Source organism: Marmota marmota, unplaced genomic scaffold, assembly GCF_001458135.2.
Source record: "Marmota marmota marmota unplaced genomic scaffold, marMar, whole genome shotgun sequence".
NCBI lineage: Eukaryota > Metazoa > Chordata > Mammalia > Rodentia > Sciuridae > Marmota > Marmota marmota.
The window spans coordinates 13,739,703-13,811,791 of record NW_026000196.1 but is presented as its reverse complement, the minus strand read 5'-3'; the positions used below and the strand labels follow the sequence as shown (position 1 = coordinate 13,811,791).

Here is a 72,089-nt window from a genome sequence, read left to right as displayed (position 1 = left end):
CCAGACTGTCCTTATTTTAGAATACAAAATCTTTCAATCTTATCCCGGACATTGGGACAATTTGCTACCCAGTACAGGTTGATAGTTCTCTTCTGAAAATTTGAAATCCAAAATGCTCCAAAATTTGAACACTACACCACAAGTGGAAATTTTTACATTTGACCTCATGCGATAGGTTACAGCAAAAAATGCAGGTATGCTAAATACATTGCATAAAATTACCTTCAGTCTATGTGGATAAGGTTGATATAAAACAAATTATTTTTTCTTTAGACTTGCGTCCCATCCCCAAGATATTCCATTATGTATATGCAAATTTTAGTACAGATGAAAAAAAAATCTGAAATCTGAAACACATCTGGTCCCAAGTACTTGGGTAAAGAATGCTAAATTTGTAATGGGAAAAAGAATAACTGGGAGTCAGGGTTGCTTTGGGTGGTCAAGGACAAATTTTCTGGAAAGGTGATATTTGAGTTAAGAGTGATGCAAGAGTTGTCTTCACATAGGCATCAGAATGAGACACATGCCCCACTGGAAGTATTCCCAAGGAAGGAATCCATGCTTCGAGAAGAATAAAAATATATGGGATATTTTCTGTGAGCCAGAAAATGGAAATATCTTATTTCATTTAATTCCTATAACTTCTAGTGGTGGGCATTATTAATCTCACTTCACATGTCAGACTTAAACTGATTAATATCTTCTAAAGTCTAAACTAATATAGAATGAGGGTAAGACATTTACATCCTGAATTCAAAGTCCTCATTAGGAATATAATGTGAATTTAAACTATGTCTGAAAAAAAGAATCACTTCATCAGAGTCAAACTATTGAAAGACAAAAAAAAGAATCTTGAAAGCAGCATGGAAATTATGGTATCCTCAATAAGATTAACAACTGACTTCTTATCAGAAACCATGAAGGCCAAAAACCAATGGTTCACATATTCAAAAGGATGACTGAAAGATGATTGACACAGAATTCTATAACCTGTGAAAATATCTTCCAAAATGAAAAATAAATGAAATCATCTTCATATACATATATATAAACACAGATTGTGGCTCCAGATCTACTGTCTAAGAAGTACTAAAGGAAGTCCTTCATGCTGAAATGAAAGGACCCAAGACAGTAACTGGGAAATGAAATCATATAAGTAAATATAAAAGGTAGTACAAATAAATTTTTGCTTGAAAATATTTTCCTCTCTTGTTTTATTTAATAGTCAATTGATTAAAGCAAGAATTATAAAACTGTGTTGGTGGGCTTATATTGTATAAATATATAGGTTATATGGCAATGATTTTACAAAGGATGGAGAGGAAACGAAGCTATGTTGGAGAAAAGTTTTGGCATATGATTAAAACTAAGTTAATATTAATCCAAACTAAATTGCTATAATGTTAGGATGTTGATTATAATACCCAGGGAAACCACTGAAAAAACAACAACAACAACAACAACAAAAATAGTAAAACAAACAGCAAAGTCATTAAAAGAGCATACTATAAAATTTTTATTTACCACAAAAGAAGGAGTAAAGGACAAGCAGAGAAACAGAAAAAGACATAAAATATATAGAAAGCATAGCAAAGCAGCATATATAGATCTAACCTTATCACTTCAGTTAAAAGGCAGAGACACTGGCAAAGTGGATTAACAAAAACAGGATTAAGTTCTATGCTCTCTACAAAAGACTAACTTTAGATTCAAAGGCAAAAATATGTTGAGAGTAAAAAGAGAGTGAAAGTGACTCTATGAATTCAAGTGAAATAGACTTTAAGACAAAAATGCTGCTTGAGACAATGAGGGATATTTTATAAGGTCAACCTACCAGGAAGACACTACAGCTATTCATATATATATATATATATATATATATATATATATATATATATCCAGACTGGAAAAGAAAAATTAAAACTCTGTTTGAAGATGACATGATTTTATTCATAGAAAATTCCAAGGAATCCATTAAGAATTTGTTAGAGGTAATTGGTAGATAAGTTTAGCAAGGTTGCAGAATGGATGGTCAATGTACAAAAAATCAGTTCTATTTTTATACAACAACAATAAACAAGGACCTAAAAATAAAATTAAGAAATCAATTCCATTTTTCTGGGCATGGTGGTGGCACAGGCCTATAATCCCAGCTACTCAGGAGACTAAAGCAAGAGGATCACAAGTTCAAGGCCACTCTTGGTAACTTAGTGAGGCCCTAAGCAACTTAGTGAGAACCTGTCTCAAAATAAAAAAATAAAAAGGGCTGGAGATGTGACTTAGTGGTAAAGGGACTCTTGGTTCAATGAAATTTTAAAAAAAGGAGAAAGAAAGAAAAAGAATATCATTTTAACAGCATCAAAAAGAATAAAATGTTATTATTTAGGAATAGATAAATATAACAAGATAAATGTAAGTATTACACATGAAAAGCTATGCTGACATCACTGAGACCTAAAAAGCTGAAAAGATATCTCTTATTCACTCATTGGACAACTTAGTGTCATTCAGATATCAATACTTGACAAAATTATCTACAGATTCAATATAGTTCTTTCAAAATCTCAGCTGTATTTTTTTCTTCCACTAATCAACAAGTTATTTCTAAAAATTAAAAGGTAATACAGGAGACCGAAAATAGTCAAAACAAAGCAATCTTGAAAGAGAACATTTACCAATTTGAAAACTATAAAGGTAGAATAATCAGGAAAACATGGTTTTGGAATAAAGATAAATATTTAGATCAATAGAATAGAATTGAGAATTCAGTAATAAACCCTTATATGTAGAAATAATTTTTGTTTTTGTTTTGTGGTGCTGGGGATTGAACAGTCAATTGATTTTTGATAAGGCTGCCAAGGCAAATCAATGGAGGAAAGCATTATCTCAAAATAAAAAGCTGGGACACTGTACATCTGCTTGTAAAAGTGTGGACCACCATCCCCAATCCCACACCATGTCCTAAAAATCACCTCAAATAGAACTAAATGCAATAGCAAAAACCATAAAATTGAATGAGTTATTTTGTTGCCTAGTATTAACACCAAATGTTGGGGACCGCAAAACAAGTCAAGATGGCACCTGGCAGTTGCCAGGAGGAGTGGTTTGTTAGGCAACGCCACCAAGCCATTAAGATGGTGGGGATTCCTTGTTGGCTGACTGCTGTATCTAGATGATGCTAATTGAGTCAAACTCTGTTGTTCCGTAATAAAGCAGTTCCCGCTTCAACCTTCAAGTTGCTTGTCACTTCTCGGTTATTTTGCCCAGCCGGACTGTGGCAACCAAGAGTGAGAGCAACTAAAGGAAAAACATAAGTAAATTTGACTTTATTAATGCTAATAAAACCTTTTGTACTTCAAAAACACCATCAAGAAAGCAAATACACAACTTGCAAAAATGTGAAGAATTATTTTCAAATCATGTATTCAATGAGGAACTTGTATCCAAAATATAAAAAAAAATTACTCTTGCAATTGAACGATAAGAGGACAAATCTTTAATTAAAAATGGGCAAAGAATAGGAGTAGACATTTCTTTTTTCTGAGGAAAACACACAAATGGCCTATAAGTACATGAAAAGATGCTTGATATCATCAGTCTTTAGGAAAATTAAAATCAAAATTACAGATTTCATTGCACACAGTCACTAGGGCCGATAAGAAGAAAGACTGACAATAATAAGTGTAGGTGAATATGTGGAAAAGTTTGAATTCTCAGGTATTGAGTTGATGGAATAGTCAAATACCACTTTAGACAATGGTTTGGCAGTTTCTCTAAATGTAAAACATAGTGTTTCCATATGATACGGTAATTCCAAACTTAAGTATATTTCAGGAGATTGGAAACATGTCCACATAAAAACTTCTTTAGGAATATTCTGAGCCACTTCATTCAAATAGCAAAAAAGTAAAACAATTCAAACACCCATCAACTGGTAACTGGATAAACAAAATGAAATATATCCATTATATGGATACCATTTGTCTTTAAAAGGAATAAAATATTGATAGATGATATAACACAGATTAACCTTTAAAACATTGCCCTAAGCAAAAGAAGCCTGGTACCTAAAACCAAATATTGTGTAACTCCATTTTTTTTGGTGGGTGATACTGGAGATTGAACGCAGGGGTACTCGCCCACTAAGCCACATCCCCAGCCCTATTTTGTATTTTATTTAGAGACAGGGTCTCACTGAGTTGCTTAGTGCTTTGCCATTTCTGAGGCTGGCTTTGAACTTTCAGTCCTCCTGTCTCAGGCGCCTGATATAATTCCATTTTTATGAAATGTTCAGAACAAGCAAATTCATAGGGGCAGAAATTATATTAGTGCTTTTCATGAATTGGGAGGAGAGAATAGAGACTCACTGCTAATGGGCACAGGATTTCTTTTGGGGGCCATGAAAATGCTCTGAATGTAGATAACAGTGATGGTCATGCCATTCTGACTAAACTAAAGCCACTGAATTGTATATTTAAAAGGTTACATTTTATGTATGTAAATTGTATCTCAGCTGCCATAAAAACACTAAAACACTTTGCAGGAAAAAGTCTGGTTAATTTTCCTAAGATAAAAAAAACTGTGGCAGGGAATCAGAATTGCTTTCTCATGAGGTGGTCATAAGGCCATTTCACTGGCCTATGTTTCCCAGTCATCTGTCCCTGTAGATGAAACCATTTGACTTAATTATGGCCTACAGCGTAAGAATAAACTGTTACGTGAAACTGCTCTTTTGCGGCCTTAAAAGGAAGTTTCTGGCTCCCTTCCTCCTCCTTGCCATTTTGTTCAGGCTGAGACACGCCCATGAGGCATTCAACCATCTTTGAATAGGCTGTCCAGAGCAATACCCTAGGAAGCTGGGTTGCTGGGCCAACTGGAGGAGCAGAGCCTTTGGAATCTGTCAAATGCAGAGAGAAATAAACTCTCTACCCTATATTGGTCATTGTTATTTTGGCCACTTTTAAAATGTCCAACCAATCTTTTAATTTATAGAATAACATCTTTGGAATCATGATAATTTTTTTTAAAGATTTTTTTTTCTTTCCATGCTCTATGCTCAAATGGTTTCAAATGAACCACTGTGAGGGTATAAGGATTAAATGAGTACAGTCCTTATCTCTTAGAACTTGAAAGTATAGTGGAGGAATCTGTCATACGCATAAATAGCTAATAGAAAATATGATAAATATGACAGCAGAAATTCAAATAGTACTGTGTAAAAAATACATTTGAAGTTGTAGAGAGTGAAGGAGGGTTGGAAGGAGACTTAGAGAATGGGGGTGGGTCTGGAACCCCTATCCCCACCTGAAGGGTAGTAAAGAGTTTCAACAGGCAGGTGGGTATGAGTGTGGGAGGGAAGCATTAGTTAAAGTTGGAATGTTGCAGAGTAAATAAAGAGAAAAATCTTTTGAGATTATGCTGAGCTCTTTGGGTTGACTGGTATTGCAGATGTTTATAGATTGAAGCTCAAGACAGAAGTGCAACTCTGAAATTTGAATTTGGAAATCATCTGCAGAAAGATGGTAATTGAAGGACTAGGAGAGGCTAAAACTTCAAAATCACATAGAATTAGTTCTTTATTTAACTCCCTATGAGCTGTTTATCTTTTTTAAAAAAAATAACTGTTCATTTTATAAAATAAAATAATTAAAATTTATTTTCCATGTTAACAATTTTATAAATAAGACAGTGGTAAAGAGTTCACATCATATATGTATTAATTAGAAATACATATTTTATCAGGAGACAAAAACAGTAGAAAACATAAGAGCATATAAAATTGGAATAAGAAATCATTCCCTTCATCCTTACAAATGTTTTTTCTAACTATTTGATGGCTGGTTAGTTCAAAAAAATCATACTTCGTTTTCTTCAGTAATATTAACTTTGAATCATCTGAATGCCAATGTGGCACAATTTATCAACATTTAAGTAAATTCGTTATTTTCTAAAGGTTTTTATTTTAAAATAATTTTAGGTTTACAAAACAATTCAAAATAGTACAAAGAATTCCATACGCCCCTTCACTAGACTTGCCCTAAGCTTAGCCTCTTGTATAACCATGATACTAAGAAATTAAATACAATGTTATTAAATAAACTCCAGACTTTCCAGACTTCAGCAGTTTTTTTCCCGTTTTATTTTTAATCCATTTAAGGATCTAATCCACGATCTACAATCACCTATGATCTTTTAAAATCCTACTGAGTCAGATTTAGAAAATCTAGGGGTACAGACTGTCTTTCTCATCCATCTGAAGTCAAGAAGACTGGAATGGTAGCTGCAAAGTGTCCAATTGAGACTAGGGTTAGTCATAATGAAAACTTGGGCTTGTCAAGTAGATGGTCATGAGAATCAAACATGAAAACGCTTGGAAAATCATAAGTACTATACTCCTTTAGATCACTTATACATTCATATGCCATTCAGAAAACATTTGCTGAGCACTGGCTGTGTATTAGATACTGTGTTAGGCACAGGGGCCATGCAACAGCCTCTAGTCCTTGCTTGCTGGCTGTTCTAGCCCTGTAAGCTGATCAGTAAGTATTTATCAAATGCCTATCACTGGCCTTATGATACCAATTATTATCTTTCCATTAGAGTGAGCTTGGTGAATTCCATTACAGACCTGAAAGAGTTAATGTGCTTCAACTGTCTCCCCCATGCCTGAGGAATTCTGCACCAAATCTGTCCAGACTGCCCATGCATTAAGCTCCAAGTATGTATTTTCTTTTCCCCTCTGTTTATATCTCTGTTTTCTGTAAAGTCTTCTAAACTACAGCAGTATCTTCCAAGTTCTCTGACAATGTTATAAATTTCATTAAGAAGATGAAGCCTTATGGGGCAATTAACTCCAAAAGTGGTACAAAGCAATAGCAAGGAGATACTGGCCTGTAGTACTTAGCACTTAGCTCTGAAATTGAGATAAGCCCTATCAACCCAGGGTTGTGTTTAATGTTCACTGCCGCTTCCATACCACAGCTACAACCCAGCGGTCACCGTGTTAACACTCCCCAATATCTATTACAATTAGTTTTTGATTAAGAGGCCTAACATGGCTTTTGAAGCTTTTTATGTTGTGTCAAATGGCTAGTGATGGAGTGAGGTGCCCAGACACCTCCCTGTAACAAAGCGTATTGTAAAAGGTTTCAAGTGAACTATTTTATCATCCTAATGGAAACCAGATGACTCTAACTCCCCCCTTAATTTCAACTATTTACTGAAGAGTCCTTGTTTTGAATTACTGAAAGATTTATTCTTAAATGACTACCTCATGCATTAAGAATTGCTAATAACGAAGCCATTGGAAATTTAGGAAAGCTTTTAAAGATGACTGAAGCAATTTTTCACAGAGGAGAAGTTTTATTTTATTCTTTCTTTAGATTTTTAAAAGTGCACATGTCTTTGCCCTTTTCTGGTATTTAATTATTATTTTAATTATTGTTTATGGATCCTTTCTTTGTCGAGTTCTGCTTTTCTTTACTAAGGTTTTGGTCAATGAGAGTGGGCTCATTGGTATTCTGTGAGGAAAGAGAGACCTTGGTTTTTTATTTTATGTGAACTGAAAAATATATGCTATTCTTATAAAAGTTTAGATGAAACAAACTGTAATCATTTAAAAAATTTATGCATTATATAATATACTTATAAATTTAATGAAAAAGGCATATAAAATATGTCATAACTTGTGAATGTGAAACATTCACTTTTTGAAGATATTTTAAGCATTTTAGCTGATACATAATTGCATGTATTCATGGGCTATGGTGTAATATTTTAATACATGTATACAATGTGCAATGATTAATCATATATCCATCCCCTAAAACATTTATCATTTCTTTGTCTTGAGAGCATTCAAAATCATACTAGCTATTTTGAAATATACAATTAATTGTTGCAAACCACAGTGCTGTAGTTTGGATATTGAATGTCCCCAAAGGCCCATATGTTAAAGATTTGGTCTTCATTGTGGTGCTATTGGGAGGAGCTGGAAACTTTAGGAGGTGGGGTCTACTGGGAGGTCCTGAGGTCATTGGAGGCTTGTCTTTGAAGGGATTGTGGCACCCTACTCTCTTCCTCTTCCATGTTGGCTTCCAGGCCCTGAAGTAAGACGTTTGCTCTTTATAAGTTAATTATATGAGGTATTTCATTATAGTGACAGGAAATTGCCTAAAACATTTATGCAACTGTGCTATACAATGTTACAAGTTATTTCTCCTTTCTACCTCACCCTTGTACCCATTAGCCATCCTCTCTTCATCTACTCCCATCCCCCCTTTCCCATCCTGTGATAACTAATATTCTTCTCTCTACTTTTCTGAGATCAACTGTTTCAGATTCCATGAGTGACATCACATGATATTTTTCTTTCTGTGTTTTCTTATTTCAGTTAACATAATGTCTTCTAGTTTCATCCAGGTTGCACAAGTGACAGAATTTCTTCCATTTACCTGTTACGCATACGTTGGTGGATTCCTTATCTTGGCCATCATAAATAGTAAGCCTTTTTTTGCTTGTTTTTGTTTTTGTTTTACTACCTCTCTTTTGTGTAAACTTACTTTAAAAAACAACTTTCTCTGGCCTTGGTTATCAGAGGGTTGGACTAGTTACTGAATTTGTTCACCTCTAGAATTTTTCAACATTGCGATGTCAGATGTGCTAGGGATTTATTAGCTTCTGGAGCACAGGGTCTTGTCATGGGGAGGCAGTGTGGTGTGCTGGGTCAGAGAGTTACCTCTGCTCATGATTAACTGTGTGTCCTTTGGCATCATACCTGATCCTTGAAAATAAGATTCTTTCTATGTAAACTAAGGGCAATGGTACTTCATAAGTGTATAGGAAATCACTTATGAAATAAATAAAACCAGGCATATAAAGTACTGAGTAAATGACAGCCTCTCAATAGTTTCTCTCTTCTTCTTTTCCTCCATGTTCTGTGTTATTTAGTGGTGCCTAGCATAATTTTCATGAATGAAATTACTATGATGTTTCTCATGTTCATTGTAATATTATAAACATTTAGTGAGCATTGCTATGTGGTGGGTATTGTGCTAGGTCTGGGAATCCTGAAACTAGAGTCAGGGTTCCTGCTCACACACAAACTGATTCAAAGACAGTAAGTAGAGAATTTTCACAGATTCTGACAATCAGACATGAGCAGAGGAGGCATTGTTGAGGAGGGTCGGCCACTCTCTCCAGATTGCAGTTGGGGATTTACACTTTACACATGATTCTTCTCATATATGATCACACGCATCATTTCAAGTAGTCTTCTCAGCTGCCTCAAGCCTAGCAAGGTAAGCGTTATCATCTCTCATTAGAGGTGAGGAAGCTGGCGAACAGAATCATTACTACGTTTATTACTATTATTAAGAATATCTGTTTGATATAAAACTTGCTATTAGAAATGTAGTCATAGTGAGCATGTGCAGAAGTTCAGATGAAAGAAAAGCTAGATAGGTGCATTCCCTAATATTTTATTTAGTAGTTGCTTTTCTGAATATTATTGCTTGGAGGTCTATTCATTGCACTCATTTAGGCAGTCATACAATATTAATGCGCTGTTTTCTAAGCACAGGTGTTATGGTTTGAATATGGTTTGTCCCTTCCAAAACTCATGAGAAGTTTGGTGTCCATGGTCCTAGCACTTCGAGATGGGACGTAGTTGGAAGTGGTCACTTCATGGGAAGGGAGCCCTCATGAACAGATTAACACTTATCTCTCAGTTTGGGGTTAGCTATCATTGGAGTTCAGTCCTATTTTCTCTTTTGCATGTCCCCACTTGCCCTTCTGTTTTCTGCCATGAATTGAAGCAGCAAAAGTCCTTACCAGATATACCTCCTGATCTTGGGCTTCCCAGCCTCCAGAAACCTGAGCCAAAATAAACCTATGTTTTTATAAATCACTCAGTCTTCAAATTATGTTATAGCAAGAGAAGAAGGACTAAGTCCTGGGGAGAGATGACTTGTCCACCCTGATCGTGGTTCAGAGGTGCATACTAGACTAGAAGTTGGCAGAGGAGCCTGAGGAAACCAGAGGCAGGCCCCCCTCTGGGCACTTGGACACTTGGAGAGTGTCTAGGTGAGAGGCTCGGGGAGAGGAAACATATGTACTCAGCTGAATTAAAGAGGGACTTGCCTGGGTCAAAAGCGAGGGTGAGGGACTGGGAATGCAGCTCAAGGATAGAGCATGTGTTCAGCACGCAGGAGGCCCTGGGTCCATTCCCCAGCACACCTGCCCTTGCCAAAAATGAATGAAGGTGATGTGGAGAAGGGTTTTAGGTGAAGAAAGGAGAGGACAGATGGGAAAGCTGTCTCATTGGACCTACTGTCCATCATGAGAGGCAGCCCCTGTGGTGGGGATATGGCTGGGGAGAAACAGGGAAGGACCAATGCCTCTCATTCAGCAACAGTTCAGAAACAATTCCCATGCACCCTCTGCCATTTGTGTATGTTAAATTCTGCCCCATGTTTAGCTAGTAAACAAGCCTTGTGTCTTGTTTCCTCCTACCCCCTCGCAAGCCATCTCATTTGCTGCCTCTGGCTAGTCTGGTTTTATCGTCCACCTTAGCAGTTGGTTAGAGGCTGTTATTAGTATAACCAACCTTAAATAATTTGATTTTCAGGTTGGGTACGTCACAATGTCTCCTGTGGGCTGGATAGTCAAACTACACATTTATTGTAAAAATTGGTTTCTTCACATTATATTTGAAAGCAGTGCTACTCACTCATCTGTAAGCCATTAGGCCACACATATAAAAGTGTTTCATCTGAGTTTTATTCACACAGTTCTGAGGTTCAGTTTTAAGTCCTTGCATATATTCTAGTTCTCTATTAAGTCTATTGTCATATTTTGATAGTTTTCTAAAACATTCTAATAGAGGACTATAGGAATGTATTTAAAGGAAAGAGAAGTTGTACAATAAGTTTTGAAGATAGACTCTCCTTTTCCTTTTTTCAAGGATTTTTTGTTGTTATTTTATTTCTTTTTAATGCAGGAAAGACATTTAAATTGACCTGATGTGGCCTACATTAGATGCATGTTATTTTGTTCAAGCAGTGTTTCAATGAGTTGTGAATGTCTAAAGTCCAGAAAGGTAGATATTTCATGTAAAATCTGGCTTCTTTAAAAACATCAAAAGATATGATGCCCCAGCTCCTAAGGTGACACTGTATGGGACTCAGGGACATTTACTCCCAGGTTTACATAGTCCCTGGGGGAATCCCTTTTTCTCACCAAGTTTCCCTGGCTGGCCTCATGCCTTTGCCTTCATATCTACAGATCTGAATTTGACCCCCCTGACCCCCCCCAAAAAACTGGGGTGAATGCCAATCAGCATGAGCAAAATGTAATCCTCTCAGCTCAGAGGTACAGGCAACATGATGAAATGAGAAGCTAATATTTTTAGAGAGACATTGTAGGTTAGTGATCAATTTCCTGAGCAATCCATGTTAGACCAAGTGTAATTGATCAAAGAAATGGTTATACAGAAGTTTTTCCTCCATTATTCCACTTATTTACTTATATTTTTTTTTTATCATGACCATCTCAAAACTGTTTTAGTTGTGTTTGGTTTGGTAAGAATATGAGAAATGTAAATATGGAAAAGTGAGTTTTCTACTCTCTAGCTACCAGAAGTCACTTCTGAATTTTTCTAGTTCTCCTCTGGGGTTTCCTTGTGGGAACCCACTTTCCTGAGCTTGGTTAAAAGTGCTGGTTTCTCCTGGTGTTAATTATTAATGTGACCTGTTTATGTACCAGTTATCCAGCTAACCATTAATATCTGTTTACTCATTGATGACCTCTGCATTGTGTACCCGGCTCCTGGCTGTAAATGTCACCTTTCATTTAATTTTTTTTTTATATGCTCAGGAATTTCCTCCTATCTACTCAGTACCCAAAACAACTCCTTAAGAAAGTGAAATAATATCAAACAATACAAATATAACCTTTATGTATGTGGAAAGAAAGACAAGCACTGTTGTTTTCAGAAGATTAATACACAACTTTCCTTTCTGTAATGAGCAAGAGATGTACACAAATGGCAAATGAAAACGGTCCCTGGGGGGCAAGATTAAAAAAAAATTGACAAAGAAAAAGTTCTTTCACTTCTGGGTTTAGGTGGGGGAAAAACAAGGAAGGAAGGGACTCAGAGCTCGTCTTGGGGAATGGAACCCAATTTTCCTTTTTCAAAATGTCAGTGTTAAGCACTTGCCCATTCAAGCAAGCCTGCAGGATTTATCTCTAGTTACCCAGTCAGTCTACATTAACCCCAACACTAGCAAGACATTTCCATTCCACACAGTTGTAATGGCTAAAACCGAGATTAAGCAGTGCAGCTGGATTAGGGCTGCAACTGGTGACCTTAATTTTACCCATCATTGGAGCCTGTGTGTATTTGACTCTTCTTAATTGCATTTGCCTAATTTAAACAGACAATAACAGCCTAGGACATTTTTTCAACCCCCCCCCGCCCCCATAATAAAAAAAAGGAAGAAGAGCTTTTTCTTAGAAATGAACCACAGGACAGTTTGCTGTGACTGCTGCTTGGGTAACAAAAGCAGTGTTTTTATTTTTTACATTTTCTTGCCCCATTAACATACTGGCACAGGGAAGGACCCATTGAAATATTATTATCTTTGCATAACAATACAATTTTAAAGTCTCACAGCGCTTCTTTAGTGAAATCTTTTAAAAATATTAATATTATCCAGGCCATAAATAACCATTATGGCTTTCATAGAGATTAAAGTTTTGAGATATGCCCTAGGTGTACATTCACATTTTCTCGTTCATTGAGTTCTAACTTCAGTAAAATTAGTTTTTTTAGATAGAGCTCTGAACACTTGCTGTGACTGTCACTTCGTGTTGAATTTATCATATAGAATTTAAGGCGGAAGACTGGGGAGCAATCTGTCACAAACGATTGTATTGGTAATCTTTGAGGGTTGGCATGGGGGCTGGGGAGTAGATAAGCATTCTAGAACCGCTCTTGCTGCCCACCCCTTTCATTCAGCCCCAGTCACTTCTGTGGCGAGGGGATTTGCGTAGGCCGGGTGTGTAATGTGTTTCCTTCCAGCCTGCCTCGGTGTCTACGGCTGCGTCGCACGTCATGCACATAAATGCCTCTCAGGTTTTCTCCGCTAAATGATAACTCAGCTTGTCTCTCCCAGTGAATGCAGTAATAAATAAATATATGGGCTAGATGTGGGTTGTTCTGACTTAGGTTGATTCTCTCGTGTCCTAGAATAGACAAGTGGACTCAATCATCATGCTAGCAAGAAAATACTGCTTTCCAAGGAAACACAGGGACTGGGGGTTTATGCTAAGTTTATCATGAGATGAACTGAAAAGCAATCCGGAGTCAAGGTTGGCATTGCAAGCTCCTTCAGTCTAGTGCATCTCTTGGGAGTGGGCGGTGGGGAGTCAAATTGCACATTATTTTCTTTAAAAAAAATGAATTTCTATTAGGGGAATTTGGAATGATGGGGAACTAGAACAGTTGAGTTGCTTCTCAGTCTCATTGAATTTGTACATTTTGCCTTGGGGACTAAGTATTTCCCAATACTGCTCTTCTAGGCTGTATTTTCCTCCTTTTGATGTGCCAAACAGGCATTTCTTCTCAACCTCTGGGTTTTGGAAGTCGAGTACGTATACTTAATGGCTTGCAGATCTCTATCTGGGTATCAGGATCAGAGGTTTTTGAACTTTGCCAATCAGAATCCCACATTTACATTTCCTTTTTATGTCACGTGGTCAATGAGCTTTATTGATACATGGAAAATTTCCTTTACACATCTCATTCAAGGCAACACTGGAAATTTGGGTTTGTGGAATGCACCAACAGCCCTGAGGTCTCTTGGCTTTTCCTCTGCTGGCTTGGTGCAGGGCCCAGAATGATGCAAGTTATGCGTAGCTCAGAATTCTCAAATTTGCTGCCAGGGCAGTGTTTGGAGAATGCTTGGGTCTAGCATCCATTCCTGTTGGTTGGAAAGGGAATAGGAATAGTTGGTTAGAAAAGGCCCTAGCTCTTCCCTCATGGTGAAGTAGAGGTTACTGCTGTTTGCAAAGACTTGGATTTCTGCAGGAAAACTGCCCTCATTTCCATCCTGCAGTATGATTAGGGGCCCTTATCCTGGGCCCCTGTAGGATACTGCATTATTCCAGTTATAGCACTTATCCTTTAGCACTGAGGCCATCTCTTCAGGTAGCTATCATCTAACTAGACTCTGGATGGCTGGGCAGCTTATCTCCAGTGTCTGATATACAGAGTTACTCAATAAAGCAGCCAGAGAAGCTGGGCAGGCTATAGAATTAAGCACAGGATGACAATAATCATAACTGTAGCTCCCAGTGATCACCCAATCACTGATGATTCTAACAGCTGTGCTAGGTGATCCCTTTATCCCCATTTTAAAAAGAAAGACTTAGCAGATCAGACAATGTTCACAGGGTAAATCAGGAAGCCAGGGAACTGAAGCAGAACTGGAACTCCAAGCCACCTTTGCTGGATTCTTTGTGCCCTCAACATATGCACTTCTGCTTCACAATATTTCCATTCTCACTGCACACTTGAGCTGCAGTCACAGCTCTGGTGTCAATCTAGAAAGACTCCAGGCCTGGCTGCAGGTGCTCAGTGTGCTTTATATTTTTCATTTTCAGTGTTGTTATTTTATTTTGTTTATTTCATGCCATGCAGCATTTCATTAACTTTTACAGTAAACTGTTGCCTTCTTTCAGTCTGTCTGACTTTACCACATGCTCGCTGTGTGATCTTGGACAAGGTGCTTCTGCGGGACTCAGTTTCCCCTCTGTGTACACAGGATCTGGGCTGTCTTGAGGAGTAGCTCTTCTTATCCTTGCATGGACCCTGCAACAGGGTTTGGCACATCCTGAGCAGGCAGCAGATGTTCCTATTATAATTTACAGTTTTACTCTGTCCCTGGCTTTGGCTTTCCACAGTCCTGTCAGCATGAGCATCCCTATCCCCTGGCTCTCTGCCCATGGGTACATTGGATGCTGGAAAAGTCTGATGAAATGTTTGTTGAGTCTAGAGGCCTGGGTTCAGAGGCCAGTGGTCTGGACTCCCCTAAAAGTCTTCGCTGGGGGAATTAAGTCCATGGTAGTGGTCTGGCCCTCTGGCTGCCGCTCCTTTTCCATCTACCGAAACCCCTTTCCCATCTCCCCTCCCCCTCTCTCTGTCCCTGTTCTTAAGGCCCATGAGCTTGTGTCCTCTTTCCCCCTGCTGGCATTATCTCCCCCCCAGGATTTACACTTTGGGGAAACAAAAGCCAGGTGTCTTGTCTTTGGTCTCTTAAAACAAACCTCCCCTGAGGCAGGGGCACAGAAAGTCCTGGCTTCCTTTGTAGAGCTGAGAGCCAGCAAACACTGAGATAAAAACACAAATTAATATATCAGTAAATTATCCTGCCACACTGACATGCCCTCTAATCAGGAAGACAGTGAAAACATGGGAGCATGCCAGAGAAGAATCTGGAGGAGGAAGGAGGAGCCCCAGGGGCCGCGGTAGAGGGAGGGGCAGTCCTCTGGATGCTTCACAGTCTGAATTTTTCCCCTGAGGTTTTTCTGGGTGTGTGGGAAGCAGGAGCTCCCGGCACCACTGGGGGTGACAGGAGGACAGAGATGGTGGAAAGAGATGGAAAATGGAGGAGCCAAAGAAGACGAAGGAGTCAAAAGCAGAAAAGCAGGTAGTGTCTTCTTGTGCCAGGCTGCATGTCTTTGCCTCTCCTACACTCACCACGACCTCCTTGGGGAGTGACCATGCTATCATCCCCATTTTAAAGATGAGGACACTGAGGAAATAAAGGTTAAGTGGACTTCCCAAATTCCCTACACTGAGTAGGTGAAGAAGCCAAGTTTTCAGCCAGAATGTTGGAGGTTCCGGGGTGAGGATCCCTACTGACAAGCCCACATTCTGATGGATCTGGGCAGCTTGGTGGAGGTGGGTGGAGAAGTAGCAAATACCTGTTAGGACCAGAAGAGATTAAGAATATAAAAAAGGATGAAGCTCTCCTCCTAGTATTTCAATATGAACAGAATTTCCCAGTGAAGGAATGAAGCTGTCACATACTAAAAATGATGAAGAGGGGGAACAAATGTGGCCTCGGTGGCTCCAACCAACCCTGCAAGATCAATCAGGCTGAGGGCATAAGAGATGCAGAAACTGAAGCTCAGGAAACTCGCTGAATAAGAGATGGGGCTCAATATTGAACATAGCTCTACTGGCTAGAAATCAGCAGTGATGAGATGGTGGGCATTCTTTGTCAAGAGGGCCCATAGCCTGTAGGGTTGGCCAGAGAAGGCAACTAAAGCAATCTTCCTTCACTCCACGCAGGCTGGTGGGTTCAGGCAGGAAAAATGCATGTGGAAGATAAAGTGGCAGAGATTGTATGGATTGGGAGACAATAGGGATTTTCAGGTGGCTTTCAGCATAAGCACTAGATTTGGCAGAACAAGAGAGGTAACTGGGATTCAAGATACGAAGTAAACATGCTAGAGGGAAATAAGAGCAGCAGAAATTGCAAAGCTGTGAGATAAAGAGGAAATGCAGGAAGGATTTAAAAGTGGAATCCAGGCAGAGAATGGTTGGCATTCAATTTGGAGAGGAAAGACATGGGAAGAGAAAGTAGGAAGTGAAAGTTGAGGGGAAGGGAACACATGGATGATTGGGACATTGTCCTCAGAAACTAGAAATGTTGTTTGGAATTTGGACAAAACAAAAGAGAATATAAAGTTTGGGACAGGAAACATCTGTCTAAAAAAGAGTGTGGGAGAATCCAGAGAGCCACATCTACACCAGAAGATTCAGGAAGATTGATGAATATCATTATGATGAGAATAGAAAACAGTATCTATAAGTTTAAGTTAGAAAAAAATAAAAAGTGAAATGGGAAAAAGGAATACCAAGAAAACCAATGTTTTAGAATTTGCTAGAATCACAATAGGAATGTTGAAGCATTACCAGACCAATATTTCGTAAACCTATGAGAAAATTAATCCTCCTCTTCTTTACTTTTAAAGACTGTCTTTAGCATCTTGAGGAACTACAATTTTAGGAACAGTGTGTGCAAAATGGTATCTTGGTGCCTGTATCAATAGGCTTTGCATCACTGTGGCAAAATATTTGAGAAAATCAACTTAAAAGGAGTAAAGGGTTATTTTGGCTCTTGGTTTCAATCCAGGGTTACTTAATTGAATTGCTCCAGGCCTGAAGCAAGTGAGTTCATCATGGCAGCAGGATCACTGTAGCAAGGAAAGACTGTATACTTTGTGGAGGGTGAGAAACAAAGAGCAAGAAAGAGGAAGGGGCTGAGGTTTCAATATCCCCCTAGGGCATGTCCCCAATGACCCAACTTCCTCCCAGCAGGCCCGCCTTCTACAATTCTTACCACCTCCGAATAGCACCTCAAGCTGGTAGCCAAGCTTTCAACACATGGGCCTGTGGGCAGGGGTGGGGGGCATGTATAGTCCATTTTGGGTTTGGAATGATGGCCACTAGTTCTTCTGACTCTTGCTATTTTCACCATGTCTGTCTATATGCAATCTAATCTCTCTTAGGATCTAAACTGGAGATCTTGGCTTGTTAGAATGTTGCCTAATTAAGTGTGATAGGATTTTAAGTGTTGGCTTTAGAGACTCTTCCATGAGTAAAGGCAGAAGTGTTGCGCCTTGATGCTTTCACAGCTATTTTGACTGCTCTCGGGGTTTTTCTTGCTTACTTCCTTGATTCTTAGCTTCCATTCAGAAAACTGAACTTTCCAGCTAATTGAACTCCAAATAGTTGAAGCATGATTGTGTTATTGCTACTAATAATATTGGCATTGCATAAAAGCAACAGAATCAGCCTGCAGATTATACACTGCAGAGACCCTTTAAAGAAACAGTTAATCCACAGATTAGGCTGCATATTTTGAGGACTTTTTCAAATTTTTATCATGCACACACACTCAACTGATGTTTGTAACAGTGGCAGGCACATTGTCTGTCAAATGATAGAAACCTCAACATGAGAAATACATGACAACCTCTGGTGAGGTTAAAAAGGCCTGGAATTCAGCTGTGATCAAACACATTCCTCTTCCTTCTGTGCATTCATGAGACAAGAGTGCAAACTTACTTGTGGAATTTTATTGTTTTCCACAAGTGGATTTGGTGGAGGCATCTCAGTGAGGCTGTTTCTGTGTCTGTCATCATCTGTACTCTTTTATGATAAGACTTAAAACGGAAAGACGAAAATTGTTTTTTGTTTTTGTTTTTTTGCCATGGAGTTAGATTCTATTATATATACTCCCATCTCTAGTCCCAGCGGTTACTCCTAAGATGTCCCTTTGGTTAAGTCTAAGGTAGGATACTTTAGGATCTAATTGATCACATTAAAGGAAAAGAAAAGCTGACATGAAAATGGCCAGGGAAAGGGCATAATTGAGTCATTTTGTGCTGCATTTAGAGGAGTTTGCTTCATATCCATTCCTGAAGGTTCTAATTTAAAGGTTCTAATTTGGGAGCAGCATTAGTTGAGCATTTCTAAAATAATAGTACGATATATTATGAGCTCACTTTTTAAAAATGTCATTGAAGTATCATTGATATACATAAACCACACATGTTTAAAGCATGCAATTTAATAAGTTTTGACATAGGTATATACCTGTGGAAATATTGCCAGTTTCAAGATGGTAAAGATAGAAGATTTATTTTGAAAAATAAATTTTACTATGGCAAAATTTAAACTTAGAAGTTGAAAAAATTAGACAGTGAACTCATGTACACCCATCTACTTTCCACAGTGAATATTTTACTCTTCTTACTTTACTATGCATCTTGCCATCAGTCAATCGCTCTATCCAGTCATTCAACCATCTTGAGTTTTAGCTGAAGCATTTCAATGTAAGTTGCAGGGATTGATACCACTAAACATTTCCTCATGCTGGCCATTAGCTAAATTATTTATTACTATTTATAGCTTTATTTAAGAGGGTTTTTTTTGAGACAGATATAGTATGATGTACAAAATCTATGTGTGAATTTTGATGAATTATGGTATGTGTATACAATATGTCACTTAAACAATTCTCAAAATCTGAAGTGTTTCTATAAACTCAGGAGATTCCTGTAGGCCCATCCCAGGCAACTACTCTTCCATTTTCTCAAAATAACCATTATTCTGATATATGTATATCAGAATATATATATATTTTAACCACAGGTTTGTCTCATCAATTTTACAATTTTGTATTTGTACAAGTACACAGTGAGAACACATTGACACATTGTGCTAGGCTTTTCCCCCTCAGCATAATGGTTTGGAGATTCATCTTGTTGTTGTGACTCAATAATGTATTTCCTTTTTATTGCTCAGTAATATTCCACAGCATGAATGTAGCACTGAGTGCTATTTTAAGGGGATAGAATATGTCTCATCAAAGAAATGCCAGGTAAGAGTTTCCAGGATGATGAGATGATGACAGGTTGGGAGGAATGAGATATTTTACCACAAAAAGTAGTGCATGTAGGAAAGGATATGAGAACTACCTTCAGCTACTTCAAGCTGGTGTTAATAAACATTTTTGGTAATGGGCCAGGGAGTAAATGTTTTAGGTTTTGCTATGCTACATCATCTTTGTTGCAATTATTTAATTCTGACCTTGAAATAGAGTGAAAGCAGCCATAGATAATATTTAAATGAAGTATGACTGTGTTCCAATAAAACTTCATTTATGGACACTGAGATTTGAATTTCATAGGATTCTCATGTGTCACAAAATATTCTCTTCTTTTGATTTTTCTTTCTCCTAACCATTTGAAAATTTGATATCCATTCTTAGCTCACTGCCCATACAAAAACAGATGGTGGGCCAGATTTGGCCCATAAGCCATAGCTTGCCAATCTCTGATATAAAGGAGTAGCAAACTGAAGAAGGAATATTTATTATTCTCTTTAAAGATAGTGGGCAACATGAAGACTCAAGGAGAAAGCTTTTGCTCAGAAAACTGAAGATATTTCTATTAATTAGGATAGTGTTCAAATGAACTCTAATTCCTTACCTTGTATCATTACTGGTAGCACAAGGTAAAAGGGGCAGGTTGCAGGGCCGATCTGGATAGTTCAATTCTCTAACATCTCTCTGTCTAGTATGATATTGTATATGCAATTTAACTCCTTTGTGTTTCTATTGATTCATCTTTAAAATAAGAGTAATAATTGAACCTACTTCCTACAGGCATTTTCAAGATTTAATAAGTTAGTGTATATAAAGTCTTATAAGCAGAGCTGATTCACAACCCATACTTAGTATGGTGTCTGACACATGGTAAGTGTGAAAGACATGTTTATCATTATCCTCATCATTCGTGTTCTCGATCTTATCACTGTGAGGCTGGACAGAGATGTGTGTTAGCTTTTGTCACTGTGGCAAAAATACCTTAGACATCAACTTTTTAGGAGGAAATATTTATTTTGGCTCGTGGTTTCAGAAGATTTCATCCATGATCCACGCGGTCCCGTTTCTTTAGTTTTGTGGTAGCATAGTCCATCATGGTGGGGAGCCCATGGTGGAGACAAATGAAGAGAGAGCTGAGCTTTCAAAATCCCCTTCAAAGGCACCTCACTAATGACTTGAAGACTTCCCAACTAGGCCTGATCTCTTAAAGGTTCCACCACCTCCAGATAATACCACAGGCTGATGACAGATCCTTTAACTTAGAGAAGGACACTTAAGATCCAAACTTTAGCAGCATGTGTGAGAATTTGGTTGAAAGAATTCCTCTTCTTATGAACTGGACTAATAGCTTTACTTAGATGCTTTATTATTCCAATAATCAGCATTATTTCTAAGTTAGTTTCCAATGCTTCAAACTGATGACTCACTGTTGATGAAATCTCAGAAGAAATGCACCATATTTCTACTCATTGATATCAGCATAGCCTACATCATAAGGCAAAGTATTCTGTTTCCACTTGATCTCTCTTGATCTCAGATCTTAGACTGACCTCTAGGGTATCTTGTTAACTATTAAGCCTTATGTAGATGCTGCTAATTGTAATGCTGCTTCTTTCCTCCATTGGAGAAAGTGAGGGGAGAAGGGACTTTGATTTTGAAAGGGAAATGTGTCAGATTAAAAGCATTGAGCTGGACAAGGTTGTTCCCACAGGCTGCATTCACCTATTAGGTGATGCTGAATAACTGGATGGCTTTGGGAGCATTAGGTAATTGCATCCCAGTGTCATGTGATGATATGTGGATGGTGCTCTGAGCCCATGGTGATTGCTATTGTGCATCAGAAAGAGAGGAATTAAGGTAGAATTGACTTGGGAAGATCTCTGTTCATGCCTCCTCATCTCCTGGTTATAACACATACTACATTGTATGTTTGCTCGGTCTCTGGCATTTGTTTACCCAAGCCTGTTCTTCTTTACTGGTGCTTTTAATTATGTCATCTTTTTCTCCATTAGGTGGCTAGAATGACAGCCATGGTATCTAGGCATGATAAGCACAATATGAAGTCACAAAATAGCACTAGACCTGTGGAACAATTTATGGGGATATTTTCATTTTCCACACGAGAAGCCAAGGCACAGATATGATGGAACCTCATGCTTCTAGTCCAGTGCTCTTTTTATTACACCACATTAGTCTTTGTCTATAAACAGGACTTGATGTGAGGGTGTGTTGCAGAGGATGACAGGAAGGACAGATGGACCCGAGCCCTGCCTTCATGACTAAAAGGTAGAGTTTTGACATTATTTCCAAATAGAAATACATAACTGGAATAATATTCTCTATTCTATTGCCTATTTCCTGATATCATTAATAAATATTAGGTATTAAATGTGAGTCCATTTTTAAACTGTGCTTGGGGATGTCTTTATGTTTTAATATTGCAATCTCAAAATGTGGCATTGGGAAAGGGGAACACACTGGAGAATAAATACTGGCCCAATTATATTATTATAATGCATGTAGGTCTGAATGTATAACAATGAATCCCGCTGTTATGTATAATTATAGTATACCAATAAAAATATGGAAAGAAAAAAAATGTGGCTTTGGACTCAGCTTTTCTATAATTCCAAAATGCCCTATTGATAAGAATGCAAAACCACAGTATTTAAGTGGACAAATTTAATACCTAGGTATTCATGTGAACAGATAATTCTAAGAAGTGCTGGTAGGGGAACAGAGCAATATCTATATAAACTTTGACTAACATTAAATTGGAAGTTAAAAAAAAACATGTCAACATGGAAGCAAAGAAAAAATAAGAGAAAGGTAGAGATGTTAGCTAGGGGGAAAGGAAGGAGGTGATACAACTCAGCAATTCCAGGAAGTTAAGGTGAAGAGGAAAGTTCACAGCTGTTTGGTGAAGGTGAGGCTCTTTGCCTTTTGACAATAGAAATGAGAGTGTTCCTGTTCCCCCATCACTTAAGGAAGACTTTTTAAATGTCTTATGTGTTTTAAACAAGACATGAATTGATTCTTATCATTTTTCAGTGTGACTTTGTAAAATTATCCTATTAGCCATGTCATGGAAATTATTAATTTGTGAAGTAAAGGTGATTGCTTCCTAATTGACTTTCAGAACTCTTTGGATTTCCTAAATATAGCTTTGAATGCAAATATGTGCTCTACATATTTAAAAAATGCTTTTTGAGACCATAATATAAAATAACACACTGACAAGAGCTAAATCCATGATTGACCCAAATTCTTTAAAAAATATTCCATCTATAAAATTGGAAAACTGTTTCACCTCTTTGTATAATGACTACGCTAATGCCTTACTCATTCATTTAAAGAAAAAAAAATCCTTGAATGAATCTGCTGCAAAAACAAGTTGAAGGTTTAAAACTTTTTTATTGCAGAGAAGTCTCCAAGATCACACATGTCCATTAGAAGTATTCAGTGTGGGGTCACAGAAGGGTCTACACGAGACAGCCACTTAGATGTCTGTTTTTCCTTTCAAAGTCCTTTTCCTTCACCCTCTTCAAAACACCCTTAAGTAGACATAAATATTATGAGGTTAAAAAAAAAAAAGGAAAGGGGGGAAAAACTAAGAACAATGAGAGCTTTCTTTTATTACCCAATAGTCATATGCATCTTAAATACCCATCATTATCAAGAGAAAAATGAAGCCAAATGTCTGATAAGAAGATGGGTCACAAGGTAGAATAATATTCCATTTTGTCAAGACTTAGGCAGGAAAAGGGAGTGAAATAGCTGGTTTCCCACTGTGGAAGAAAGACGGCTTCAAAGTTGCAGTCAGGGTATTTGTTTAGAGTGGGGAGGATCAAGACTTTCTGGTATTTACAGCGAAACAACAACAACCACCCCGTCTATCTTTTAGGAAAGGAATGCATAGTTAAATTGGCTCGGCCCGTCCTTAGCAACCTGAACTCAGAGGCCACATTTTTTCCTCTCTAAGAAGCAAGTGGGAACTTGAAAAGTATGTAGCATGTCGTGAAAAGGGAGCAGTGAACTTTGCCCAGGTCTGCAGCCAACTCTGAAATCTGAACCTTCAGAAGTTCCAGGACTGGTGCTTTCCCTCCCCCTCCTTCCTTTTTAATCCTAAGCATCTAGTGGTTTAGCAAACTCCCTGTGCCTGCAATCAGAGGAGTCTGTCTCACTGCTTAGAGAAAACCTGTTCTCTGATGTCATTAAAAGGAAGTACCAAACACACACACACACACACACACACACACACACACATTAAACCCAACTTTATTATTATTATATTCAGTCTCACTTCATGCGACTGAGGGACATGTAGAAAGATTTTTTTTTTCTTTTTTGCATTGGTTTTAAAGTTAACTTTCAAAGTTTTGAGGTACAGCTATTAGCATTGGAAAGATTTCCCTTACCTTTTTGGGGAGGGAGGAGAAATTACTAAAAGTCCAGGGCTGAGGCTGCTTTCAGCATGAATCTTTCCACAGTAGCAAGTTACTTGGTAACTTGAGCTGTGCTCGGTCCTGAGATTCTTCCGCATAATTGAAGATTAATTTGATTCCCCAGATTGTTGAGGGTGGCTGACAGTGGGGGGCTGGGTGGGTGGAAATAGATTATTCAAATCACAAAGAAGTAGGTGTGCCCTAAGTGACTGCTCCATTACTGCTCATAAATGTTTGCCTTCCCAAGTATTCATCAAACTCGGTGCTGCCTGATCGTGTGGGGCGGGAGGAGACTGCCCTGCCAACAGTCAGATAGCAGGTGAACCTTAGAGAAACTTAAATATTTTGTAAAGAGAGTTATATGTGGTAATGGCTACTCCAGAGTCCATTAACGCCGAAACAAGCTAACTCAAGGGCTTTGGCTTTCTCAAGTGTCTAATGTAAACAATATGAAAGTCAATAGTGGGGGACATTCCAAGATAGTATTAACACGATTGATTTATTGATGGTTACACAATGGGAGGTTATCTTTTGTTAATTGACTCAGTAAATAAGCTCACAGGCGTCAGTGCTGGTGGGGAGGCAATCAGTGAAGGGAAAGGTGAGTTACCTGAATTAAAAATTTTTTTTTTTTTCAATTTAAGCCCATCTTGGTAAATTCCAGGCCGCTTTCTCTGCCAAGCTCAAACACAGTTTAGGAATGTTAATTCTGCCCAGAACTTGGCATTTGTCCTCCAAAAAGGGAAGGCTCAAAAGTTCTGTATTTCTGTCAAACACTATATATATGTGTGTGTTTTTTAAAACTTTTGCTACCAGAAGATAGAGAGAGGTGGGGTAGGGGGAGAATAATTTACAAATATAGAAATAGTGGGGAAGATGCATGCTCAGCCTGGGTGACCCTGAGTAGTGAGTGATTGAACCTCGTGGAAAAGGCACTGTTGGCTGTGGACAGCACTTCAGGTTTCATGTAAGTGTTAGGGTTATGGTTAGTGTTAAATTTAGGGTAAAGGTTAGGGTTAGTGTTAGGGTTAGGTTTAGGGTTAGGGTTAGTATTAGGGTTACGTTTAGGGTTCCTGTTATAGGCTACTATAACTTGATAGCTCTTAGTGGGAGAACAGAGGGAGAGAAAAATAAAACAACTTTATAAATTCTGGACGATTCTGAGCATGACATCATTACAAACTTCTCTAGATGGATTGCTTTCTGGACTTTTCCACTTTCATCAGGGATAGCTTAAAAATTAAAAATTTCTTGCTGTTCATCCCGTTGTGTCTTCCAGAATATTTGAGAAACATCAACTTCTCTTTTCAAGCTGGCCTCCCCTGACCCCTGACAGCTCTTCTTGTTTGACCTCAGTGTTTTGCGTGCTCTGATCATCCCTTTTCTCTTTCCTCTGTCAACTCTCCCAGACCTTTTCCAGCTACTGGCGGTGTTCACTGCAGGACAGTGCAGAGTGTGTATCACACCTGCGCCAACTCCAGTTCCCTCTCCACCTGTGAACTTGCAGTTGGCCACCCCTTAGCCTTCTCTCTACCTGATTTTTCTCTGAGCATAAACCGGTCCCTTCACACCCCATTCCGCCCTCGTTTATAGCCCCAACATGGGAGTCCACCTGACTTCTTCACTTCCTTTTTGGTACATCCTGTAAGTTCCCAAGCCCTACAGATTCTGCTTCGTTTATTTATAGTTCATAGGCTCTGTGTTGTGTCTCCCAACTAAAATAAACTGGCCCCGCGGATTGGCACACTGTAAGGACGCAGGCAACATGGGTTGAATGAAGTCATGACCTCACCTTTAATCAGGTTTCTGATCCAAAAATAATCCTACCTATCTTCATTCACTCCTGTGTTCTTCTTCGTGACACTCATTTCTGGTCACATCATTTCATGGCTCAGAAGCTTTCAATAACCATGATATTTCTGAATCTAGTGTAATGGCTCTTTTTATTTTTTCCAATACCACCACAATTTATGTTTCTTGGACTCTCTTCCTTCAAACTCCTAAATATCCTATGCTCCATACGAAGTACAGGCAATCGCTGACTGAGGATGGTTTGACTTATGATTTTTTTTTTCAACTCCATGATGATATCAAAGGGATATTTTGGTAGAAAGTACTTGGAGTTTTAAAGTTTGCTCTTCCCAGACTAGCAGTGTGTGGTGCATGCTCTCTCATGGTGCCTAACAGTAGCAAGTCACACCTCTGTCAGCCACATGATCAGGAGGGGAAAGAAAACTCTTTGTTGTGTTGCCAATATATTTTTTTTGATACTTGTATTTAATAAGTTACATGAGACATCAACACTTTATTATTAAATAGGCTTTGTGTTAGATGATTCTGCTTAACTGTAGGCAAAAGCAATTTCCGAGCATGTTTAAGGTAGACGAAGCTAAGTGTTGGTGTTAGTAGGTTAGGGGTATTAAATGTGTTTTTAATATTTTTGATTTACCTTGGGCTTATTGGGATATAAACCCATCTTAAATCCAGGAGCACTTCCAAATTCTTTATATCTCTCTGCTTCCATATCTTAGCTTATCTTCATTTCTTCAACCAGAAGTCTTACTCAACTATTTTTTTAATATTTATTTTTTAGTTATAGGTGGACACAATGTCTTTATTTTATGTAGTGCTGGAGATCAAACCCAGTGCCTCACACATGCTAGGTGAGCATGCTAACTCTGTGCCCACAACCCCAGCCCTCAACTGTCTTTTAAAGTTGGATTTTTACTGGCTTTTTAAGGTTCATCTCAAATCATACTCTATCTATGGAACTATTTTTTGTTCCATAGTTCTTTCTCAGCTAAGTTGGATGTTTTCTTCTTCATGGGACATTTATTATATTCAGTCTGTTCTATAGCTGTTTCTATAGTTGGTTTATTCTTTCCTGGAAGGAAGTGAATACTAGGGAGACATGAGCTAAATTTTCTTTTTATTTCTGCTTGGACCCTTAATGCCCCCACATAATACGCATACCAAAAGCTATGGTTGAGTGACCTCCATTTTTGTTTCTTTGTCATCATTACAAGATTTTTACTTTCTCTGTTATTTTCTTTTAAATATTTTGTTTAGTTGTAAATGGACACAATATCTTTATTTCGTTTATTTATTTGTATGTGGTGCTGAGGATGGCATCCAGTGCCTCATATGTGTGAGGCAAGCGCTCTACCTCTGAGCCCCAGCCCCAACCCATATTTTCTCTGTTATTGCATATTGGTGTTCAGCAGTGTGTGTGTGTGTAAGCACGAGCGCGTTTCCCCATTGACTAACCCACTTAGCTCCTTTGATCTTGAAGTATACATTTATTAACCTTTATCTTAAAGTATTCTCCGGGATGAACCAAGGAATGGGAGGAAAGCTCCTTCAGTTTGGATCCACTTTGAATTTACCCGGCTTCATGTTCTCCCTCTGCCCCTTTTAATGTCTAGGAATTAGTTATACTAAAGTTCCACTGCACACGGAGTTGTTTTTGCAACTCAAGATGCAAACTCCAACACTATGGAAAACCTTTTAAAAGTATGTGATCATTCAAGGAACAAGGGTACTCCTGTTTCCTCTTCTCAATAACAATTAAGACATTAGGTTACTAGAATCTTTAAGTTTTTGAATGATGCTTGAAGAATAGTTTGTGTTTGCTTAAACACAAAAGAATACTGTCTGAACTGAACCCTAAAAGTCACCCAAGAAGAGAGAGAAAGCTTATGAATCCATGTTTGTGTGGGTAGATTTTTGGAGAATAGCAGTGTGTTCTGGCTTTGGAGCTATTGGTATGGTAGTACTCTGTGATTTACTCTGGAGAGTCATTTCCTGGTCAAGGAATCCCCTGTCTTCAAGGGGCAGGTCATTAGGAGAGGAAAGGAAATTGGGGTGGAACATTGGAGAATGGCTTCTCAGTTCACATTCTAGCATTCACTTAATGAGTGTAATGTTCTTGCTAATGGGATTTAACCACAATACCTATGCCTAACCTTGTCACCAAAAAGGTAGTCTACATGCCCCTTTTTTTCAATACAGTCTGCCTGGTGACTGTGTAGATGTCTGTTCTCCCAATTTTCGAAGTGGTAATCCTAGAATTATCTTGGCTCGGAAATAAATGAAGAACTCGTGTACAGGACTCAAATTTCCCTACCAGGGTTGTAACTGAAACAAGGATTAAGTGCCAGTGTACAAAACCTCTCAAGCAATGGACAACATGTCAATTGCTGGACATTCTATCATAGAAGGCCCTCAGTTCTTCTCTTTTATAAAGCTAGAGATCAAGTTTTGGTGGGAAGTAAAATGAAAGGCAATTTAGCTCCTTAAAAGGGTTGCTAGTTGGGAAGGAGAGAGCTATATTTAGCTTCATGCTTGTCTCTCCAGGAAGCTAGAACAACTAGGCAATTAAATGGTGAATGGTATGTGTGTAGAGAGGTGTGCAGAGGAGGCTGGGTGGGGAGGAGATAATCAGGCCTTAGAAAAGAGTCTGTTCAGGACAAAAAAATTTTAAACAGTTGCATAGCACCACGGAGATAAAACTGCCTATCGACTGACTGACTACCTGTTGCATGTATTTATTTTGATGTGTCACAGAATCCCAATGACTTTAAGTTAGCTAATCACACCCCAGGCTCCTTATTTAGAAATGGTAGTAATAAACTAGTGTCATTAATCGAGTATCTACTATATACCGGCTACATGTTTCACTTCCATTATGTCATTTGATTTTGACAACTGTGCTCTGAGCAGACAACAAGAGGATTTTGCCTAAGATTACCTGCTATTTGGCTGAAGTAGATTTGAATCTAGTTCTCTTTCTGACTTCTTTTAGTTACTTTTATATTCTTACTTCTCTTATTATTCCCGACTGCTCTGAAATTGCATGAGTTTACATTCATGCACTGTGACCTTTTGAAGAAAGGCATGAAATACACACACACACACACACATACACACACACTCATGATATATTTATACATAAACATATGTGAGTACACATCAATCTACATTTAAATCTACTTTTTAAGCGGAATAGTATCACTGAAATGGAAATAATAAAGCTGGGTGCACTGGTGCACACTTATAATGCTAGCTGTTTGGCAGGAGGATTACAAGTTCAAGGCCTGCCTTGGCAATTTAGGAGACATTATCTCAAAAATTAAAAACAATAAATAGAATTTTAAAAAGAGCTGGTATTGTAGCTCAGTGGTGGAGTCCCCCTGGGTTCAACCTTTACTACTGCAAGGAAAAAAAAAGAGAGAGAGAAAGAAGAAAGAAAAAAATAACCAGGGACTTTATTCACATTTTAATTTATATTCAGATTTCCTGGAACTATAACTTGTACTTCTCTGTTTAAAAAAAAAATCCCCTTTCTTTTCTTTTATGTACTATAATCCGGAGATTGTTCTGTGCCTATGTCTAAGATGTGGGATCATGGGGAAGGGCAGATATCAGCAAGATCGAAAAGTCTTAGAAAAAATAAACCAAATAGCTCTTGGTGTTCATTTTTCTTCCATTTTGTATGGCAAAACTAAAGGGTTTTCAAATTCACATTTCTGTATTTAAACCCTGTGCACACCAGGTACGTGGCAGCCAATGATCCCAGCTGGAAACTGCAAATTTGTAGGAAGGCAAAGCATTTGACCTAATCTAAACATAAAGTTCTTTTTCTAAGAATGGAGTTTGAAATCTCAGGGCATTTCAGGGCAAAGTGATTTTTCCTTTACATATTTATCCTCTTATTGAGATAAGTGGGAATCAAAGATTGCCTCTTTTGAAAGAGTAATTAACATTCCTTCTGAGAAATAAAAACTATATAATTAAGTACATTTCCTTAAGTAATATTGTTATGGTTTGGATGTGAGATGTCCCCCAAAAGCTCATGTGTGAAACAGTGCAAGGTTTGGAGGAGAAATGATTGGGTTATAACCTTAGCCTCATCAGTGAATTAATCTCTGATGGAATTAATTGAGTGGTAACTGGAGGCAGGTGGGGTGTGGCTGGAGGAAGTGGTTCATTGGACGCCTGGCTCTGGGGTATAGGAGTTTGTATCTGGAGAGAGGAGTCTGTCTCTCTGCTTCTTAATCACCAAGTGAGCTGCTTCCCTCTGCTACACTCTTCCACCGCGATGTCCTGCCTCACCTCCAGCCCTGAGGAATGGAGCCTGCTGTCTACCTCTGAAACAGTGAGCTCTTAAGTAAATTTTTCCTCCTCTATAATCATGCTGGTCAGGTCTTTTAGTCACAGTAGTGAAGAAGCTGACTAAAACAGATAAAATCAAGTATTCAATGCCTTATATGAAGCAGGGATTCAATAATTGTTTAGAAAATCGAATTTAGAAATGAACATTCATAGATGGAGGACCTGTCAGTGCTTTTCTCAAAGTAGACAAAGGGATACTTCCAATCTTATTGAACCTCTTTGGACAAGATCCTGTCTCAGGGACTGTTGAGTTTTAATGGTCTATGAATCAAGAACAAGCAAATTTCCTTTCATATCTAAGCCCATTCCTTGAGGGATCAGGATAAAGTCGTCAAAGATACCAGAATCAGCTGTTGAGCCCTGATGTAGTTGTAGATATAAAACAGAATCTCCTCCTGCCAAATCAAAGGGAAAGAATTCTTAGATCTGGTCAAGTTTGAAGTAGGTAAAGAGGAGGATGAATACCCAGCATCAAAAATCATGTTGAATATAAAAACTTAGGCTTATTACAGAGACCTGGGAAGCAATTCTCAAGGAATGGTCCTGCTGCCAGTTACCTGGGATTATTTAATTACAGGGAACTCATGATTATCTGTGGAGAGAGATGGAGTGGAAAACTCAAGCAATGGGTGTTGCAAAATTATATCAATTGACTTGGGGATATTCTGTATGAATTTCCCCCTTAGAAATGTGCCTTCCTAATTATGTTTTGCTTAGTCCAATATTAAAAATTAGTTGGTTTCCCCAGAGTTCTGAAGTTAAACTGAGGAGGGAGTTGGTTCCAGAGTATGCCAATTGGAATATGGAGGATGAAACGTTTTCTGGCACTAACGTAACAAAAAAAAAAAAAAAAGAAGTTATTTTAGTCTTAAAGGAAAGCATAATCTTGTAAGCTTTACCAGCCTTCCCATACTGCCTGAAAGGCTGTAAACATTTGTAATGATTATGCAAATGAGATAATTTTTACTTAGATGTGTGTATTTTCACCTGAGATGGTTGTGTTCTAATCTCCATCCCTCTTGGCAGCTGTAGCAAATAATAAACCAAATCTCTCTGTTTTAAGCATAGTGCCCAGAAGATTATGGGGTCAGAAATACTTGTTGAGTAAATAAATAATCTTGCTTAGAAGGGGCTCATGTAGTCGTAGCATGGAAGCAATAGATTAGACTAGATTTGAAATAGTTAGTCGAGGAATCTTGGGTCCAAAAGCTATAAGTTTTTGTCATGGGGATTCTTGATTGAACTTGTCTGTTTTTCCTTCCTTCTTTCCTTTTTCCTTCCTCCTTTCCCACCTTCCTCTCTGTCTCCCTCCCTCTCTCCCTTTTCACATCTTTTCCTTTTCTAAATTTAATTTATTTCATATCTGATGTTCCTTAAGTATATACAGACTCAAAAGTAGGCCTACACAACTCTTAAGCCATGGCTCTTATGCAACTGTGAATCCAAAACAAATTTACAGACTCAGTTCAAACAAAAGGACAAACTCAACATCCAAATTCACAACACTGATTGAATGTGATGCATGATGGTTTGCTAGCATCTTGTTGCCACCGGTGGCACAAGAGTACTGTTCCGACTGGTAAACTGAAGATTCTCTGATTTTATCATACCTATCTGTCCCTGTGATGTTAAGATAATTGTAGCACAGCACTGCAAAACTTTGGCCCACATAGTGTGTGCTGGGACATCATTTTACTTTCATTTAGTGTGAATTCATAATTCATTTACTGTGGTGGGTTCAGGTTTTGTGGGGCTTGATGAATATATAATTTCAAGGACTATTTTAATTAAAAAATTAAAGATTGTAAAAACAGGATTGGTAGAGCCCTTCTTAGGACATGGGGAGAAATCTGTGGACAGAAATACTGAAGATCAGTCTTCGTTATTTTTCCAATAAATTTATCTGATTCATGGACCAAGCTCAACTTCACTTTTATCTTATTACTAATAAAAGTGTATAGCCCAGCAACAATAAGCAGTAGTATTTTTTTTTCATTTTAGGGACATAACTTCAAATTATTTATTAGTACTTTTAAATATGATTTTTAAAAGAAAAATAGGAAATTAAATATTTTCATGAACATATAAATTGTTGAGAAATATCTTTGTATCAATTTTTTTTTCATGTTACATTTCCTAGGAGGAGGTCTGGGAAAAAAGTTTTAGGGCTCTTGTCATATATTTTGTTACATTAGATTTACAGAGGTCAAAATCTGGAGTGGAAATAGAAAGGTTAGCAACGTGTCAGAACATCTTTCCCCAGTCTGCCTTATGTCTTAAAGTTTGATCCTGGTCACAGCTGCTAGGAATGCACAGCCCCTGGATCCGGATCTTGCCTGGCTTCTGGCCTAATGACCAAGTTGTAAGAACCCATGGCCAGGTAGGGCCAAAGTGAACCTCAGGCTAATATTTCTCTGAGAGCCAGAGGGACAAACAGAAGGCAGAGGTCAGAACCTGCCTGGGGGGCAACATCTCAGAGTCCAGTACTTGTAATCAGGTGTGTTGTAAGTCAGAGCTGGGAGGCAAACATCAGGCACAGGGGATATTGAAGGTCAGATAGGCAACAGAAACCACAATCAGGACACATTCAGAGCTATGATATCAGTTGGCAGGGCAGGGAAGATATAAATATCACCATCAAGCAAAATGCATTCTTTGAGACCCAAGGTCTTTCTGCCTTCCTTTTCCTGGTAGCTATCACATGTATGAGACCGCTCCTGAGCTCACGGATACTGGCTCTGAAACCATATATGGAGACAGCAAATGGGTGTTGCTCTTCCCAGTAAAGGAGAGTCTGAAATTATTTTTATCAAAGTAGATTGAGAATAAAGTAAGACAATCAAGATCCAACCTGCTCTCAGGCTGTTTTCCATCTGAGACAGGAGAATTCTTACAAGAGGGCTTCTGCGGTGTCGGCTTTAGGATACATGTTCTGATTGGAGCTGAGTTCTCAGAAAATGTTTTATCTTGTGACAGTTTGAGGCATGCCATCAAAGATCTTTAACTTTCTAACCACTTACCTTATGGGGTTACTGTGAATTTCAAGTGAGATTATACGTTATGTTCAATCATGTATGTAGACATATGCTTTCTAAATGGTGAAGAGCTACCATATACCAGGTTATTAGATTCCCCCTTTCTTTCCATTGGAGATGCTGATTTTCATCCTACCTGAAAATTGTTCTCAACTGAAATTTTCTCTCACCTGATAAATACCAGCCCGCTGCTGTTTTGTGGCAACAAATGATTCCATTGGAGATTTTATATGAGAAGAAATGTTTTCAGGCAAGGGAGGGTTTCTCAGATTTAGGAGACCCTTTCTCTAAAACCCAGAGCTGTTATTGCTACTAGGTAAACCTCTTTGTCTAGTCAATCAGGTCTTTAATATAATACATTCAACTGATGCTTGGGTAGAATACAAATTCCCAGTCACATGAGGTCTCATGAGTTAAAATACTGAAACAGAATTAGCCATTTGGTTTTGATAAGATGATACCTATGGGCTCATTCATTTTTCCAGAAATATTTGGAGGATTTGAAAGCTTAAGAAGTAAACAGGTTGTTTTGTTTGGGGGAAACCTTCTCTGAAAGAGTTAGCAGGGTTTATCTGATGACATTAGCTTTGCCAGTCATTTCCATGATGTCAAGGGCACACTGGAGATTAAAGGGGATTAAGTCCTACTTGCACAGTCAAAGCATCACAGTAAATTGACTTGACTTGGCAGGCGGCACCTCAGGTTGGCACCTTTTCACCACCTAATCATACACAATCCAGGTTTGTGGTGTTAGCAGGGTTCTTTTCACAGAGGCCAAGAAATGCTCAGCAGGCAAGGTGGGAGGCGGAAGAGGCTGTGAAGGAGGGGTAGGCGCCCAGGAGAATACTCCAGACCCACCTGCCCAGGAGGATCAAGACATTAAGGAAAAACAAGTTTTTCATTCTGTTTTTATCATCATGTTTTAAAAATGAGTTTCATTTTCTGTTTACCATCCTTCTTCCACTCCCAGGTTTTCTAGATATGCCTTTCTCTTAAAACCTTTTAAATCCCTCATGTTATCAACTCTTCAGCAAAAGGAGTCCACTTTGCCCAGGAACTTCACTGAATAAAGATGAGTTTACATTTTAAAACGGAAACAGCTGGATGGCCAAAGCCAGGCTGGGAGGCAGCTCTTGTTTCATTAGCAAAGGGAAACTCAAGGGCCCAGAGAGAACAACTGGGCCGGCGGCCATGGCGGGGAGAAGAAAAGGAAACACACGATCATAAAGAACTAATCATGAAAAATGGAAAGTGAGAAAGAGCCAAGAACAACAAGCAATAAATAGATTTGGAAGGGGGAAAAGGACCAAGAGGAATGCAAAGCTCTTGGGGTAGCAAGATCATGTGTGTTTCGTAGGAAAAAAATTTAATAATTCTGAAAATCATTAGAAAGTTCTACAGAAATATTTCAAGATAATTCTTCAGACCCAGGTTTTAATTCTCTATGTCATTTCAGAGCCTATTTCAGTGCATGGGGAAAAAGAAATAAAAAACCTAAATGGAACTAGGGGAGAAATTTAATGTAAAGTGTGCCAGAGAGGTTGGTTTCATTCTTTCTGCTTTTTAAAAACAAATTTAATTTCAGGCTGATGATGGGGAAAGGAAGCAGTTAGTTTGGCACTAGACGTTCAAAGACTACATCTCAATGGATAGATCATGGTTTTCTAAGAGTAGTTTGTATAATTCTACCTTTAATTAGAAATGCTGTCTACATTTTTAGCTGTGCAGTAATTATCTAATGTCCGGTCTGTTTGTCTGTCTGGTCTGTTTGTTTGTCACAAGGTGGTGATGGTTCAGGACTCCCAAGTATACCTCTAAATATTTTCACATGAAATTAGCATTGATTTAAGAAGGACCTAAGAAGAAAACCAGACCCTAGTCTGTCACTCATCTTGAAATCTGCTCAACATAATAAAATTTACAAACAACACCAACAGTTCAAGTCATCCTAGAAAGAAGGGCTTTTAAAAAATTATTTGAAGTTTTATATCAGTTGTAGATAATACCTTACCATGAGATGGTACTGACCTTTCATTGGGGAGGGGATGCTTATTAGCTTTTTTTTTTTTTAAATTAGTTTTTAATAGCAGCATTTGTTTAAGGAGGAGAAAAATGCTTGGTGATGCCTTCTGGAATGTACATTAATCTTGTTAATGACAACACAGTTCATGGTTGGCAGAATAGGACTTTCAAATCAACTTTTTTTTTTTTTTGGTAGTTATGCTTGAGAAATAAAGCCAGGGTACTAAAGATACATGAAAAGTACATGAAGACAGGATACAGGATTTCCTATGATTTTATGTTGTTCTTAATTAGGAAGCATATTGGCAACAAAAGCTAACATGTGTTAGGATGTTTAGTTGTAGCCAAATAAATGTTTTCTATTACAACTCTGAATTCCATGCCTAGTCGGAAACCATGCTGTTCTGCTCATGGCTTATAGAATCCTTGTACAAGTCATCTCAAGGGCCAATTTTCTGTTGGCTCACAAAGCAAAACTACTTTTGCCACATGTTTTCCTGAAGGGTCATCAACAACTCCAGGTGGAAGTCAAAGATTGGAAGAGGATGACCTCTGATCTTGGAACTTCAGTGCTTGGTGATAATGAGTGGTCCTTAAATCGGCACACTCAATTTGAACCTGGAGTAGGAAATGAGAGTCAACAAGCCAAGGCAGCATCCTCTTGGCTGTTTATTTCTGTCTTGGTGGAGGACAAGCCAAGAGAAGAAAATGGAAAAAAAAACTAGCCAAAAAAAGTGATGAGGTAAGCTACCTGCATTAGAGAAATATATACCCATGTACACAAGTCACAGTGTACAAGTATATTCATTTACATCATTATTTGCAAGATTGAATATTTGGAAATGAGCTAAATATTCACCAAAAGGGAATGAATAAATATGTCAGGCAAAATGGAAGACTCAAGAACAATGAAAAGAAAGGAGTTGGGACTATTTGTAATATTGTTTGTAACATTATTAAGACTATTTATATCTATGATAGCTTTTAATAATGTTGCCCAAGGGAAAGTAATTATACTTCAAAATACAAGATGCATTATGATGTCATTTGATTATTAAAAAAACAATAAAACAAGTGTATATATTTTCTAGGGTGTATGTAAGAATTTCCCATAAATTCTGGAAAGCCATGTATCTAAAATTATTCCATCTCTGAGGAGCTAGAGAAGGAACCAAGGCAGATAATAAGGTCAAAGAGAATCTTTTATTTTTAATAGTACACGATTTTAAAGAGAAAATATTTATTTTCTACTTCTAAAGTTAATTAAAAAAGAAAAAGTGAATGGTGATGAAGTTGTTGCCTAGAATTCAATACCAAAGCACCATCTCTGTTCTGGGATCTCACATTGTAAACTGACTATCATATCTGCCATGCATTTAAGGATATTGGTGCATAGATCATTCTGTGTCTTAGAAAGTCTTTTTTTCTTTTAAGATTTCTATCAGTGTCTTTTTCACTGCTGGGTCACAGAAATTGTGTACAGTCTCCTATGCACAGCTGCAATGAGGCAGGAACTCCCCATACCTGCTTCTTGGCAAGAAACCACTCTCATCTTTTAATACCAGTAAATCCATGAAATGTAGGTTTTAAGGCAATCTTGGGTTGTCCATTCTCCATGCTGTGACTACATTGCAATTCAGCTTTTTCTTACTTTGGAGTCTACATATTCCCTGACCTCAGTAAGGTCTTTGCTCTAATGTTCCCCCTCTCAAAGTTTTCCCTCATCTCTCCATCATTCTCTTCCCTGTTTTCTTATTTTTTTTATTTCCCATCCTCTCCTGTAAGACATGCATTTCAAGAGGAAGGGATTTACCCCCACCCCCATTCCTATGCCTCATTTCTTAAGACTGTGTAAAGAGCATATAGGGTGCTCAATTAGTAATTCATTCACTGAAATAACAGTCCTTGGGTGTTATTTCTTATACACCTATAAGAAACATTATAACATCGAAACATTCTCAGAGCCTTGAGCGATTTAATAATTTCTCTGCATTTTATACATTATTCTTAAAAAGATACAGCCCATAGACTTCAACAGCCTTTGCCTTATCCCACTCAGCATATGCCCCCCCCAACAAAAAAAAATTAATAAAAAAATTGAGGATGAGCAAAGCAGCATTTGGGTATTGAAAGGTGATGGGTTTTTTTCCCCCTATATTCTTAAATGAAGGCTTTTTAAAAACCTGTATATCAGATCTTTTGTAAACCATGAAATGAAATGACTGGCTATCAAAACTAACTTTGAAAGAAAAACTGTCATTTCCAAAGCATTAAAATCTCTATACAATTGTGTAAACTAATTACTAGGTTAAGTAAAATCGCTGAATATATCAGGACCATCTTATGTCTCCAGGGCAGATATAATACATTAATTCTCCAAGAGTCACTCTGGAAAGATTCTGTAATGGGCGAGATGAAGTCATTGTAATAGTCTCACTTAGTTTTGGTCCTGAGACTTATAAAGGGAATATTGATGGCAGATCACAGCACAGAAGAGATGCCTGTTAATTTCACATGATACCAGTTGGCCTTTCCAGGTCCTGAGCTCAGAGGAGCGCAGATGGGGAGTGCACACATGAGTATTCAGCTCAGACAATGGATACAAAACTTAAAACCCACTCAGATATTTCTCCTCACTTCTTTCCATCAAAGGAAGTGAAAAATATTTTCATAGTATTTTTTATTTTAGGTTATTTAAATGCCCTTGTGTTGGAAGACTATATGTTTCCTTGGATTACTAAAAAGCAGTATATTATAGGAAGGCACATTGATAATCCAAAGTAAATTATAGCAATTGGGTCAACTCATTGGAATATTGAATGTTTGTTGGTTTATTTTTTGTGGTGCTGGGGATTAAACCCAGGACCTTGAGCATGCTAGGTGAGTGCTTTACCACTGAGTTACATCCTCTGCCCTGAATGTTTATTAGGTTAATATATATATATGAATGACATTATTTTCTCAATATCAGTCTTAGAATCAACATGGAAGATGGTCATAGCTAGTTACTCTAGAATACAATTTACTGTTTATAATATGTCTTTCTCATGAGATTTATCTACTCCGAAGAGAAGGACTTCACCTCATTTGCTTTATTCCCCGGTATCCGGTGTGTTGAATTGATGAATAACCCTTAAAAGAGACCTCTTAGTGGTTCCCTCACTTCTACCTTTTTTCAGAGGTATAAATTAACCATAGATATATGTTCAAAGTATTGCTGTTTCTTGGAAATATATAATTTTGCTAGAGATAGAAGTTGATTTCCTCATACTCTGTTATGGTTATTTCCTCCCTGGCTCAGGGCTATGATGCATAAAGAGTGGTGAGTTCTAGGCCCCAAGCTCAGGGGATAATCCACACAGAGTAAAATTGAGAGGTCACATGAGCATTTATTTCTCCAAATGGCTTCTGCATTAAAAACTGAGGTCCTCCCCTGCTCCAATTAATGCAGAGGGATATTTCTGAGCTGGTTCCGTTCTTTCCTCTGTCTGAGCCTGCCATTGTCTGGTTGGGCTGTGTGTCCCTTTGGAATTGATAATGAGGTTCAGGAGTGAGGTACAGCCCTCACTAAGCATGTCACCCCTATTTAGCACCTTTTTCAGGATGGCAGCCACTATTGTTTTATTATGTCCCTGATCAGCTGTCACTATTCATAAAGTAATCACTGCCATTAACACATCACGCCTCAAGCCATCTGCTGCAGGATGGCACACACCAAGCTGCTGGTTGCAAGCAAAGCAGGTGTCACCTAAGAATGGCAGTACCCTGTAAAGGTGGGAAGTCACCATGATGAAAGAGGATATGTCTTGTCAAATAATTCTATTTTTCAGGTTTATTAGTGCAATAGGCAACATTTTTTCTTGCCCAACTTGCAGATGGCTAAAAGGAAAGGGTCTTCTTTGGGATATCTTATTTTTATATTGGTCAGTTATGGAGACAAAAAATGTCATGATTACAACGTCTTGATTGTGAATGGAATGGACAATTGCATTAAATTTGTAGTAGAGTTTAAAGCATTTTTGCAAAAACCTTCTGATCCATTGAATCATCTTCTGACAAGCATTTACTGAGCATATACTTAGTCTCACTGCCATCTGGTTTTATCTGTCAAAATGTAAAATTGCTACTTAAATATTGTCAAGTAATGCATGGGGTGGAGACTCTCGATGCCCACTATACTGCTGACCCTCCTTCTGTCCCTCACATCATTCTCAATTTTTGGACAATTTAAAGTTTACTGTTAACTTGCCAAGTTGATTGGATTTAATGTGGACAATGAGCTTGAATTGGAAATATGATTTAATACCATTTATTAAGTCTGTATATGTCACATAGGATAATCAGTTATTCCTACCACCCTCATAATGAAAGAGATTTATAGTTATGCAACTGAGAAAGGAGTCAGAAATTTAATTGAGGATTTGAAGTGCTGTTAGAAAGTGAAAGACATGCTGGGTGCAGTGGCCCATGCCTGTCATCCCAGTGGCTTGAGAGGCTGAGGCAGGAGGCTCAAGAGTTCAATGCCAGCCCACCAAAAGCGAGGTGCTAAGCAACTTAGTGAGATCCTGTCTCTAAATAAAATATAAAAAGGGCTGGGGATGTGGCTCAGTGGTTGAGTGCCCCTGAGTTCAATACCTGGTACCAGAAATAAGTAAGTAAGTAAGTAAATAAATAAATAAATAGAAAAAATAAAAATAAAAAAGAAAGTGAAATATGTGATCATGCTTGGATCCAAGTAATCTTCCAGCCCCCTTTCCTCCTGCATATACAGTAGAACTGCATTCTAGTTAACTTTGGAAATATGACCTATTTGAGGATGTCCCCACTCCATTCTCAACAGAGGAATATAAAAACATAACTAGGGTAGCTAATTCTGCCCTCCACTACATTCCATGAGTTTTACTTTTTCCTGGGAGCAAGAAGTCTTAGATGAAAGTTTGGATATGTCAGGTGCTCAGTTATTCTTAGCAATGCTCCCACCCTTCCCTTGCTCCTGGGGCAAATAGATGGCTGTGTGAGTTGTGACTCTATGCACAAAAATGCACCATTCAAACATCCTATGTGCTGATGGTGTAAGGGATCTTCAAAGGCAAAGTTGACTTTATGTTTAGAATCTAACCTCTAGAGTGATATGTTAATCAAGTAAATACCAAAATTATGAAAGGTTACACAATCTCCAAAGTCTATAGAAAGAGAAGATATCTATCTTCTATATCAAGATTTCTCAATTGCTTTTGAACCTGACATCCTTTGAAAGATGTGGGAAATCTCAAGCTCAATTCCTAACCTTGAAGTTGTATAGATCTATTGTAACAAAAGCAATACAATCATGATTTATTTTTGTAGTTTAAGAAAAATACGTTTTTTTAATTTTGAAATCTAGGATTATGATCTCTCTCTATATATGTGCTTTGCAAAAGGAGTCCTCCTTTCTCTTGGAGATTATGATACCCTTTGCTCTTCAGTCTTCCCGAGCCCCGAATCATGCCCTGAGAATCTTGGGTGTGGGTTTCAAAAGGGAAATAGAAAAGTTTCACTAGAGAACAGTCACTCAGTTAACCAAAAACAAGGGCCATTTTAAATTTAAGAGTAAAATTTCAGAATCTGAAATTTGTGCTTTTAAGATAAAAGGGAGGAATCAGAGGATGAGCAGGAGTATTATTTCTAGTGTCTGACTGCCTATTTCTAAGGAGATGAAGTGTGGTATATCTGTGATTATTGTCTGTATTGATAACTTTATATCTTAGGAGTATTATATAATGATTTTAAAAGTTTTATTCATCCCAAACCAACTTCTCTATTCTTCTCTTATTATTTTTTTAAAATTTTCCACTTGTTTTTAATTGGTGCAGATTACAGTTGTACATAATCATGGGATTTGTTGTTACATATTCATACATGTACATAATATAACAATATAATTTCACTATCACTCCTAGGATTTTCCCTGCCTTGCTTCTTCTCATCTCTTTGTCTCTGTCTTCCATTTTACTGATCTCCCTTTGATTTTCATGAGATCCCCCTGCCCACACAACTTTCTTTTCCTTTTTCCTCTCTAGCTTCCACATATGTAAGAAAACATACGACCTTGACTTTCTGAGTTTGGGTTATTTTGCATAACATAATGGTCTCAAGTTCCATTCATTTTCCTGCAAAAGACATAATTTCATCTTTTTTTTATGGCTGAATAAATCTCCAATGTGTATATATCTATTCCCTTTATCTACTCATTCATTGATGGACACGTAAGGGTTGGTTTCATAGTTGGGCTATTGTGAATTGTCCTTGTGATACAAATCTGGATATGCGTATATTAATATAATATGATGACTTTAATTCTTTAGTATAAATATTGGAGTAGTATAGCTGAGTCATGTGGGGGTTCCATGCCTAGTCTTTTGAGGAAATTCCGTACTGAGTTCCATAGTGTTTATACTAATTTACAATCCCACGAACAGTGTAAGTGTTCCATTTTCTCTACATCCTCTCCAGCATTTATTATCATTTGTATTCTTGATGACTGCCAATTTGACAAAAATGCACCATTCAAATATCCTATGTGCTGAAGGTGTACAGGATCTTCAATGACAAAGTTGACTTTATGTTTAGAATCTAACCTCTAGAGTGGTATGTTAATCAAGTAAATACCAAAATTATGAAAGGTTACACAATCTCCAAAGTCTATAGAAAGAGAAGATATCCATCTTCTATATCAGGATTTCTCAATTGCTTTTGAACTTGACATCCTTTGAAAGATGTGGGAAATCTCAAGCTCAATTCTTAACCTTAGAGTATTATTTCTGGTGTCTGATGCCCATTTTGGCTGTGTGAGTTATGGCTCTGTGCACAAAAATGCACCATTCAAACATCCTATGTGCTTATGGTGTAAAATTGCAAAATCATATTAAGCATTTTTTATGGTTTATATATTAGCTGAAATCTCAGTGTAGTTTTGATTTGCATCTCCCTAATTGCTAATGATGCTGAACATTTTTTTTCATTTTTTTTTTCTTGGCCATTTGTGTTTCTGCTTTTGTGAAGAGTCTATTAATTCATTAGCCCATTTGTTAATTGGGCTATTCTTTTTGGTGTTAAGTTTTCTAGATATTAATTCTCTGTCTGAAGAGTTGCTAGCAAAGATTTTCTTCCATTCTGGAGGTTCTCTATTCACATTCTTAATTGCTTTCCTGTGCTGTGCAGAAGCTTTCTCATTTGATGCCTTCCCATTTATTAACTCGTGGCATTATTTTCTGAGTTTAGGGGTCCTATTGATAAAGTCGTTGCCTATGTCTATATGCTGAAATGTTAACTCTACTTTTTCTTCTAGGATTTGCATTGTTCTTGGCCTCTCCTTATTATTGACCCAGCTTTTTTTTTTTTTCCTTCAGTGCTAGGGACTGAACCCAGGGTTGCTCAGCCACTGAGCTAAATCTCCAGCCCTTTTTGATTCTTATTTTGAGACATGGTCTTGCCAAGTTGCCCAGGCTGGCCACAAACTTGCAATCCCTCTACCTCAGTCTCCCAAGTTTTGAGGATATTGGGTGTGTGCCACTGGTCCCAGCTAATGATCTACTTATATTTAATTAATTATTCCTTTTTTTCTCTTCTCTTTTCTTTTCTTTTTTTTTTTTTTAAAAAAAAAAAAACTTATGGGGAATGGAAATGGAGGGAAGACAGGGAGAGGAAGCATACAATTAGAAAATATTGTATAGAACTTCTGGATAATTTTTTATGAAAAAATGAAATTTGAGACCTCAGAGTCTAAAATTAATTTGCAAGAGACTCATCACTTTATTAGAAAAAGAATCAGAGTAAGTCTGCTTTTCTGTCAGACTTAGTAAGTATCCATTGGTTTTGTTTGTCATCCATTTTTGCATTTAGGAGGGGTGCCCCAAATTTTCATTGGGGAGCCACCCTGCTTGGTCTTAGTCCACTAACCCCTTTAGTTCCATACCAGGCAATGGGTAGAGTCTAAGCTCAGCCTCTCGGTGTCTCTCTTTTGGGAAGCTACATTTTGAGTGGAAAGACACAAAAATGGGAATATGTCTGGAAGTAATTGTTCTCATGACAGCATCCAGAAGAGATTGTTTATTAATTCCTACTACCTGGAGCCTGAAGCTCTCTGGTTCTCTCCTCTGTCCTACTATCACTCAAGTGCCCAGATTTTTTGGTTTTATGAGCTGCTTTACAGCCTTCTGATAATTTTCTCCTTTTTTCTTGCTTAATTTAGTCAGAGTCTAACTGATAGACAAAGGGAACAACAAAAAATCCAAACACAGGAAGGATATCAAAAGATGACTGAGCTCAGATTCCTAGAGAACATTTTCTCATCGAACACACATTTGCAAACAAAATGGTAGGCCCCAGACATTGTTTTGGGAACCCGATTCAGCAACAAATAAAAGCAAATATTGAGACTAATAGAGGTTATACCATATATCTCAAAAACTAAATTAATAGGTCAATGACATCCATTCAACCCTGTTTGAGTCAAATTTTTTTTTTCTGCTGTGACCAAAACACCCGACATAAACAACATAGAGGAAAAAAAAATTTATTTGGTTCTCTCAGTTTCAGAGGTCTTAGTCCATAGATGGCTAATTCTACTTCTCCAGGATTAAGGTAAGGCAGGACATTATTTGGAAGGGCATGGTGAAGGAAAGCAGCTAGACATGGCACCAGGCAGGGGAGGGAGAGTGAGAAAGGGAGAGCTACTTCACTCAACAGCTCTCACAACCCAATCATTTCACCTCTAAACGTTCTTGCATTGTCTCACACATGAGCTTTGGGGGAGATCTAATATATAAATCATAAAAAATGCTTAAGATAATTTTGTATATGATCTTCTGTAAGAACTTCTAATAAATATTTTACAAAGATAATAAGAATATTAACAATAATGCAGGTGAATCTTTTAGAAAAGAGTTTTTTTTTTTTTCCCCCGTGTGGAAAAGCAAGTAGAGTGTTGATTTAAATTTCTCAATGATCAGAGTGTTAAAGTAATATGTTTTGAAAAGAGCCATCTATAAAACATATCCATATAAACAACAAAACTTGTAAGTGTGTAATGGGCAAAAAAATAAAACTATTGGAATAATGCATTTTCTTCATACTAACTCTATCCATTATTTTTTTACAGTTTTCTAGCATGTAACATTACCCTTCATAAAAATGATATTTTAAAATGAGATGGGGTTGGTAAAAGAAACAACGAGTAGTTAATGGAAGGAGGATTGCAAAGCTGTGCTCCGCTGGAAGAGGGAGAAGAGAAAATAGAATTCATCTGGGCTTTTTCTGAGCCACAGGCCATGGTCCATAGCCTTTAAAGGGGTGAGCAATGCTCAGAGCCAAAGATTTTTATATCCCTATTTTGGTTATTTGTTTCTTTTCTCTGAAAGAAATCAAGCGCAAGCTATTTGAAATAATGAAACTCACTTCAATATAATACTTCATAAGCAGAGTTGTGAATCTTGCATGTATTAAGCATTTAAAAATTCTTCATAAATTCTTGGATGTTTATATTCTCTCTAAATACAACACCGTTTTTGCATGATACATCTTGATGTAGTCAGAAGAACATGAATTTCCATTCCATGATCAGAGCTCTAGTCCTGATTTTGCTATATTCCTGCAGCCACGTGACCTTTGGCAAGTTATGTGACTGCCATTTGAGTAAAGAGAGGTTACAGTTTCTAGCAGCAAGTGGTAGGTACTTATTTCCTTCCCTCACTTCTATTCTTGATTCTGGTAGTCCTTCTAATTAAGAGAACAGCTTACTTATAATTAGTAATAGTTATAGAATTATTAAATACAAGGGAGACTGTTAGAAGGAAAGAGATAGGGAAGGGTAGAGAAGGGAAGGAAGGGTAGATATGATCAAGGTATGTTATATGCACATATACATGTACCACAATAAAAACTATCATTCTGTGTAATTAATATACACTCATGAAAAAAAATCACACTTGGAATCCACTGATATTACATTTCAATTAAGAAAAAAGACACATGCTTTCAAGTCCTAAAAAAAAAAAAAAAGGGAGGGGGGAGTTTTAAATTTTTATACTTGTGTTAAAATGCAAATATATGCTATCACAAAATTTTAGAAAAGGGAATCATTTGGGATATAAATTTTTATTTTCCCATTTATTCAATAAACATGGAGTACCTATTCAGTGTGTGTGCTCTGTGCTAGGCATTTAGAATGAAAAGATTTATGATCCTGAACTTCAAGGAGCTGGAGTCCAGGGTGAAGCTTACATGCAGAGCATCACACACAGAAATGTAGAGGGGAGCACAGAATAGGGGAATATCCTTCCCGAGAGTGTGGTGGACAGTGGCAGGGGATGCTTTCCAGGGGAGGAGGTGATAACATCAACTCAGTCTCTAAGGCTTTAAGTAGATATTATCTATGCAGACTAGAAGGGGATACTGGAGTGAGTAATATGACATTTCAGTCAGAGAGGGGCAAGACTATCACAGGCAAGAGAGATGAACCCACATGGTGTATGGATGAGGTGTGTGTGTGTGTGTGTTTAAGGGACTACTCGCATTCAGTGCCATGGTGCACAGAGCTGGGAGGGAGGTCTAATGAGACTGATGCTATTGGAGTGGCAAATGGGTACCTGATCATGGCCAAGTTGCTTAAGATTTATGCAGAAGAACAAAAGGAGCCATGGGCTGAGTGGAAATGTCTTTGCTGAACCCTGTGAGAACAGCAGCGAGGGTGGGGAAGCCCATGCTGTGGTCTGTGGCACACAGATAGTGTTTAAGGGTTTGAACAAGGTCAATTGCAAAGGGACAAAGAAAAGTGGGACGTACTGAGTGCTTGGTCCCCAGTCCATGATTCTAATGGGGGTGATGGTGGAATCTTTAGAAGGTGGGACTTCATGGAAAGACGTTAAGTCATTGGGGCTGTGTCCATAATCGGGATATTGAAGCCTTGACACCCTCCATTCTCATGCTTTACTTCCTGGCTTTCCTGAGGTGAACAGCCTCCTTTGCTACATACTCCTACCAGAATGTACTGTGCCTCTACAAGCCCCAGCTACAGGGAGGAGCAACTATGGACAGAAACAAGAGGCAGTATAAGCCATTTCTCCTTATAAGTTGATTATCTCAGCTATTTTGTCACAGTAACAGAAGCTTCCTAATACCACAGGCCTGGGATTTGGGCTAGGAATTTTGGCTGTGTAGACTTCCTGTCACACATGGAGATAATAAGTAGATTTGACAGATAATATTTAAGTGAAAAAAATTAATTCATTAGAAATCACTAGATGTGTATCTCCTTTTCCATTTATTTATTTTGACAAAATTGTTTCCTCTACTGTGCATAAGTTTTCCTTTCCTTAATATTTGAGGCTTTTATATTTGATCCTACAGAGGGCTTTCCTAACTCTTACAAATATTCTTAGCTCCTTGTCAGATATGCTTGCAACTGTTTGATGTAGAGAATAATCTAAAAAAAAATATTTTCCCAATATTAAAATGTACCTCTTGGAAGCAAATATCAGCTCTTAACCAGAGCTTTCCTAGAAGCAGTGTAGACCCACAAATCTTCAGCTCCCTTCCCTCCTGGGTAAACTGCCTGATCAAAACAGCAAGCCACTTGCAGAGCAGAAGGTTCTGATATGAAAGAACGTGCTAGAAGTATAACAATGTGTTTTTCAAATTTGCACGCATACCAAAAACTATATTGACTTAATACACTTAATGGCTTTCAAAGAGCCATTAGGCTCAACTAGGTGAATATTATGTGTATTATCAAATACATACAACGTATGTCAAAATAGGCTTTGACTTGTACACATAATGGGACAAGTGAATTTATCTTTGAATTCTTTACTCCTTTTTGCCAAGTTACTTTGTTAGCTCCTTTTAGAGCAAAGCCCCACATTTTCCCAAGGTTGAACTGTTTGCTTTGTTTTAAAGTTCAAGGAATAACTAAAGAGTGCATTTATCTGTTGTTGAGTGGGCCAAGTGAGGGCCATTCTACCAAGCTGAGACCTGCTAGAGTTTCCTTATTAACACAGTGTAAAAAACTTAAGGAAATTAATGTAAAATGTCTACAGGTCAGAGTAGTTGCTTGAAAAAACAAAACAATAAAATGTCCTCTATCAATTACAGCTTGAGGAACTTTAACTTGACAAGCTCCATATTTAGATTGGGTGTCTTTCCAGTTGCTCTCTGTTACCATAAGTAACTTTATACCATAAGTAAAGGAATTAATAAGTATTGACATTTTTTTCTTTAACAAGCAATTTTATTGCAGAAGTAGAAGTTGAACGTGGAACATTCACAATCAGAATGAAAGGGCAGGCAGGATGGCAGGTCTGGAAAACTCATGAGAAAATTCTCATGGATTTTAGAAAGATCAAAGAAAAGACCTTATTTTATAGTTGGGAAAATATTTAACTTTGATTTTTAAGTACAAGTTACCAAACATTCAAAATCCACATATAATGCTTTGGGGAAATGGAACAATGCCTTCATTTGATAATGGAAAGGAAAGCTTTATCTTTGACAATACCTTATGTAGTATTTATAAGACTAGTTGATTTTTCAAGAAGTCACTATGAAATTTAATGTGTTGACTTTTATTTCTGAAGAACTGTGTTGTTTACCTGGTTCTCTTAGAAGCTATTATAGTATTTGGTATCCTTTCCCTGTCGTGGTTCAATCAGCCAATGTGTCCCCTTCTGAAAATTTCCGATTCTTACCTGGACACTCCCAGTAGTAGAGCATCACTCACGGGTGGCATACTACAGTAGAAAGACCGTTGGACTTGGAATGAGAAGATAGAATTCCAAGTTTCAACTTTTTCACTTAAAAAAAAAGTCCTGGGGAAATAGCTCATTCCCAAATGTACTATAAAACAAAGTCATCTGATGAGTTCTCTATATACATATACCTGGATCATACTCCTGAGTTTCTGGTTCATGAGTTTAGTGACTGGTCCTTATTGTTTAAAGAATTTGGGATCCACAACTACTGATAAATCCATTGAATTCTAATGTTCACATTTGTGAAGTAGGAATAGCATTCTCTGTCCATCATGCAGGATTATTGGCGAGATTAAATACAGTGATGTATTCATGGTATATGCACAATGCTCAGAGGAGATTATCTTATTTTCTTCTCCCAATTGGACCTGATTGTCCTAGGTCAGGGATCCCAAAAGTAGATTCTAGGGAACAATAGCCCCATGGGATGCTCTATGGAAAAGATGTACACTGGCCAACTGCACTAGGCACATTATGCTCCTTTCCAGACTATAAATGGGGTCCTTAAAGGGAACCATTAGAACATTAAAGTTTCTGAAAGTACTATAAAATAATGACCTGGCTACATCTGTGGTATTCACTGTTTGCTGATGTTCACTATTCTTTTATTCCAATTGCCATATACAATGGAACATGAATTAAGGAATACTTTTTTTTTCAATGACACCCAGTGTTCTGCCTTTTTATATCCTCTCTCAGGGAATTAACTGATTGCTTTGGTCTGATTGAGACCAAGCCTTTCTGATCATCCTAATCCATATCTGCTCTTTTTTTTTAGAGAGAGAGAGAGAGAGAGAGAGAGAGAGAGAGAGAGAGAATTTTTTAATATTTATTTTTTAGTTCTCAGCAGACACAACATCTTTGTTTGTATGTGGTGCTGAGGATCGAACCCGGGCCTCACGCATGCCAGGCGAGCGTGCTACCACTTGAGCCACATCCCCAGCCCCATATCTGCTCTTTTTTTGAACTGCTAGTTTAAGTGGACTCTTATATTGGAAATGATTCTATTTAACTACCATAGTTTTTACTTTAACTGCCTGAACTTATGAAGGCAGAACACAAATGATTTAGAAAGTAATTAAACCATAAATTCAGAAATAAAATTAATAACTAAACAGTAGAAACTCACAAGTCCATGGTTGTTAAAATAAAGGAAAGAGATCATACCTTAGTCTTGAATCCAGTAGATGAGGTAAAATTAGAAGTGCATGTTATGTTTAGAATTCAATTAATCCAATAGTCAAAAATAAACTTGGTGGAAATTTATAGAGATGCATTAAAAATAAAGTGAGTATTGGAGAATTGCCCTATTGCCCTTAAGTCAATGATTACTTTTCATTTTTCTTATTAATGCTATCCATGGAAGACTGAGCCTCAGAAATATGCCCTAGTAGTCCCCTAGTTGGGGGAACAGAATATGATTATGTAGGGTTTTTGTCTAATATCATTTGCTGATCTGTACTCTTAAACTACGTAGAATATTTACAATCTAAAACATCTTTGTGGGAATGTCAAAGTGTATTTCCAACTGAGGTGTATTTGTAAAAGAATCACCTACTCTACTCATTCCATGCAGCATATGCCTACCTGAACTCATGGTCTTTGGAAGGATGAGTGGACAACATGAGAATGAATGGATGTAAAGTGTAAGTCAGGTCAGGCAGAGTTTGCAGTAAAAATTTTCTCCAGATAACTACTCAAAAAAATATGCTTTTTTTTTTTTTTTTGCAAGCATCTTGCTTTTGCAGGTTTGGTATGAAAATCTCAGAAGAACAGCTTTGCCTGTGAGCTTTCCGATATTTCCACTCTGGTCCTGGCCAGAAACACTGTGAGAACACCCTTTCATTTGGTATTTGAGCCCTTATGCCTCTGTTCCTGGCGGCAGACCAAAGGGAACAAACGCAACTGAACATTTCAGAACCTCAAAATAGTAAACCCAAAATGGTTTGCTCTGCTTTTGGTTCTAAAAATGATTGACCCGAGTGCCTTGTTCCAAACGATCTGCTTGATCCATCTCTAGTGTAGATTACTGGATTTTAGAAACCTTTGGAGACCATTTTTAAAAATAGATAACTGAAAGCAAAGAAAATAGTCAACATTATTATGATACAGTTATTCATCGCCACTGCAGAGACTAGATTTTATAAGTGTACTTTATGTTCCAGTGGGAAGTACTTTGAGGAAGAAGGGGATTGGAATTTAGAGTGGGATATCTGGGCTTGAATGTGGACTTGGTCCATTACTATTTCACTACTAGGGTATATTTCTGAGGCTCAGTCTCCCATGGATAACATTAATAATAAAAATGAAAAGTAATCATGCCCATTTTAATTGAGTCACCCTGAAGAGTAAGGTATTTTTTTTAACCTTTATTCTTTTATTTTTATGTGGTGCTAAGGATCGAACCCAGTGCCACGCACATGCAAGACATGCACTCTACCAATTGTCTATATCCAGCCCCAAGAGCAAGGTATTTTTAAGAATATTTTCAAAATTACAATGCCTGAGATTTTAGGAATGACAGTAAATCACAGTGACTAGAACTATCAAACACATCTTGGTTCAAATCTGTGCTCCTCTACTTTTTAACTCTGTGACTTGTGCCTGTCACTAAAAATATTGATCATCAATTTTCTTATATGTGAAATGGGGATAAGTTTGTTGGGAGATGTAAACAAAATAATGTGTACAAAATATTTGGCACAAAGTTAATGATGGAAAAATTTCTGGCTATTAATAAATGCATAAAATGATGATGATTATTATATACTAATAATTCTAGGTGCTAATCAAAATACAAACAGAGCATCTGAGAACTCTCTGAACCCTTCTTTCATAAAGTTGCATACTCTTACAGAATCTTATTGGGTGAATTGACATAGGAGCAGTGCCAATATCAGTCCAGGGCAGCTTAATTGATAAGATCCAATACATGAGTTGGACTCAACATAGTTTCTCTCAAGGAGAAAGGAGAAAACTTTTGCTAGGCTAATACCAAGCATGAAGCTGTACTGACTTTGGCAATATTTAGGATTCAAATTTCACCTATTAGAAGAGAAAGGCGAAAAGGTGTAAGTACATGCAAAGGCCATAATAAAATTGTTATGGAATTAGAACATTAAACCCATGGTCTCTTAATTCCAATATAGTAGTATATTGTTTTTAAGAGTACTGAATTAAAGATAGGATGTCTCAAAAGCAAGCATTTACTTGTCTCAAAAGCAAGCATTTACTGCCAAAAACGTGACTGGTCCAAAATGTGACTGCAGATTATGTTATATTTCCTATACATATTAAATACTGAGCTTAGTAGATATTAGATTTGATTAAATATTAAATATCATATTCTTCATCCAATTAAGTCTGTACTGAAGGAATGACTAGCTTGCTGCCCCTATATGGCATTAGTTATGTGGTATTGTGTCTTCTTCCCTTCGTAGTTCAATTTCTTGAGAGAATATTCTCTTTGACAACACTTTTTCATAGAGTTTTGAATCTCCAGGACTCTCCACCCCTGGAGACTGAGGTTGTGTTCTTCATGGACACATTTGACTTCCTGAGGGCCATATCAAATGACAGTTTGTGAATGATCCTGCTCCTTTGCTGTTTGGCATCATTGACTATTTTGAAACCCCCTTACTTTCCTTCTGTAGCACTTTTCTTGTTTTCTTCTCAAGGTTGGTGAATCTTTTTTCTGTTGTCTTAAGGTGCTGCTCAGAATTCTGTCCTTTGTCATCTTCTCTTTGCCTGATACTTTATCTTTAAGCAAACCCATCCATTCTTGATACTCCAGTTATCTCCTCTGCTTACAGGTCTGGCCCACCATAATGTTTCTCCTGAGTGTGTCTTATCTCCACCTGGATGTCTTCAAGCTCAGTATATCAAGCCTGAAGCTCATCAATTGTCTCTGTAAGTCAGCTCTCCTATCCCTTCCCCTATGTTTCAGCCATTTTGTTTGTATATAGGAATAAACTCTTCCTTGTGTTAAAACCTCAAAACTTCAGCATTATCTTGGTCCCAAGGTTCTTGTTTGACCCCCAGGAAACTCCCAAGTCTAATTGTAAGCCCTATCAATTTTGTCTTACCATGTCTGCCATCACTTACACACTAGACAGGCTGATGTAAAGGTCTGAAAGACTCTCAGTGATGCTCATTCTTGCATTCTCAAAAGAGTGGCTGAAACTCCAGTCCTGCTTATGTGCACTTTAGGACAGAAAGGAGGGAGATCACAGGACCAAAGGGCATCTGCCACCTGTATCTGCCACCCTTCAAGGGGAGCTTTCCTGAAACTGCCACCCCAAAATCTTTGCTTATGACATTGAATTAACTAGACAGTGCTGCACCCTAATCAACCAGGGAGGCAGAGGAATGAACTTTGGAAACTCTGGATGCATTGCTGCTCCAATAAATTAAGAGTTCAAGAATGTGAAAAGTGATACTAGGTAGGTAATCAACAATCTCTACAAACCTGTTCTTTCTTCCCTGTTTTTTTAAAGTGCCACTGAGTCTTGTAGTATGGAAGAGACTTCCATTCTTCTTTCCCACCATTGTCATCTTATGTCACAGCCTCACCCTCCTTTTGATTACATCATAATGTCCCTACTCATCAATCCGTTCATTGAATATGAAAGTATTGGAGATGGGTACTGTGCTGCATGCTAGGGATATCAAAACCATGACCTTTTCCTTGATTTGATCATTATATGTTATGGACATGTCTCAAATTATCATGCTGTTTCCAACAAACATGTCCAATTATTATGTATCAATTCAAAATAAATAAATAAGAAGCCCAGACCTTTGTCTTCAGGGGCTTACGGTTCCACTGGGGTGAACAAGGTGGCACCCTGATTCTACTGCAACATAAAAGGTGACATAATAGAGATGGATGAAAGGAATTGTAGAAACAGAAAATCCTGAGTTACTCAATGGGGAATGGCTGAGAAGACTTTATGGAGGAGGTGATTTTGTCAGCTAAGTTGCATAGTACTAAGGGTTTCTCAGGCTAACTCGAAGAGAAATAATAAATTTTCTGTGTTTATAAGCTATTACCAATGAAAAACAAAGTGGTTATATACTTGACCTCACACTGAATTTAATTTTTAAAGAAAGTAATCATAAGTGAAGGCAATTTAAAATATAACATTATAGGGTGCAGTGTTGATAAATGAGGGGAAAACGGATTCTTAAAGAGTGTACCACTCACTTACCGTGCCCTGAAATTAACTAAGAACTCATTTGTCAAGGGTGTACCTACCCTACAGAAAATTCTTCCAATTAACATCAAAAGCGATCATTCTTAACCTTTCATGCATTAAGAAAATCTTGTCTGCACCCAATGTTCTGTTCATAATCAATGGAGCCCTTTATGTATGCTATTTCAAATTTATCACTCTGTATATGCTGTAGGTCCTGAAGCCAGATTCATGTGTTTTCTCCTGCTTCTTTTGGGATTTTTCTTTGGTCTTGGAGGCATTTCACTCTGCAGTTTCTCATAGTTAGGGATATTTGGTAGCTATTGACAGCATGTGTTGGTATTCAAAGACCAACAATGGCTAGATCAGAAAGTACTTTTTTGTGAGGTGGGGGATTAGCTATGTTCTGAAAATGTCCGTCATAGCACTATCAAGTTATGCTAAGAAAGTAATGCCAGTGTTTTGTCACATCAGTTCTAACAATAATGTATTATTATAAAAAGCATGCATCAAGGTGCACTAAGTAATATTTGATGCTTTTGTGCTTATAGGAAGATTAATATTCATAAACTTTGGGAGTGAAATAGTGCAAAATTCTTGGTGGCCATTATCATAATAAGAAATTACGATAGATTAGGATATTGTCTCTAAAATATGATGTCTAATTTCATCCAAGAATCTACCTATAGATATAATTTAAAATTTAAAATTATAGGTAAGACTTGAAGTAGAGGGGCTGGGGATGTGGCTCAAGCGGTAGCACGCTCGCCTGGCATGCGTGTGGCCCGGGTTCGATCCTCAGCACCACATACAAACAAAGATGTTGTGTCCTCCAAACACAACAAACACACAAAAAAAGACTTGATGTAGAAGGATGGCCATCAGAGCAACAAATAAGGTGCCAAAGAGCTCAAATGTTATGTAGTCAACAGAATTTGTGTCTTCACGTAATTTTTTACTAAATGAAAAAGTCAGTCAAAATAAGGTCTCAGCCCTAGATATGGCGATATATATCATAAATGCATACATACTTATCTTTCAAATGATTTGTATCAGAATGTTAACAGTGATCTAAGTTTATTATCTTTAGAATTCTCTGAATTTTCTATATTGAGACTTGTGAGTTTCATAATCAGGAATAAAAAAGGAAATCTTCAAAGAAAAATTAAACAAAGATCATGGAGTAGAAGATGAAGGATTATTCTTCTTCATGCAGTAGAAGTAGAAGTAGGATTATTCATTGGCCTTTTTTATATGTATTCTGTGTACACTGATAATTCTCAGGCTCACATCTAGGGTGAGGTCAACTTCACCAGGAGGCTTAATTCAGATTCTGGTGGGGGTGGGTGCTCTAGTCCCTGAGCATGACTCCCTGCTGCCCCTCAGCACCCTGTCCTCTACAATGCTAATAAATATTTCTTTCTAAGCCCAGCTATTGTGACGTTATTCCCTCTCTTGAAGCATCATTAAACCTTCCTGATGGCTCACAGACTAGCCTCTGCTTGCTGCAGTCTGATACCCTTGGGTCTCCTCATCTTCCTACACTCCAACCCAACAGACAGCTGGTTACCTTGATGATCCTTCAGCTTGCCTGCCCCACCACTTTATCCTCATTTTTTTGCTTTGTCCTACTTATTCTTCAAAGCCCTGCATATATTTCCAGAATGTTCATTCTGAGTTCATCTTTCCCCCATTTTTTTCCTCTTGGCACTTTATTGATCTATTTTTATACATTTATCAGGATTTTAATTGTGTAATAGTTACTTCTATCTTTCTGTTCTTGTATTGATTTTTAGTACCCCCAAATTATGTCACCTTTGGTGATATTTCCAGATGATTCTCAAATGTTAGCATACATGACAATTATCTAAGGGTTTGTTGAAATGGAAGTTTTGGACTGCATCACTGATTTGTCTGGTGCAGTGCACCTGGGGGTAGGCATGAAGATGTGCATTTATTTATTTATTTTTCTTTTTTGTTTCCAGAGATTGAACCCAGGGGCTCTTAAGCACTGAGCTACATTCCCAGCCCTTTATATATATAAAGGGCTGGGAATATATATATATATTTAATATATATATATATTTAATTTAGAGACAGGCTTCACTAAGTTGCTTAGGGCCCCAATAAGTTGCTGAGGCCGGCTTTGAACTTGTGATTCTCCTTGATCAGCCTCCTGAGCTGCTGGGACTTCAGACATGGACTACCATACCTAACTGAAAATGTGCATTTCTGAAAAATTTTCAGGTGATGTTGCTTCTAGCATGTGCACCAAACTTTAAAAACCACTGCTTTTCAAAAATGAGGAGAAATGAACAAGTACAAATGAGCATTCACCTTGCTGTGGTAGCTAGGACATAGAAAGTCAAAGTGTAATATTTAGACTGAAAGTCCTGGCTTTAGATTCTAGTTCTGCCACTTGATGCCTGAACGAATTACTCAACCCTTATGACCCTGCACTTTCTTGCCAGACATCGGGGATATTATTACCTTTTACTCAGGTCTGTCCTGAAGGTTATGTGAGATCATGTGTGCGAAGTGACAGATAACTGGTGGCTACTCTTATTAATACATTTATAATACACAATAATTTTAGAAGATAGATTTTTGCCCTCATTGGCATCACCACATCTCAAAATGTCTTCTAACTAAAGAGTATTTCCATTGTGGTGAGTACAAGAATAATTTCTATTTTATTTTAAGAGGCTGTAAGAATTAAGAAATCAAGCACATCAAAGTAATTATTAAAGAAAGAGCTGGCATCTTAAAGCCTCAACTTATATAAAGTTGCTGAAGCAAAATGTCATCTTACAATGCTTTGCGACTTCATGGCTTTAGTAGTTTCAGGAGCATTATAAAATGTAGTTCAATTTTCTTTATTGTTGCTTTTCTTGGGGGGGTAGAAGTATTTTTTATTATAGATTTTATGATAAATAACTTGGCTTCAGCAGCACTTTTGAATTTGCTAGACATTAAAACAATAGAGAAAGACCATTTTATAAATTGAAAATTCACATGTGTGAACACTAAATGCTGGGATTTGATTTCTTTGTTTCTATAGAAACAAAAGAAAATTGAGATTAAAATAAGCTAAAATGGAATTATGTTTTATGAAACAGATAAAGGAGCTTATTTTACTTGTTTCCAGTGTAGTATGGTAAAATAAAATTTTTATTTAAAACCCGAGCTGTCGGTGGGTACTTCTGCCTTCTAAGGAAAAGTTCCCATGGAGCTGGGGGAGGGGGCAGCTGGCATTGTGGTGCTTGGCAAGATTCATATCAATAGAAAATCCAATTTCTTTGTTTTTTTTTTCCTTGCAATTAAAGAAATTGCTGGTGATGGTTTGGAGGGATAGGGAAAAATATGAGTCTTTTAAATGCAAAATTTCATGCCATCCTCTCTGTGTTGTTCCAATAGTGAGACAGTTTAGTAAAGATATTATATGACCTTGCGAGGAAGAGGAAGATGGCGGCGAGGGGAGTGCATTGCCCCCGTGTGCTGCTTCACTGTGTGGGAGTATGACAAGTCAGGAAGGCTAAAGGCTATCTTGTTAGGAATTTCCAGCAATAGTGGGGTGCTCCGGAACCTGGAGGAAGGATTTCCATCGCACGAGGATCGGCTACGGGGACTCAAACGCGAGAGGNGATGGTGGAGGATGGGAAAGGCAGCGGAGCACAACAGACACTAGTATGGCAATATGTAAATCAATGGATGTGTAACTGATGTGATTCTGCAATCTGGGTATGGGGTGAAGGTGGGAGTTCATAACCCACTTGAATCAAAGTGTGGAATATGATATGTCAAGAAATTTGTAATGTTTTGAACAACCAACAATAAAAAATTAAAAAAAAAAGATATTATATGAATCTGTCTTGAGTAGTAGCTAAAGGTAGGCTAGCAGCTGAATAGGTCAAAGAACCAACATTTCCTGTGACAATGTGAGGGAAGCTGAAGCATGTGTGGTCCCCAGCCAAAGAGGAGGCAAACACTCTTAAGAGGCCAAGGTCTAGCCCAAGGAGAGGGACTGTAGAGGGAAGACCATCCTAGTTCCATGGGGCTGAAGAGCTAACAAAGCAGATGCCTCACACACATCATTGACTTGTGTTGCTTCCATGTAAGACTGAGATATTTAGCAAAATTGGACACATTCTAATACCTGTGTGACTGGTGTTATAGGAATCACGGAAAAGGAGCTAGATTTCAATTATAGGATTGGTATAGATCAAGTGAAAAATGTGATTTTTATAATGCATCAGATGTGGGTGTTTGAGGATTACAGGCTGGAGAAATAGACATTCTGATTAAAAAGTCACATGAGTCTCTATAGGAATTTACAGAAATATTGAGAAGGGCTGTGTTAGTCAGCTTTCCATCACTAATAACAAAGTACCTAAATAATTAACTTATAAAAAGAAAAGTATTACTTGGGCTCAAATGGGCACTGGGTGTCCAACACTGTACTGATGGGAGGTGAGGCTTCCATAGGAAGACAAAACTCACATGAGAAAGGAATACCAAGTGGAAATGAAGCCATTTTGGAAAGAAACTTGTCTAACTGAATGTTGACAAAAAAAAAAAAAAAAGTTGATAAAAATATGTTTGGAAGCCAAAGGAAATGCTAATACAAATGGCTTTAATAATTGGAAAATGTATTATCTAATACAAGAAAAAGTCAGGGGGTAGAGTGATAACTCTGAGTTTGGTTCCTTTAGCAATTCAATGGCATCATCAACAATCCAAAATTTTCCATTTATTTGTTCTACCATTCTGAGTATGATGGTCATGGCTCCATGCTTCACACCATCCCAGTATGTTGTTACAGGGCTGCTGCAATCCCAAGCCTTACGACTCCCAAGCTTTGTTAAAACAGGAAAAAGGAGAGAGAATACAAGCTTGTCTGGAGGGCCTTGATTTTTTTTTTTTTTTTTTGCTTTAAAATCTGGTAGCCAAGGAGTAGAACTTCTGGAATGAATTTACTCCCAGATCTGAGGGATCCAGCCTCCCCTAAAAGATTTAGGTACTCAATACCTGAAGAAAAACAAAGTTTTATAAGCAAGGAAAACAGGAGGATGGCAGGAGAAAAGAAAACTGTGACAGTAGCAAGATCTGATAAGACATTTGTATTTTATGAAATTTTAAAATGATCTCACACTATGGAATATATAGTTTCCCTGATTTGGATGCCTGATTATTGAAACATGGCCTTTCTTATAATGATATTTTCTTATGTCTAAACTATATCAAAGAAATCAAATAGAGTTCCCAGATTTTAACACAGAGGAAATAGAAATTCTAAATAGAACATTCCTCTTGGAATCCACTTAACCTCCTGGGTTTTGTATTATTGCATTTGGTTCAGTCATAGGGTCTGGTATGAGATTGTTTTATTTGGCTTGGCTAAGTCCACTGCATGGTTCCACTCATTCGGTCTGTTCTCTATTTGTTTGATTTTATAATCTACAAATTCATATCCTGAATACTGATTTTTTTCATTTAGTAAATGAATAAACTTATTTTGAAATTATATTACACATTTTTGAAACTTCCAAAAAAAATTTAAACTGCATTTGCTGTATAAGGGAGTCATTTGAGATATAATTCAAATCAGGAAATACTTTATTTAAGACAGATTCACCTTAAACATTTTTGGTAATGCTCCATAAGGGAAATGTAAAATTGTACTGGTTAGTGGGCTCTTCACAAGAAATAGAAAGCTAAGCAGCTTTCTTTGTGACATTTTAAAAGCATGGTGTAAGTAAATCTGGTCAAGATAGATTTAGGTTCAAATCATGGATTAAGTATCATGCATTTCACTCATATTATCAGGTTGCTGAAATGCCCATATCACATTTTGGGTATTTTCACTCACATTATCTATTATGAGTTACGTGGTTTTATGGAAGTTATAAATGTTTCAGAAGCTAAGTTCTAGCATAGGATTGATAAATCCTTATAAGCAAATGGTGATATTTAAAGATTTTTCAACCATCCTCCATGCATTGCTAAGGATTGGATAGCTGTTTTACAGGCAGAAGGTTTTGATGATCTTGACAACTGCATTTCAGACTTTCTTTTTAGTCCTTTGGTATTCAGTGGAACTATAGGATAAGCATAAATAACATTTACCAATAGAAATTCTATGACAAACCATGTTGTTTTTTGTTTATGAATAATTTAAAGTATTTTTAAAAAGTGGAATTTTAATATTCTCAAATCCAATAAAATTAAAATAGAGAGTGACATCTTCCCCTCTGTACCCTGAGTTTGGTGCAGCAAACTCATTTAACTTTGGCATCTTTCTAAATTTTCGTATAAGATTTTGGACTCAAAATGTTAGCTTTATAAATATTTGCCAAGTGAACAAGTGAACATACAAAAATTAATTTCTTTTATTATGATAATATCTGGGCAAGGTGGGATATGCAACCCCAAGTATTTTGAACACGAATTAGGCTTATCCTACAACAAAATAGACATTTTAATGGTAAATCGTTAAGGACATCAATATGAAATGCTCCTTAATTACAAGGAACCCCTCTGAAAGGTGTGTCTGCAGTGGTATCTTCCTGTTGGCATCTAAGAAGTACAAGCCAGCAATATCAAATTTTTTCTTCCTGCTTGTTGCATAGAATATAAAACATTAAATTCTTTTGTTTTGCATTAAAAAATGGCAACACACAATGGCTATTCTTCATAGAAAAGACATTTTCCAGTATATCAATTACGAGGCCAAAGGCCCTTGTTGCCTACTTTTGATCATGCCATTCTTCCTAGCACCTGCATCCTGGTGGAGGTGGACCCTGGAGCCAGCCATTGAGTCTGTTTCCTTCTGGCAGTGGCACCCATGGGTTGAGATGTTGGTGTATGGCAAGGAACAAGAACATTGACAGAAGAGACCATATTCTTCAGGATCTGATTGAGACAAATATGTCTCGGGCTCTGGATGTCAAGTATGCATTGGTGAGTGTAAGAGACACAGGAGGGGCAGGTTTCTGAGACTCTGCCTTCTTAACAAGTGCCAAAGGTCTTCTGGTGTGGGTGGTCCAAAATCTCCACAGAAACTTCAGTGGAGATAGTTGAAGGTGACAGTGACTAAATGAAGACCAGGTCTTCAGGCCACTGCAGTTGGATGATACCACCTCATGCATAAGTTTGCTAAGCTGGTATAGTGGTATAAATGTCAGAGTACTGGGTTTGAATTCTAGCCCCTTCACTTACCAATATGTGCTCCCAGGAAAGTTACTTAACTTCTTCTTTTTCCCTGGCCTTCCCAACTGTTGAGTAGGGACGATAATAGTTGATACTTTTTATAATCTTGACAGAACTAAATACATGTGAAGTACTTGGAACAGTGTATGGCACTACACAACTGTCACATGTCTACTCTGACTCCATTAATTCCAGGTCATCAAAGTCAGCTTCCTCCTCTGTCAAGGTCATGCCCCATTTTGTAGGACTGTTTCTTATGGGATAAAATGCTTGTATCTGTTTAGGAGTATGGGTGAGAGTAAATGAAGACACTGATGATTTCTTCTCTATCATGGAAATCTCTCCAGATAAAGAACAAGATATTGATTAGGAATTTATTAATTCATGTCAAGTAAAGACAGAGATGGAAATGGATGCTAAAGGACATATTATCAGAATTCAGGATACAGATGGAGAATTTATGTGATTCTGTACAGTTTTAAATTTAGAGTTGTTTTATTCCAAAGACTAAGACAAGAGGAAGGAAAAAATTTGGCCTTGGATAGTTATATTGATATAAGGAGTCTTCCCTATTTTCAAAACTTAATTGTGGGTAGCTATTGGATTATTCACTGAATTTGTCATTTCTCTCAACCCATTTTCTGACTTTTACCCTTAACTACTCTCTTTTAGTGATTATTTTTAAAAGTCTGTGCTTTGAGACTATTTTTTTTTTTTTTAAGGGCGAAGAGAAGAATTGGAGTGGGAGAAAACAAGAGTTGTCATGGGAACCAGAGCCTGCAATCAGAGGAACAGTGTGCAGGGTAAGGGATCCCACAGGTGCCAGGTGTCCCTGGGACCTCAGGGACAACTACCCCCAGGCCTCATCTTTTACTGTGGCTGACCATCTTCTTGAAGTACAATGGCTATTAGAAGCTTTTTCTCCTTCTCCTTCTTTTTCTCCTTCTTCTTCTTCCTTCTCCTCCTTCTCTTCCTCCTACTCGTTCTTATCACATGGGGAGAAATATGGATGGAAATTCCGCAGCTATTGTTCATGAGGTCAGAGTGGATAAGAAATTCTAAATTAAATGAGAAACCTCTACATTGGAGGATATATTTTATCTTTTTTTTGTTTTGTTTTGTTTTTCTTGTCATGGCTTAAGAGTTTCACCATGGAAATGCACAGAAGGTTTAACAATAAGCATGCTAAAGAAATAGCTACATATGATCTGTTCAGTGGAATAGAAGCAATATGATCAGGGCCTGATGGACCTAAATTAACTCATTTAAAAACAGTATTTTTAAAATTTGGTTAAGAATTTCCTTACTTTTGTTGGTGAGCTAGTAAGTGTTTATCAACTGTCTCTTTTAGAAATAAACCCCTGATTTATGGTGTTGACTGATTTCCATAATTCTTCCACCATAGGCAATATTGAGCCACCATCATTATCCCAGTGAACAGAGTTAAGAAGCAGGGTGGACAGTGGGAGCCTAGGAGTCTGTTTAAGCCAGTAACAGCCAAACACTATTTACATCCCAGAAAATATGAGAAAGAGGCCAACCAGAAGGACTGTGCTGAGAACTGGCACATCTAAAAAAGCTCCATAGCTTTTGTAGAAAATGATGAGACACTGCCGTCATGCAGGCAAATCAGATTGACATGGAGTAACTGCATAGCATTGAAAAATCCACCCAAAATTCATTGTTATACTAGTTTTCTGAATTAACTGAATTAGGAAAATGTTTAGTTATTCTTACAGGTATTAATTGCATTATGTTAAAAAAAAACCTCTAAAAAACTGTTTTCTATGTGTTATGGAATATAGCAATGATCAAGTATGAAATGATTAATTATAAGAGCTGTGACCTAATTGGTGAACTGATACATTTGATGAATTAATAATTTGACTGGATTATAGGGTATAACTGTAACAGGTGAGGTATGGCTAGAGGAAGTAGTTTCCTGGGGTCTGCCCCTGAGGTTATATATCTTGTCCTTGGCTCCTTTTTCTCTATGTTCCCTAGCTGACATGAGTGGAGCAGCTTTCTTCCACAATGATGTTCTACCTCACCGTGGGCCCAGAGCACTGGAGTCATCTGACCATGAGCTGAACCTCTGATATCATGAGCCAAAATAAACTTTTCCTCCTCTATGTTGCTTTTGTCAGGTGTTTTGGTAACAGTGACGAATACACTATGGTATATTTATCTTTCCTTCTCTAAAAGCTTATTACTATGTCACTTGATTTCATTTCATGTCAGAAGACTTTGCCTTGGAGTACAAAATTCTTATATTTCCTATGCTATGGAGAGATGTACTGTATATTTATTTCCCCCTGATGTTCTGTATGATGCCTGTCTCTAATGGATGAAGTAAAGTCCTAGAGAACAATAGCTTTCTGTCACTGTCCAGACCCAGGTATATACAGATCTATCACACTGAAATGTAAGAACATGTATGTAAAAATTGTTAAAAGGGAAAAGTAGGGCTAAAAAGAATGTACAGGTGGTCCTGATAGAGGATAGAGGGAGTGGTCAATGGACAGAGATGGTTGCCCGAAGCAAGTAGTGGTTGCACTGAGATTTGAAGGATGAGCCAGGACCCTGTATGAAGTGAGTCAGGGATGAGGTGGGTCAATATCTTGGTCAAAGCGGACAGCTCATACTGTTCCTGTGTTGGTACGAAGTACCGCATTTTGAAGCTGCTGCAGAGACATGCCTCCTGCAGTATGGGATGGGAGTAGGTGTGCAAGGGGCTAGTATCCAAGTGCTAAGATTTTGTGTCTGGGTCCTTGGGTTGGGAATAGGGATCAGCTGGGATAAATGGCTAGATAAGGTGTCATCAGCAAGGGGGCGAGAACTACTCAGGGGGTGATTTCATGAGGAATTTTGTTCAATTTAGTGAACAGTGTTGCTCTAGGATATGATTGACCTGGAATCAAGAAAGGAGACTTTCCCCACTTCTGGGCATTCTACAGAGGAACCAACAACCATATAATCATGACTAAAGAAGTCATGATATATCCCAAGGATTTGGCAGGCTTGAAATCCCAGGAGGGGAACTCCCAGAGAGGGAGAGTCCTGCATTCCAAGGCAGGGGTGGCCGCCACACCTTGGAAAAGCATGTCCTGTAAGTGATTTGGAGGCAGCAGGCTGTCAGGCATGGTTTTGTAATTTGCATAGTTGGCACAGGTAATCAACAGGGAGCAGGTACAGGAGTGGGGTAGGGGAACTTTCATCCTGCACTCTCTCAGTGCTCCCTGTCTTCAGGGCAAGAGACCTGAGGTGGGGCTTTCTTGTTATGCTCACTCAGGTTTTAGGCCAGTGAGATGTTGCCTTGAAATAACTTGGGAAGAGAGATTTTTCTGGGGATAGTGAGAAGTTTCTCCAGTTCCTTGTCAGCTAGGAGGAGTTTGGAACATGAAAAAAAGTAGAGTTCATGTATTTCATTTGTGTTGGGCAGTAATTGATTATATACTATATGGTTGTTTATGATAACCTATGTACATATATGACTATATATGTTCCAACATGTACATGCATATTTAGGTGGTGACGATATGTCTTAAATATATTCGTATTCTTTCTTTTCCCCCTTCCCTGGTGCATGATTTCCTGCTTACCTCCCTACAACTACCACCACTCACCCACTTTTCCAAAGCATTCTCTTGCCCCAAGAAGGGTGAAATATTTCTACTGGGATTACAGAAAGAAAGAAGAATGTTGTTATGATTTAGATATGAAGTGTCTCCCAAAAGCTCATGTGTAAGAAAAATGAAAGTTTCGAAGTGAAATGATTGGATTATGAGAGCTTTAGCCTAATTAGTGCATTAATCCACTGACATGAATTAACTGGGCTATAACTGTAGGAAGGTGGGGAGTGGCTGAAGGAGGTGCGTCACTGTGGTGTGTCTTTGGGGTTTGTATTTTGTCCCTGGTGAGGGGAGCTCTCTCTGCTTTCTGTTGCCATGTCCCAAGCTGCTTTCCTCTGCCATGCCCTTCCACCATGAGATCTCTGAAATTGTGAGGGCTAAATAAGTTTTTCCTTCTCTAAAATTCTGCTCGTTGGATCTTTCGGTCCCAGGGATAAAAAATCTGACTAAAATAGATACAACATTCAGTTTATAACATCAGGTATAGGATTTTGTTGAGTCTGTAGTAAGTTAGCATTTATTGGAAAATAAACTACTGAATTTCTTTAGTTCTCATTAATTCATTAGGAGTCAGGCCTGGAGGATGAGATCATATATGACTTTTTTTGGTGCATATTAGCTATACACAATAATGGGTTTAATGGTGATATACATGCCTGTGACATCTTGATCAATTACACTCCCCAGTGCCTCATCTTCCCTTCCCTTCCCTCCTCCCTGATCCCCTTTCTCTACATTAATGGTCTCCCTTCTATTAGACTATCTGTCTTTGAGAGGAGAGCTCTCACCTCTTGAACAGGGTTCTTCAAGCAGGCAATGTCTCTAGAAGTCAGAAAGATGAAGAGGAAATTCCTTTTCAACTTAGGTAAACCTCGGTGAGAGGAGGAAGACAGGAGATGTGGCAGGATCAGACTGCATGCTGAGGGATAGGAAATCTGAGCAATGATTGAAACAAGGTAGAGATTTCTTCTCCCCTGTGTGATTGCCTAGAGAAGGAAAGTTAAGGGTGGGCTAGCACTCCTCACTATAAAGGACTCAAGATCCACCCATCTTTCTGCTTCCTCACCATCCACATTCCCAAGCTTCCTCATGATTCAAGATTGCTGCTCTGGCTTTGCGTCCTCATCTGCACGCCAGCCATTATAGAGAAAAGGGATCAAGAAGGCCATATTCCAAGTTTGACCCCTTAATTTATATTCCATTAGTCAGAGTTTGGTCATTTGACCCCTTAGATACAAGGAAAGGTGAGAAATGTGATTGTTTTTGATGGAAACCAAGTGGAGAGCCAAAATTCTGGTGTGTTGCTGATGAAAGGAAAAAAGAGAATCAATATTGGGGGCAGGTGGAGAGTAGGCTGATGAGATCTGGGTGTGTGTTGGGAACAACCAGATTTGTTTAAGGGTGTCAAGAGGCCAGAAAGATGAAGAGCCTTGCCCACACCTGTGGCACAGCCTGGGGAGCCACCATGAAAGTCACCACTTTCTTAATGTGGGCACCACAAGATGCCATCTGGGCTTGACAGAGTTGCACCTGAGGCTGTACTGCTTCTGTGCACAGTGTGTGGCCTGTTGGGGTTCACAAGTTCCCACAGTCCTCCAGGAGATGCGGGTGTGTTGGGTTGAGCTGTGTGGTAGCAAAGATCTGGAGCTAGAGTAAAATACATGGAGTCTTTGAGATTAGAGGTTTGGCATATTTGGTAGTGAGAGAGGACACCTTGCCTGTCAAGGCACAGGCCACAATAGCCTGGCCTTCTCAGACACCAGATGTACCTAGAGTCACCACCCCTTCTTACTCCCCTGAAGACACAGGAAGCTCCCTCATACCCAGTTACCAACTTAGGCAGGAGCAGGGGGAGAACTGCACATTCATCTGAGAGAAGTTTGGTTACCACAAAACGATGAGGTCCATTGGAGATGTCTCTCATTCTGAAACTTGGCAAGGTAAGTTTTTTTCCCCTTTTTCCCATAGGACCTAGTGGGCTGTATAGGGGTGGTGTACATGGGAAGAAAGGCTCCTGAGAACACTTAGCTGAGCTCTGCAAATAAAGAAGCCAATTTTTTCATTAAGCGTCTGCGTAGCATGTGAATGAATTTGCTATCCTGCATATGTTAAGTAAAATCAAACTTGCAATGCCAAATCATTTGCTCTTGAGTTCACCCTCGTAAGAGTGAAAAATGAACTCAAAATTCAAATTAGAGAATTTAGGGGTATATCAGGCTAAAGACATTAGAGATATGCCATTTATATGAAAGATCTTGGCAGCAAGATCTTTTAAAATTGAAACCAGGAAAGAGAAAGTTGAATGTATCAGAGAATTGACCTTACACAACTCGGGTGTCTTCCAGTTATTCAGGTATGCAACATCTATGCAAATGCTTTCAGATCCCCTTATGAAGTACCAGATAAAAAGTATGGCTACAGGACCTTAAACATTTCAGTTATACAAAGGTCCCTCTTTATCAGCCAGGGTATTCAAATGTACTTCGGATATGGTGATTCCTGAAGTGGACAAAAGAACTTGTTTTCTCCTAACATTAACTTAAACCCAGACTTACTGACTCCAGACAGAGAGCAATTATATGGGGATATTGTATTGCTATTGCCTGCAATTTAGATAAAACAAGGGAACCCATGGTGTATACACACACACACACACACACACACACACACACACTGTGAATTCCTATATGCATGCAGACTCCACAAAACTAGTCCAACAACTTGTGGAAGCTTTTCACTAAAATGAAGTGAGAGGCTTTGCTTCTAAAATGCTATAACTGAAATAAATTAGTTTGTTGATTTAGCAAATTGTTGAGACCAACTTTTCCAGGGACTCATGGAGTTCAGGTTGTGCAGGTGACACCTCTATAGTACTTTAAATATTGAAAGTGCGTGTTGCCCAACTTCTGATATCATGTGTAAGGAAATACACAAGGAAAAACTGTTCTCTGTTTTGTTTGTTCCTTTTGCCTTAAAAAGCATTTTAAAATTGACATGATCTTTTAATTAGGTAAGGATTTTTCTCCATTGCTTTTCTTCTTGTGCCCAACCCCACTCACTGGGCTAGTTGTCCCCATCACCTGGTGTTGACACAGATTGGCAGCATGAACCTTAAACTGTTGTAAACACTTATAAAATGTGGCCTTCCTCACATGGTCAGTGATGAGGCCTTGACAGCATGACACTTGTCATCTGATAAGCTGGGGTCACGAGTCATTCTACTGCTCTGCCTTTTCTTTGGATATCAAAGAGACAAAAACTTTTAATGTTTTAATAAGGAAATTACCCAAACATGTACAGTCCTGTTGCATGTTTTAACTCAACAGAGGCCAAAGTGAACTGGGAGGGCCCCTGGAAAGGTCAGGGGCTGTTCACCTGGTGTGTCATAACAGGGAGACCAGGTTTTGGTAAGAATCTGAGACTGATTTTGGATAATGTGTGTTCTGCGAAGGTGGCATGATCCAGCAAGTAACAAGAGGGCCCAATTTTACATGAATAGTTGGATGTCTTTTCAAACGCTGACAATGACTATTTTCGGGGGAGAAACTTACCAGTGGGGCTTTGATGAAGAAAGAATATTTTTCTTGAAGCCAAATAAAGTTTAATGATTAAGTTAACTTTGCAATTTACCTTCTTATGTGTAGGTGTATATACATATGAATATTATGTGGTATATATGTGTGTGTGTATGTGTGTGTAAATATAATGGGATACATATATGTTACACACAGAGTCTGTTTTATAATGTCTTGGGGATGATTGAGGTATCCATATGTTCTTCATGCCACTTTTCGGAATTCAGTGAGACCAGGTGGCTAGGCAAAAGAACAATAAATTACAGCAAGCATGCTCTGTAGCCACCATGTGGAAGATGATTTGTTCAATGAGTCACCAAGTCATGGATAGAAATGCTATGGTAAAGGGAAATTGTAATCAACACTAATAAATGTTATTCTCTTCCAGGTCTCTTTTATACCGCTGAGCCTGGGATGGGGAATGGTGTGTGAAACAAAGATTCTAGAATGTTGGGTAAAGTACCGTGGGAACACAGAGGAAGGGGTGGCCCTTGGTTGTAGGCGATTCTCCTGTTTTCCTCCTCACATTTCAATCAATGTGTGTGAGTAGGTGGGGAAGCATTGGCAGGACAATTTTAGGACTTTTGGAAATAGCTGTCTATTTCCAACCTTAAGATTCTGCATTTATGTAGGTCACTTAAAAAATATACTCCTCAAAGATTTTGTACCAAATCATTGCACTTCTGTCTTGATCTGATCATATTCTTAACTCCAAATTTGGTATTGCAGGTATTCATAATGGTAGTGGGGATTCAGTTCACCAGACTCAAAAACATGGTTTCTCTTTGCAAATACAAATTCAAATTCAACAATTAGTAATTTATGGATACTTCTAGGCTGAACCTTATAGACCTTACAGAGATCTCTCTCTCTCTCTCTCTCTCTCTCTCTCTCTCTCTCTCTCTCTCTCACACACACACACACACACACACACACACCAGTGAGAAAGTAAAATAAATATTTGAATAACATCCAACCCAAGTAAGCCCAGTCTATAGGAGGCAAGTAATTCCAAAAAAATTGTCTCATTTCTTTTTCATTTTAGACTCTATTAGAGACCCAAATTTGTGATCAGGCAAACAAATCATTGATTTTTAATTTATCTAACATTTCAGGATTGTCTTATTAAGCAGAGGAGATGTGAGTTTTTATCTTTAACACTCTTCCCTAATACTAGTGAGTGACATTATCCAATTCCTGGCTCTGATTTCCTCTTCAAACTTTGGTTTCATTTATTATTATATATTATTATTATAAATCCTTTCTCATCCTAACCACAATTCCAGCTAAGCAAATTTTTTTTTTACTTCAAATCCACTTTTTAATGGATGTACAATAAAATCCCTTTATTGTGTAAGATGGGTACTGTCTCCATATTTCATAGTACATTTGTATGGGTCACCAAATTATAACTGAACATAATTCAGCGATTCACTTCCATGAATAATTTAACCATCTAAAGGTCTAGAGTCATGGAATCTGGAGATAATCATGAGGTAGTACAACAAATATGGGATTTGATCTGGACCCCAATAGCCTATATGATCTTCCATCTGCATAAATCAAACTGCAAAGGAATGTTTCTCAACTGTTTTTCCCCAGATTTACTCATAGAATATATTTTTCCTACAGGAATATCCAGTATCATCTAAGTGAATAATTAACATTCAAGGTGCTAAGAGCATGTCCACAAGATGAAAAGTGTTTGGGAAAGGAATAAATGAGTATATCATAATGAAAGACTGTTTTCCTTTGCAAAAAGTCACTGAATTATGCCATCTAGACAGCCCACTGTCCGATAATGCATTGATAAATGGAAGGATAGACAATCACATTAAGAATATCAGAACATCATTTACAATTCTCAAAGTCAGTATTCAGACTCAACAAGCAATGAACTTTCTCTCAAAATTAGAGGTAATAGCCCACCCAACTGAATGGCAACAATGTGCTCATTTGGAGATAGTAGTCTTTCATTTCTCTTTCTTTTTCCTCTCTAATCTCAAGAGGTTTTAGTGCAGGGAAGTATTTTTCAAACTATGTTGACTGAGACCCCTCATTAAGAAATATATTTCATCTTTAAACACCAATGCAATGCAATGTATACCTGAGACAGAAGTTTCCAAAGTAATGCTTATTTTACTATCAAAATGTATACTGTATATTTTCGACCACATTCTATTTCACTTTAAAAATAAATACTAGATGCAAACCAAGAAATTGATATCTCTAAAAGAGACCACGATCCACAGTTTGCACACCAATGATTTAGTAGTAATTACTCTTCATTTTTTATGACCGTGAAGAATGGACCAAGAACCTTTCAATGAAAATGTGTATTCATAAGCAGGTAGATAAAAAAAGTCACCTTAAGTACACACAGTGACAAATGATAGGGACTCAATAAAAATATGATGAACTAGTTAATGGAATATTGTAAGAAAAAAATAAACTTCCACATATAAACCATAGCAGATGAACAGATAAATCATTTGAATAAAGCTTAAGCAACTAGAGAAAGGCAAAGATTTTTGACTGATTACAAAGAAAAATGGCAAGTGGTGTGGCTGTGTTAAACATTTTTGTAAAATATAGCTGTTCAGGAAAGTTTAAAACTTTTTGTGACAAATGGATGTAGATCTCACTGCCAGATTTTCTGCTTACCAGTTTTGTACATATGAGCACATTCTCCAATAGATTGGCCCTAGTTTTGTGGTTAACATTAAGTTTTGGGGTGATAACTGACTATCCAGTTTATGCTAAAAATTTCTAATAATGTATATAAACAACAAAACAAGACCTAATCGGTGGCACTTGTTTAAGGAATATTATTTTGCAAGTCAGATATTGGTTAAGTTTATAGACCACTGTTTTCTTTTGCACAACATCTGAATTTAGCATTTTATTGAGCTGAATGGAGCCACCTTTCAAAAAGTTTCTTTAGGAGAGGTCAGTTTCGCTGGCCAGTTTGTTAAATAGAAGGTAACTATCAGTATGGTTCCATCTTTGTTTCTGACTGATGAACCTAGTGATTCCTGTAAGACTGATGGTTAAAGAGAAGATGAAGACAGCACATTTGGATCCAGCTCTTGTAGATGTGACAGGAAGAAGATAAACTTGATCAACTTAAAGCCCTTAGTTATCATTAGTAGCACTTTTACAACACATGGTTTGGGAGCTGTGTGTTCAGGGAAACAGGAGGAAAAAAATTGAGACTACTGGAGGTGCCAGGTTTGGAACTGCATGGAAGTGACATGATGCCAGGTTTTTGTGAGTCCAGTGGCAAGTTTAGAGACAGGAAGCTCTGGACAGCTGGGGCTTTGGTTCTTTCAATAGTGCTTGTTCATCAGGATCTAAACTGGACACCCTCCACTAGCTTTAGGTCTTTCTTCTCTCTTAGTTATTTCCTGTTTTTCAGGAGAATTTTTAAAGTTAGAAAATATACATCTTTAACTATAAACAAGTATACTCTACTCAGTTATATTTTCTTTTTTTTTTTTGCCCCAGATATATTGAGGTATAACTGATAATAAAAATTGCATGATTACGTTGACAACATGGTATTTTGATATGTGCATACATTGTGAAATGAGTACCACCATCAAGATAATTAACATGTCCATCATCTTATAGAGTTACCTATTTTTGTATGGGGAGAACACACAAAAATCAACTCTCTTAGCAACTTTTTTTTTTTTTTTTAAGTTTCTGGTCCTGGGGATTGAACTCTGGGCATCACACATGCTAATAAGCACACTCTACCACTGAGCTAGACCTCTACCAGCAAGTTTCAAATAAAATATTAAGTATAGTCACCATGCTATGAATTAGGTCTCCAGAACATATTCATCTCATAAGGGTAACTATCTATTCTTTGCCCCAAATCTCCCATTCCCCGACTCACTCCCCACCCCGCCGGTAACTGCCATTCTACTCTCTGCTAATGAGTTTAGTTTCCATGAATTTCAAAGTATAAATAAACTCATGCAGTATATTTTGTGTGTATATGTTTCATTTGATGTAATATCTTCCAGTTCATCCTTGTTGTGGCAAATGGCAGGATTTTCTTTTTAAAGATTGAGTAGCCGGGCTGGGGTTGTGGCTCAGGGGTAGAATGTTTGCCTAGCACATGTGAGGCACTGGGTTCCATCCTCAGCACCACAAAAATAAATAAATAAATAAATAAATAAATAAATAAATAAATAAAATAAAGGTATTGTGTCCATCTACAACTAAAAAATAAATATTAAAAAAGATGGCATAGTATTTCATTATTCCAATATTAGCTATATCCGTGTGTGTGTGTGTGTGTGTGTGTGTGTGTAATATATGAACATGTATATGGGTGATATCTTAATGAAACTTTTAGAACTAAAGATTTTTTTTAATAAGATGGTTCTCTATTTATACTAATTATTCATAATATTCTGTATTACATTGACACTTATTAAGTTTTAAGTCTCATTGCATAATGTTGAGGATATCAATATGCCCAAGGAATTTGTTTTTTAATTTAACTTGTGAGAAAACAATATTTCTAGTGATAGAAATTCA

At 37.8% G+C, this 72,089-nt stretch overlaps 2 long non-coding RNA genes across 5 annotated transcripts; one reads left to right on the top strand and one right to left on the bottom strand.

Moving 5' to 3' along the window:
• The first annotated feature begins 15,085 nt into the window (after positions 1 to 15,085).
• Positions 15,086 to 64,647, top strand: LOC125612500. Of its 4 annotated transcripts, none has more exons than XR_007342870.1 (5): positions 15,086 to 15,710; positions 51,737 to 51,833; positions 59,894 to 60,079; positions 61,051 to 61,131; positions 62,333 to 64,647. It is a non-coding gene; the product is annotated as an uncharacterized LOC125612500 (long non-coding RNA). The 4 variants fall into 4 exon arrangements; XR_007342869.1 differs by lacking the exon at positions 15,086 to 15,710 and adding an exon at positions 24,163 to 24,227; XR_007342868.1 differs by lacking the exon at positions 15,086 to 15,710 and adding an exon at positions 48,766 to 50,394.
• Positions 22,858 to 24,172, bottom strand: LOC125612501. Its single transcript, XR_007342872.1, has 2 exons — positions 23,882 to 24,172; positions 22,858 to 23,017 (listed from the first exon to the last, which is right to left on the bottom strand). It is a non-coding gene; the product is annotated as an uncharacterized LOC125612501 (long non-coding RNA).
• Positions 64,648 to 72,089: the final 7,442 nt, after the last annotated feature.